Below are 72,089 nucleotides of genomic sequence, written 5' to 3' on the forward strand. Positions count from 1 at the left end.
TAAAAAGATAATATCAATTAATTTTAATAAGCGGGATTAAAGTTCATCAACTTCTGACGACACGCAACCTCTTCTTCGATACACATAATCTCTCCTACATCAGTGATATATATTGTGAGTAAAAAGTTTTACACAAAAAACAAATAGTTTTTTTGACAATAACACAATATACAAATAATAATAATAATAATAATAATAATAATAATAATAATAATAATAATAATAATAATAATAATAATAATAATAATACGTATGATTTTAGAAATTAGAAATAATTATGTCTAAAATTAAATATTTATTATAATTTGACGGTTATGATTAATTGAAAAAAATAAAAATGTATTTCCACCAAAAATATATTTCCACCACTAAGAGCTAGCAGCTATAGCTTTCTTTGTGGCTTGAGACCAATGAAGAAAAGGGACCATTTCTTGCTACCATCTAAAGGAATCATTATCCTATTAACCACTCAAAAATTAATACCCCTTTAAATTATAATATTTCCATTCTAATTTGGGGAAGAATACAAATCAACTTTATAAAATTTAGCATGATTTGTGCTTAGTTTTGGAATTGATAGCATATGGTATGAATTGCAATATTATTGTTATTGGTATCTTGAGTTGTGAATCATGCGTTCACACGGCCTAAAATAATTATGTTTCGAATTTTATTTATTTTTAATTTTTTATTTGTAGACGAAATGATAAGTATTATTTAAAATTTACATACACAATTATAAAATACAAAATTTTAAGTTGAATTTGATCGGGACTAATTTTTGGAGAGTGTAAAGTGACAATAACAATGGACTTCCACTTCCAAATAAGGCCACATTTTGAAATTTTTGGTTTTTTTTTTTTTTCGGTATACAAATTTTGGTGTTTTATTTAGTCAAATTATAATATTGTGAAATAAATTCTAGAGCCCGACACTTTCTTTCATATGGGTCCAATATCTAAGATTAAAATAGGAATTTTAATACGGGTGTCGTGTTGGCTCTTTATGGGTTAAGGAAATTGAAGGTCATTTTGTTGTCTTGTTTTACCGGTGGTTGATTATTGTCTCTCTCTTTCTAACGGGTATTCTTCTTCTCGTGGTGGTGCATTCGAGGTGTTCTAATTTGTTGGCGGTGCGCCTCATTGTTTCGTTATAGTTTTATTTTGTTTTCTTGTCTTAGAGATTATTTATGTTCCGGTGTAGTGTATTTCTTGTATGCCTCCTTGATTTATTGAATTTTCTTTTTGTTTTTATATTTATTTATATATAATATATTTACCATTAAAAAAACTCCAAAATATATTTTCAGTTCAACTAAACATTATGACATGTTATTTTTCTATAAAAACAATTCAACAAGAAAAAAGATGATAAAAATGAGAGAGTGATGCCCTAAAAATAAAACGAGGAAGGGGGAAAGATAACTACAAGTCAAAACTTATATATACACCTAGTATGCCAAATAAAAAGTTATTTGCTTCTAAATGAGGATAAACCCTAATTTAGATAAGTATTATCACATTCCTCAAAATAATTTTTTTATGAATTTAATTTTAATTTATATCAAAATATGGTTGTCCAAGCAGGGTCGGTATTGTGCAAATGCTCTTAAAATATGGGTATATGACTTTAGAACAATAGTTTTTAGGAAAATGTTATTCAAACACAATTCTTAAACAGAAATACAATAAATATACAATTTTTGTTTTTTTAATATTATTTGCATGCATCTGTTTCTGTGCTTGTGAGAGGAGAAAATGTGATGTTTTTTTTGTCCACAAACTTGATATTTAAATAACACTTCTCTAGTTTTTATTTATACATCTTCGTTTGGTATTTGAACCCTTTGATTTGACACTTAATCTATTCACTTCAGCCTCCAGGTCTAATCCACTTAAAAAAATGTTAGAATGGTGACTTTTTTAAGTAGTTGCAAGGTTTATAATGATTTTTTTTTACAGAAAGACAGACGCTTAAAGATTTTCATTAATATAAGTAGGTGTATCAGTAAAAGTGTGGAAACTAGCTAGAGATAGGGCTATCCGTGCTAATACATGAGCGGCCACATTGACATGTCTCCTAATAAACCTGACCTTTGAGTTTTTGAAAAAAGTGTTGTGCAGTTGACAGTCTTTGATGACTTCTCCTAATTCGGATACATTATTTTTACTATGGAACTTAGTAACAACAATTTGTACATCTAGTTCAAAATCAACATCTTCCAGTTGTAGGTCTCGAACCCATTTAAAAGTGTGCGGAAGCCCTTGTGCTTCACCCATTTGCACATCACAAACAGGTGAAAACCACTCCGTTTTAGCAAGGACAAATCTGCCTTGATCATCTCTGATGCACGTGCCTATTCCAACTTTATCGCGACCTGGGGTGAAGGATGCGTCAATATTGCTTTTATAGCGTCTCAAACTCGGTTTAGTCTATGTTGTCGCTGCTGGTTGTTGTTACCCGTTGTTCTTTTTCTTCTGTTCTGTTTGAGCCATTTGTCAATCCGTAAGGACTGTACATGCTCTATCAAAAACTACCGGAAGGTTTATAATGATATTAACTTGAAGTTATATTTTGATGTTATTTATTAGAACATGACTCTTTTTTATGTTATAACTAATATTGATGTTATTTTTGCAAGTTTTTTTTTTATGTTATGGCTCTTTTTGAATTTTGTGTGTCTCTTTTATTATGGGTCCAACTTTTAAAATTAGAACAGTGTCTCCAAATTATTTGAGATGGTCTTTGAGTTTAAGTTATAAGAAATTTGTCACGTTAAATAAGTTTTCAAAGTTTGAATCCTAATTTTTTTTATGCATGAAAAAAACAATGCATTAGATCAATTGCAATATTAAGAACGAATAAATATTATTAAATAATAAATTTATATTAAATTTTATCACTCATTAAAGTAATCCAATCATTATCCCCTTTTTAAAAAATAAAATAATATGTCACCTACTATGATTAATTTAAGGACTACATCAATGATGATTTTAATTAAATGGTTAACATGAAATTAAATGGCATTTCTAAACAAAATAAAGTTTTGTGTGTAAAAAATAAAAATTTCTTTTAAATTAATTGTGTAGTGATAAAAAGATTCAAGGATTCACATAATAATACATATAGACATTATAATATTGTCTTTATCATCTAAATACACCGTATATCAATATTTGACTGTAAAACAAAATAAAAGTGGTTGGAAAAAGTTATGAGTGGTGGAGTGGTTTTGATCATGAGGAAAAAGATATATATGATTTTTGACTTGGCATTAAAACGGTGTGTTCCTTTTCAATCTTCATGGATGGAACTTGCCAAAAAGAAAAAGAATATTGAAGGCTTCAATATATTGATTGATGAGTTTATAACAAGCCAAAAAAAAATAAAAATGCAAATGATATTATTAATATTTAATATATAAAAAAGTAGTCAATTTATATCAAGTCAAAATTTGGCACTGTCCTACCACCAAAGAGCATTTAGGTTATAAGCTCCCCCACTCCCTTATAAAAACACTGTTTATGTTAGTCATCACCTGCCTTTGGTAACATGTACCCTGGCATCAATAGGAAGAAAAAAATTAAATAGACAAAGAAAGTGAGATAATCACAATCTACTTTGGGAAATGTATAATAGAGTGTATCAATCATTGAGTTTGTAATATGTCATCCAATTATTTGTAAAAAAAAAGAATAAAAAATATAAGCAAATATATTATAAAAGAAATAGATAGAACAAGCTGCATACAGGATTCTTAAAATAAAATTTTGGATTTAATTCAATAATTTTGGTTGTTGATGAACATTAGATGATTAAGATTCTGAGTTTTTAATTTGGCATGAATTTACATTGCGAGTCATTTGATCAGTTGACTATATAATGGATGCGTAATTTATAGAGTTTCAAAATTTTCTTTAATAGAACATGTCACAATCAGTAGTTGAGCAAATCCTAGAGAAGGAATATGTCCAAAATAGTGTTGTAGGTTACAATAACACTCTCGATGAAGATCCTCTTGTTAATGATATTATTAGGTCGAAAGATTTCACAACTAATGAGAGAGCCGTCTTAATCCATGAGCAAGATATTCCTAGTTTTTCTGTTCAAGCAAATCTTGAGCAACCAGTGCAGGTAGATAACTCTGATTTGGTTGAGAAACAAAGGGAGGACAATCATAGCAACAAATTTTCTGATATGCGTATCATTGGTCCCTAGAATGATGCAGTCGCTGATCTGGATTATGACACTTCAAATTGGAGTGGTATGAACTCTTCGAATGTCATTATTTCTGATGATACTTTAAATCCAAATGTTTCTCATGACATGGAAATATTGAGGCAGCATGTTTGGAAGGAAAATGATGCTTTTAAGGATATGATTTATACTGACGAGGAAGAGAGAGAAGAAGCCCTTAATTTCTTGAAAAACCGCTCTGTTTCTTCGGAAGAGCCTTTCACATACGTGGTGTCTAAGGCTAAGAAAAAGAATATGCGAAAAGGAATACTCGTGCATAATACCCGCTCCAGGGGTAGGGTTCCATAGTAACTCTCGACGCTTCTTTTGCTCCGTTTATGTTCTTTCTCTTTTTCCTTTCCTTTTATTTTATTTTGTGTTTCCTTGTTTTTTCTTCTTTGTTTTGGGTTTGGCATAAGGCCCCCAATTTCGCTTTTTTTGTTGTTTTTGTTTGAGAAAGTTTTGGTCAATGTACCCCTTCTCCTTTTGTATAGTTTTATTTTATCTTTTTAGGGTGTTGTAGTTGGTTCACCATCTACACCTCTTTTGCTTAAAAAAATGTTCACTTATAAAAAATAAAAAAAAAAGAAACATGTCACAATCAGTAACGGTGCTACATTGGACTGAGGGGGTGCAGTTGCACCCTCTGAAATTTAAAAATTGGACATGATAGTATAATACCATTGGTTTTTCTGACTTTGAATTTTATGTTATGCTAAAATGAACCCCCTGAAATGCTTTGAAATCCTTCGTGTAAAGATTTTGCACCCTGCCATGTGCTCTCACAGTATGATTGTCAAAATATTCATCCATTTGATTTTACACGAGCATTAAAAATTCTCCCTACATAGAGTTCTTTTTATCTAGACGCCCACTCTTCTACTTTTCCAATTAAAAATAATTGTTGATTTAGCCTATAAAAATGTAATAAACCATCAAATTAATCTATATTTGTATAATACTTTTAAATAGGTTTTGGACTTTGTGATTATTTTTAAAAGATCTCTATCTCTATTAAAATATCAAGTTGATCTCTACATTCAACTACTTACTACTTAATGTCAACTAAGTAACTTAGTTCTTAAGTTAATTCATTTATTCTTAATTTAGTTTTTAAGATAATCTTTGAACGACTATTATGAGTAAAATTTAACAGAAGTAGAGAGTTTTTAAAAGTATTTATAGAGTCAAGATACTTATTTGAAAGTATCTTACAAAATCGGCGAGTGATTCAATAGTTTACTCTCTAAAAATGGTTCAAATAAGTATTATTTTGATTTCTTTTAATAGGAAATCAATTATTATTTTATTTATATATTCAAAAATATGCAATTCTTTGATAAAAGTATTTGTACCCCTTGATCCAAGGTCCTGAAGATGCCACTGGTCACAATCAAGTGAGTTTGACCATTTTATTTTTATCGTTAGCTCATAAGAAATCACTACAAGAAAATAAGTACTATGCGACGGTTAAAATTGCACTTTGCAACGGTTGAAACTGTTGCAATTATACATTTGCGACGGTTGGCAAACCGTTGCTGATTTGTGTGTCGCAAGAGAACTTTGCGACAGTTCTGAAAACCGTTGTTACAACAGTTTCAAACCGTCGCTATGTTTTTCCCCACATAATACTAAATTTAATAGCAAATATTGTTGCAACGGTTACAAAACCGTCGCAAACTTGTTTTTTTTTTAAAAAAAAATAATTTAAAACATTTTTTATTCACTATAAAAAAAAACATTTTATTCATTTTGATGGCTTATTAAAGAACAATTACGATATCCATGCCGGAGTAAAAGAAATTAAAATGCACAAATATATAAATATAAATAACTTAATCTCATTTATATAATTCATTCAATAGTGACAAGATCCATACATCAAAAATTTAATTCAAGTACTTGAAGTTCCAAACGAAAGAAACTAATGTAGTTCAAACATTCAAAAACTAAAACATAAATATTAGTAGAGTGGTTAAACATAACATTACGTCAAAATTAGTTCATAAAATATCTAAATATCCCTAGTATGTGATGTTGCTTCATAATCCTTAATTAGTGTTAACTTGACTCAGAAACGCCTACCATCGCTCGACTCTTCTTATTCGGTTACCTGAAAAAATATAAGTATATATTAGCATACTTAAAAAAACGAATTGAGATGTACAAATTGACTTGGTTCATGGCATAATTCCACAAGATAATGGTATTTTCAAACATAGCATAATGCATCTCTTTTTCAAGAAGATCAAATAAATGAACTCATTAACAGATGCCAAGTTAAACTGCACCATATAGTTTGCTTCGCCTCCTAGCATCACCCAACACAAATAAAGGGAACAAGAACTAGCAAGTAGATAAAAAATTAACACTAGTGAAATTGAAATTGAACATTGTTGCATTGAGCAATTTGCAGCTGATGTGGGATATCCCATACATAACTTTGAGCCAACGGTCCAACTAAATAAATTATCAAGAGCAACAACTTTCATATATAGTTCTCCTAACATACTTAATTGAGACAAACTCAAACTTAGACATTAACCATTTGCAATCTAAAATAATAGGCTCTATGGCAGCAACATAACAATCATAATGACTAAAAATTGGAATAAACCCAAACCATAGTAGAGTATACTTACATTATCCAACTTCCCATGGGGATAACATTTGTGAACATATATTTCGTCCATTCGTCCTTCACTTCATCTAACTCATCCTTAGAGTATGCACCACATTTGTATTCATCAAAATACTTCGAGGAAAAAAACAAATTGGTCTTGAGCATTTAAGTGGAAACTATCATGGCAAGGTTGACAAAATCAAAACAAGACTAAAATGAAAACAGAGCAACATAGACTCATACTCTAATATTGTATTATCACTTATCAAATATGATGGCATCAGCTGATAAGCAAGATTCAATAACATGTCCTAAGATTACAATTTTCATGACATATGTTACTAAAACTTCTAAATATATTGCAATAAAGTCAAACTTACCCCATATTCAGACACATGGATACCCTGTTGGGAACGCACTGGGTGTGCTTGTCGTCAAGTCAACCGCTGCAAGGGGTTAAGCCAAAATGATTCCTGCAACAATCTAGATATGAAATAATGAAGATGAATAATATTTTTTTGCAGATATTCTATGTTTATAAGTTGTTAAGAACAAGAATAGCACATCAAATGGAGTGAAAAGAGATTGTGAAATGGTAATAACTCAAAGAAATATCTAATGGTTAATAAAGCATCAGCACAAACCATCCCCACTGACATGCAAGCAATGCAAAGAAGTCCATAGTAGCTAAAAAGTAACCAGATAAGAAATTCCCATTTCTGCTCCTCTTCAGGCAGCTGCAGATGATTAACTGCCGATGATTATAAAGTGTGGGTTATTGTACATTTAGATATAGCTTAACTTCAATTAGATAGATTAAAAGAAACACATCAGAACAGTGTAACTCCGCATCTCATCTACCATAGTAATAATGAAGAAAACCAGCTAAATATATAAAAAGTGAATGGATGGAAGGGCTTACAAACTCATTCTTGCAGCAAACCCATTATCGACAAACATCAAGAGCCGGAAAACAAACACGGCAGTATAGTCCACCTGAAGAACATCAAGGGATTAATAATGAAGATAAAAATCCTAAGCGATCTTAAAAAGTAAAAATGAATAAATAGGAGGAGGAGTAAAGGAAGTTACTGACCACAATTAATCCATATGTGCAATGGGTATGTACAAGAATATATGATAGCATTTCCAATTAATTGAAACAATAACTCTAAGAATTCAAGTGTCAAGAATACAAGCATACTATGTGGCAATTGAAAATGCAAAATGATAGAAAAATTAGGGAAAAAAAGCATGAAGGTGAATTGAAAAAGGATACACTTGAAGGAATTTTGGAGTATAACATGAGAAGTGGTCCACTTGATATGGTCCACTTGATACTAATGGCTCTAGCATCGGCAGAAGTGATCCTCTCAAATTGCTTTAGTATTCAACCATAGCAGTAAATCAAATAATCCACTTACTAAAAATATAATTACAAAAACCATGAAGTTGGAAATATCTTCTTCAACGTCTAAGTATTAGATACATAAAGTAACTGTGTCAAAAAAAAAAAGCTAACAATAAGTAGCAGAAATGCTACATACACACGCAATGGAAGTCGGCGAATCTGCACATGTAACTGGAATGAATGGATACATACTTGTAAGTCTAACTGGGTTAAGGTGACCAATGTTTTCATGATTGGAATAACCATATACAATCCTCAAGGCTCGGTCACTACTACTACAAAATGCATTTGTTCCATACATCATCAATATATCATTAAAAATTAAAATCAGCACAAAGATTAAAACTTCATATCCAGGGAAATAAAAAATAGTACAGTATAGCAAAAGAAACAAAGCATAAATTGAGAGTGAAACAAAAACAAAGGGGCTTCTAAGGGGAAATAAAAAAATGTATTAAAAGAAACAAAAACACAAAGCATAACTTGAGACCATAAGAACAACTCACAAAGGGGCTTCTTTGATTCACAGAGAGAACAATTGAATCGATACCTAACAACAAAACAACAAGCTAAAGATAAACAACAAGCAATCAATCAATCAATACAATAAAACAACAGAGAGATGGAGTTACTCGATACCTCAGAACCGCGGAGAACGGTGGAGAAAGGCGGAGGAGTAAAGGAAAACGGCGGAGAAATTGACGAATTGAACGAAGGAGAAGGGCGAAGGGGTTTAAGTCTTCGATTAGGGATTCGGCGGAGGGGTTTGTGGTTCCATATTTGCGATTCGGTGGAGGATTTGCGATTCTGGGACATTTGGGGGAAAGATAAACAATAAAAAGGTTATATGTTGTTTCTATAGAAAAATAAAATAAAAAACAATTTGAGTGAATTTTTGATTTACTAGAGGAAGAGGCAAAATTTTAAGGGGCGGCAAAGCCAAAACATTGGGACAGTTCATATAACTGTCGCAAAATTTCAAAATTAAGTCCAAATTTCAAAATTCTAACATTTAGCACATTGCAACGGTTTTGGTCAAATCGTCGCAATGCAAGTGTCGCAAAGTGACAATTTTCTTGTAGTGAATGTAGATTTAAGTTTTTTTTAATACGAAATTAAGCTTAAACATTGCACCATTTGATTTTATCTAAGGGTTCCCAATATATTGACCGTTGAGTAATTCTCTTACCCTGGTAAATTTTAATTTGATTTTTCTTACTTGTCAAATTTGAATTATTTACAACATATATTCTAGACGAAAAGTTATCTAAATTAGATGATTGAAGACTAAGTGAGCTAGTCAGTTAGACACTAACAATAATGTATTTTTTTGTTGAGTTTGTGGGGTTGTCCGTAAGTATTTTACCGTTGAAGTTGATAACAAATTTAGGAGAGTCAATGTATATTTAATATGTTCATTTTTTAAAAAATTTGAGATGAGTGAGTTTATATTTATAAATTTTAAACACCATTAGTGAAAGTTTTTGACAAAAATTTCAGGGTTCATTTTTATTGTAGGCCCGATTGAGTCTTAATCAAATTCGAAACAATGTCTTGCTAACTAGTGCCTCCGAGGCACTCTTTAAACATTCTATTAAAAGAAACTTTTTATTCAAAAAATTAAATACTCCAATTTCCAATGCGTTGACTTTACGTATTTCCATAAAAATTCTATAAAAAACTTACTCCCTCCGTCCCAAATTATAAGGGAAAAAAACTCATTTTTTTGTCCCAAATTATAAGAGAAAAAATCATTTTCAAGAATATTTTTTCCTTATTTTCATAAAATTAAATGCAAATTGCATTTAATTTTTTTTTTCTCTCTCATTTTCTCAATAAACAACAACCAATAAAAATTGTTTTTACATCTTCCTATGCAACTTATTCCAAGGAAAACCCACAAAAACATACTTCAAATTATCATGTTTTACTTTTTCTTAATAAGTGTGATTTTTTTATTTTCCCTTATAATTTGGGACGGAGAGAGTACTATTTAAAGGCTTAAACTCAGGGACACTATTTAGCATTGGGCTGATAGTAATATCATGACAAATAATCATATTGAAATGATGTAGTAGGTGGCAGTGGGTTGGATCCAAAGAAAAAATAGTGAGCAAGCAAGTTCTTAGTATTCCCAACCATAAATAAATGACCCAATTATGCCCAACAATCATCTAGCCAACTAAGCTTTTTAGATGGGATTTAGCTGTATACCTCATTTTGTGAACAAAAATTGGTCTATGCGATACTAGATAGAAGTTAGAAGATTAGATAGATATGTGGAAGCTGATTCTCCTCCATTGCAGTAGTAACAATAATTAAATTGATTAAATCCTTTTTTTTCTTGTTGAAGAAATTGATTAAATTCTATACTGGCATATACTATAATTATAATAAGGGGCTTATGGCTCTATCGTTAAAGTCAAATTTTTTCAACCTCGCAAATATTTTATTAGTATGTGATAGAATCGGTTATCTCAGAGATCACATATAGTTATTTTTAAGCGAACACATGCAAAATATTTTTTCTTGAGTTAGATATCATCAAAGACTATTGATATTAAATCGTTATTGAGATTTTGATTTGTTAACGTAGTGCAAGTACCTCAACGGTCAATCAGCCGCTTCCGAGAGAACAAGCTACGCCTCTGCAGCGGAACGCTATATTATCAGTTGAAAATGTTATATGTATTTTTAGTTAGTATTTAACTATTTTTCTCTATTGCATTGTTGCTATTTTAATATATAAATAAATGAATTTTAGTAAATTGTAAAAAAAAATAAAAAATAAACATTCATGTGGCCTCCATGAATGCCAAGTGGGCTTTATGGCCCATATTGCCAGTTATTATACGAAAATTGCTTTTTAGGCCTCCCTACTTGCTCCAAAACCCCCCAAAAATCCCAAAGTACCCCTAAGTTTAGGTTCTAATTCAGTTCGGTTTGTATAACCCAAATTCAATTTTCGTTCGTATTGCAGGACCCGAAATAGCATCTCCCAAAAACACTTTTGTCTACTGCTAACTCGCTTGCGTGTTCTTCATCTTCATCTTCCTTAGATTCGGTTTCTATAGACCGAAAACGCTTCGATTCGGTTTCTATCTACCGAAAACCCTTTGATTCGGTTTCTATCTACCGAAAATCCTTCGATTCGGTTTCTATCCCTTTGATTCGGTTTCTATCTACCGAAAATCCTTCGATTCGGTTTCTATCTTCCGAAAACGCTTTGATTCGGTTTCTATCTTCCGAAAACACTTTAGAAGTCCATGAATTTGCGATTTGTTTTCCATGAATTTGGGTTTTCCATTAATTTAGAGCTTTCTTCAGAAGTCAGATTGTGAACATATTTGGTTTCAGATCATGTTACTATGAACTTCGCCAAAAGTGGAGGAAATGGGATCTAGGGTTCAGAATGTCAATAAAGGACTTATGTTACTTTTGTTATCAACTATTTGCTCAGAATTGTTTGTTGTAATTCTAACTTATTGTATTGCTTCAGAATTTTGTTCAATTGGAAACAAAGTATCCGTTTGGAAGTATGCATTGGTTTGAAAAGAAGAAGCATATAAATTTTGAGGTTAATTGATTAACATTCTGGTTTAAATTGTGTGTTGTCATGTCTTTCTATTTAATTGCCTTGCTTAAGTATGTTGTATGTTATGAATGATTAAAAAACTAACCGAATGTATTTTAATTGATTCAGATATCAGAGGTTCTTTGTGAACTAGAGTTCACCATAAAGAGAATGAATATCTCTACTACACCAGATGGCATAGTGATGGATCTCTTTTCAATCAAGTGTACATGGTTATAGAATTTTACAGATGAAGTTTTATAATGAACTAGTGTGCCATCATGATAGTTTTCCTTTATATCTTGTAATGTAAAACCATTTTTTCTTAGCTCAAGAAATGTGCTTTTAAACTAACTGACCTGCACAATCTTATATACTAAAGGAACTTCTACATACAAAGAAGAGAAGGGAAAACAAAGTAAGGATCATATTAATTATTAGAAGTTACTTACTTTGTTTATCATGTCACAATGACAGGTATTTCCTAGTGCTTAAAAGGAATTTGTGGATTCAATCATTTTACAAGTATGAACTCTCTCTTTTGTGGTCTTGCACTTTTGCTTAAGATACCAAATATTTCTTCCAATTATAGTATATAATCATTGGTCTGAGCTAGATACCTTTATATGCTTTGTTTGAATGAGCTTGTATATTTTCCCTTTCAACTTCGAGTAGCATAATGTAACCATAGTAACAAAAGAGAAGCAATTGTTAATGAGAATCGGAAATACAATGTCAGTGTTCACTTTGCAGCTGCAAGGGAGGGAATTTTAATTTCAGGTGACATACCTTGAAATTCATTTGTTAACATTTCGGTTTGTTGGACATTCATTGATTGTCTCTTATTATTGAAGTGGTGGAATTTGAGTTTGTGTAACTTATATTTATTTGTTTTTAATAAATTTCAGATGCTTATAGTGCCCCTCACCAAATGAACTCTACAAGTGGAGACACCGATGAAGATTGAAGATAGAAGATAAAAGAGATGAAGATGTGAAGAGAGTAAATTTGAAAACTTAGTAGACATGATATGATTTGTTTTTTCTTTCGTAACTTTTGAAATTGTTATGAACTTGTATATTTTTAAATAAATTATGATGTTCTTAAGTTCATATTTTTCACCATTTGTAGTTTAACATACTTCTAAGACTTGCTACTTTTTCAAATCAACCCCTACACCCACGGTTTTTCGGTCTTTACCTACGAATTTCATAATGTGTGGGTAGATCAAATCAATACCCACGGTTTTTTTGGTCTTTACCTACGGAATTCAGCCGTCACTATATGTCAAATTTGCTGCAGTGCATTTCGGTAGTTACGTACCAAATTGATTTTGTTTCGTATTGTAGTTACCAAAATGGTCTCAAGGGCAAACTGGTCAAGATGGGGGGCCTGAGAGTATTATAGGAGGGCCTAAAAAGCAATTTCCTTATTATACTCAGCTTTGTGAACGTTATTCTGACTAACTCCAGCTCCAAAACGTGCGAAACAAGATCAATAAATACAATACAAATAATATTCCAAAGGAATCAATGAATCAATCCTCAAACGTTCGAATTTCAAATTTGTGTTTCATTTCATTCATTCAAGCATTAGTATATTGACCAAATTCCAAGTTCTCACAAACTAACAAACACGTATTTACCGGTCAAAATTATTGTCACTTTATATTATACTAATAAATAAATAATTAGTACACACACCCACTTAACATTTATTTATTTTTATTACAAAGTCTTCTTCAAAAATTCAATTCAAAATCAACAATCTCATTACCAAGTCCACAATTTGGTCAATCATCCAACCAAAAAAAAACCTCAAAAACAAGTTCATCATTTAAATGAACCTTCCTCATTCTCTCATATAAAAGAAAAATCTCCGACAACCTCAAAAAACACAAAAACACAAAAGATTCAAATTTTTGCTTTGAAACAAAAAATGCAAGAGACCCATCATCAACAAACAAAAGAAAGTTCACAACTTCCACCAAAGATGTTAATTTCCGGACAAAACAAGAACGAGGGTTATGTGTCTATGTCTCAACGGTTCAGACCGGCTTGTACTTGTTTAAACCGACCCGGTTCGGTTCGATGTGCTCGTCATGGGTATGTAGTACCAGGGGATAATAAGTTGAAGAAGCGCGTTGCGAGTAAAGAGATTTTGAGAAGAGCTTTAATGCCACCACCAAAACGGTTAGGACTTAGATGGTTGAATTTCAAACCAACACCAAGTAGACTCTCTATTATGTCTATGGCTGCTTCATGATCTTTGTTTCTTTTTCTTAATTTTTGTTATGTTTTTGAGGTTTTTGTTTGGATGATTTGTAAAAGTTTAACAATCCAATTAAATTAGATTATGATGATATATATATTTATTGTTTATAAAGTTTAGTTTTTTGCAATTGGGTAATCTAATTTTGGTCTTATTTTGTGTGATAACTTTCTGGGTAGTTTAGATTAGATTTCAGAATGAAGATTTTGATTTGAATATGATTTTTGTCTTTTCTTGCTTTGATTTGATTAGTAGTAATGTTTTAAGTTAGATAAAATTGGTTATTTGACATGTGTTACTTTGTCTAAAGAATTTTAATCTGATGATGTTGCAAATAGAAAAATGGGTCTTTAATTTTAGGTGCATCTGATTTCGAATACTTGAACCAGGTCAGATTTGTTTTGTATATACATTCGAACCACTGTTTGTCGTATTTCTTTTCATCGAGAAATTGAAGAAGCTATACAAGGTTTTTCTTGAGCCAATTCATATGGTATCTAATCAAATAGATGGTTAGTGTTGGTATCATAGCTAGGTAAATTTGTGATACTGGTGTAAATTCAGGTCAACTAGCATCTTTTTCCATTTTCTACGTGAATATGGGCTCGTGTAAGTAGGAAACAGAAAATATCTATTCTAGTTCTATCATCAGCTATGGGTTCGAATTTAAGTGAAATTCTTGAGAAAGTCAGCTACCCTGAAATTTTGTTGTCTTTCCTCATATTTGTTCTATTCTTCTTTAACTAGGCTTTAGTTTCTTTTTCTTTTAACCTATGCTTAGTATTACAGTCAGAATCACAGTGATCCACCGTAATTTTTCAAAAGCTACACTGTAGCTTCTTCAAAATTAACGACGGATCACTATGATAGTGACGTGTTCACCGAGATACCAAACACATGCTTAGTAAGAGTACATAAAGGATAATGTTTAGATCACTGATACCATATAGCAATAACATACGAATTGCAATATATCAGGTAGCAAGCCTTATATAATACTGAATCTACTGACAAATGAATGAACATGTTCAAAATAGTGTATGTAACTCAAGAGTTAAATGTACTGGTAGATTGATTATCTAAGATTTGTATGTGCAACATATGTACAACATTGTTGGAAATCTTATCTTAGATATTTCTAATCTGTATAGGAACGGAGATGCTTAGACATAATCATAATTCTTAGCTATAGTTAAGATGTGTCTGAGAGATATGCTGAGATATGAGAATGAGGAGGAAAATTGAGGCAATTCATTCTCATCTTACGACTGATACCATCATATGCAGAATATTCGGAGCGTAAAATTAGATTATATGTTGTATATCCTCAAAGTTATAGAGTAAAATGTGGTGGAATTAACTAACAAGGAAGAAGCTGCTTGAAAATGAAATGGTCTACTAAGTTAGAAGAAGCTGAATTGGTACATGGATTAGTATAATATGATATGATTGCTGCTACACCAAATGTTCCACGGTTGACTCTAGAAATCTTATCCTTAATTGTAATGACAGAGTCTTCTATACAATCTTCTTGAAACTGTTGATGGAAATGTATGACCGGTCATTAAAGCTTGTTTGTGGATGACAATTAACCTTGCTGCATTGGGTACTCGCAAAATTTACCTACGATAGATATAGTAAAAATCCGTACTTTCAGTATGATCCGTACATAGATAACTACCTAGAAAATTGAGCGTGGGTATAAATACTCTAATAATAGCAAAAGGAACATTCGTTAATAATCAAGAGACAAAAACTCAAGAAAAATCGTGCATATAAAAAATACAGTACCAGATACAGTATGGTAGACCAAACTAAAGTATGAACAACTAGTACATAACATGTTTTTTTGACTGTGTTATGTTATGTACTAGTACATAACATATTAAAACTGATATCTCCCATTTCATTGCAATCAACAAGGCAACACTGCCTCTACATGCTCTTCACCAAGATACTACACACATTGCCAAACTATCTTTTTAACTATTGTGTCTTAAAATCTCAATTTCTTCTGTCAGTTTGAAGGTTCAAGTTTCGCCTCACGCACGGGGCGCATGGCACTAAGCGCGGGTTGCACAGAATGTTGAGAAAAGAGAATTTTGGGGTCTGGTTACTGCCTCATGTGCGGGGCGCATGTATTCTTCCCCAATCGTGCGCAGGGTGCGTGTAACAGCCATGGTATTTAAACCTGCATTTTTCTGACAGGTTTTCTGACTTTGGAGGCTACGATTTTGAAAAACATTTACAAAGGCAAAAAGAGAGAATCATTAGGTGATCAAGATCTAATAATTGAGAGCTTTTTGGATTAGATCTAATGTTGGAAAACAAGACTTCATAATCCCACATGAAAACTGCTTTCACCGAATACCAGAGATCATTAAATCCACAACAAGACTTCATAATCCCACATGAAAACCCAAATCAACCCCAAGGCAACTTCTTCCCAAATCAAGCCCCAATTAACTTCGTTCATAGGCCTGTGGCACGACCTCCTTCGCGAACGTCACTCCCCGGAGTCATAATACACGAGGAAGGTAGAGGCCGAGGCCGAGGCCGAGGAAGGTCGCGTCAGCCAACAGACACTGGCAAGGGGAAGCGACCACTATATCAGCCGCCTGACCAACGTTGATGTGTAATTTTAATAATCTGTTGTTGATTATTATTTGTTTAATTGTTTTCTTTTTGTAATGACAATATTATCATTATATTTAATTATGCTTATGTTAAGTATTTTTATTATGCTTTTTATTAAATTTTAATTTTAATATTAATTTTTTTAAAAAAAAATTAATAATTTAATTATTTAAAAATCAAATACTGATTTTTAAATAATTAAATTATTAATTTTTTTTTAAATCGTTCAACATTACTGACGGCTCCAGGCCGTCACAATGTGTGAAAAGAACATGCCATACTGACGGCTCCAGGCCGTCACAAATGCGTGGCCTTTTGAATTGACCGGTGTGTATTATTGACGGCTCCAGGCCGTCAGTAACGTTATTGACGGTCCTGGGCCGTCAGTAACCATTACTGGCGAGCTAATTACAGAGGGCCCAAGGCCGTCAGTAATGCATGCATTTTAGACGAAATTTGTGCATTACTGAGGGCCAAAGGCCCTCAGTAAATGCATGTTTTCTTGTAGTGATTACAAACACCTTGGGAGTGAGATTCATTGCTCATCTTTGTTCTTGTGAGGTTTGGGTAAACAATTTCTTGGACTTTTTTGTTCTTTCTTTACTTGTTCTTGCTTGAGATTTTAGTGTTTGTGCTTAGATCGTTATAGTTTAATTGTTCGGCTTGCTTGGTTTGTTGATTGCTATTGGAATTTTTTGTTCCACTCTTTGTGATTGTTGATTCGTTAAGAGGTTTGAATTCACAGCAATAACATTGAACAAATCAATTCAACTGCTCCACATATTTACACACATGAACACGCAGAGGAATCAAATTACACGGTTGGATTCATACGTAATAAGTTACTTTTAACACTGTCTTGTTTATATTCTCAAGTACATAAGAAAAAAAAAATACTATGAAATTCTTCAGTTAAAAATATATTATGGAACTCTAGCTTATTGTTCCTTATATATGTAACTCTTTAATTTTATAGAATCTAATAATAGCAGCTAAGATGCAACCAAATAGTATCTTATTTTTAAAAATCTTTGAACATCTTTTAATAGAGATGCTCTTAGGAGCAACTATTTCATAAGCCAAGCAGCCAGAGAAATTCTCATCATTTGTGGGAAATGTAGAGCCACCATCTAATACAAGCAAGAAGGCAAGTTCAGATATAAATTGTCTACTTAAGTATTTATAAATTTATGAACAATTACATTGTGAAATGGTTACAAGAAAGTTTAAAATGTTACCTAACATATATGAATTTCTGAATGATGCAACATATACAAATATACAATGTGCTTCTTCCATATTCTACATTATAAATCTATGTCCAAACATGTCCAAACCAACTTAAGGTCCTTATGAACTTCACTCCATTATAACAATATTTTTGAGCAAAAACGCTTTCCTCCCACTACTTCTGATCATATATCTCTTCTTATTACTCCTGGTAAATATAAGAAAATATTTTAAAAATCCAGAAGCCATATAAATGTTGTTCAACCAAATTTTAAAAATAAGTTCATGTAATAAATTACTATTAATTTATCATGTACCTCAGATGTAGTGGAGGTCACTTCTATAGGAACCGGAGAGCTTCTTGCTTCTGATTTTTCATTTGAATATCTGTTAAGCACAAAAGTCCATGTCAGAACCACTGCAGAGATTTTCAAAGGACTATACAGTTTATTTGGACTTATACATAATTACTTGTTTAAGTGATTGGAAAAGTTTACATAAAATAGCTTATAGTATGTTTGTTAGTTGTTTTCAACTTATTTCCATAAGCTACACATGATAGCTTATGAAAAAAACTAACAACTTAAAATTTAACCACATTCTATCTTTGAATATGAAAATAGCTTATACATAAGCGTCTATATGAAAAACACTTATTCAATCAGTTTGTGGGGTGAAAAAATCTTTTATGGAAGGTAAGTTAAAGCTATACAATTTCTATAAGAAAGAAACTTCTATGCAGCAATTCAAAATAAATCTAGATAAACTTACGTAGAAAGTATGGTCACCCAAATAAGCTCTATCATATCCACCCAAAGAAGTCGCTGCTCGACTGGTATTACACCGTAAGTAATTAGATGAGCAAATGGCCACAGTTTCCATCCTGCCTATATAAGAAAATTTAAAGAAACATTAATAGCAAGAAGTTGCAAGGTAATGTATAGCACCACTGGTTCTCAAAGAAAAACATGAACTTTTTGCGTGCAACAGATGAATCGGAAGAGCCAGAAGGTTCTCTTACAGTCAACATGGGGAAAAATGTTGCCGTCAATTCATTGAAAATATTGATCGGAGATTCAAGACGCAGGATAGCGACAACCGTATAATAAATGCTGTTCCAAACTGCCGACCATGCAGTTTGATCGAAGGCAACTTTGACAGGAACCACCCACCATTCTTTGTAAGGAAATAGCTCCTGATAAATGAGAAGCCGCTTAGCATATCACCATAAGTTAGAGAATCAAGTACAATGCAAAACAAGGAAAATAACATCAGTACTATGGTCTACCTCACAAAACTGGTAATAATAATGAGAAAGAGAGCCGTGTAGAGCAAAACCAACAAGCCCTGATCTGAACATACGTGCCCGATCAAACTCGAAAAGAGGCTTTCCTTCAAAGCACTGCACTGATCAGGAGAGTTTAAGCCATAGTGTCCGATTAAAAAAGTTGTCTATTCAACTAACTGAGACTTAGCTGCATGTAAAACGTAATACACAGAAACTCACCTGTGCAATCCAGTCTCCTACAGAATAAACAACTCCACTAATCACCATCTTGGCGAAAACCGGATTTGTCTTAAGAGCTTCCTCATAAGCCAACCAGTTGTGCAGAGGTGCATATCTTACTATCTCATAGATTGTCCATCCCTACATAGCATCGAGAAACACAAATTCTAACAGATAAGGAAAACCTCAACCAAAAAATAATCAAATTTCAATGAACATACAGATCTAATCTAAATTAGCACTAGCACAGTAGCACATGTTTAAATTATAGCTTATTTGGAATTCGTGATCAAGTAATCAACTTAGAGAAAGTTCAAATAAACTTCGAAAATAAACCTTCTGAAAAAGTTGAGTTTTGTTGAACTTCAGCTTCTTGAAATAAGTTTCTGCCTCTTAATTTTTTCATCAACTATATCATCTAACTTTTCAATAATCTTCTAATAAGCTTATAAGGACTCTTTCATAAATGAAGAACTATAAAGTATAAACATCTTTAGTTTTGTAAAACCAAGATATCCCCTCATGCAACTGCATAGACTAATTCTTCGAGGTAACTAAGATTCATTTACGAGATCAATCTCTTCCAACAAATGTTTTTCCATATGCACCGGTCAATGATCGATCGACTCAAGTATCTACCACAAATGTCACGCAAAATCTAGAAATAGCTATAGCTATCATTCAACTACACTTACATCTCTAAAACAGTTCCAAAATTTGCATCAAAATTTCCACAACATAACCAAATTCATTCATTTCCAAAATCATCCAAAACACACACACACACACACACACACAATTTCAGATAAGCATAATTAAGTTATTGGAACTTACATGCCAATAATCACTATCAATGGTGAGAAGCTTAGTAAGAGCAAAAGTACCAGCAGCAAGAACAATACTAGCATTAATACTCCTATCTAGAAGCTTCTCAACACTCTCCTCATTCTCACTACCAACCAAACCCGAAGTAGAAGAAGACGAAAACCCTTCCAACGATAACAAACCCTCATTTGCTCCAAATCCATTCACCTGCGTCGCTAATTCACCATCTCCACCTTCCATTTCCACAAGACTCACTATCAAACCTTCTGGTTGGTCCGTAGTATCGTTACTCTGAACTTCTATCGCGTCGAACTCCTCCGTCGATAATTTCGTCGCTAGTACTGTTCGTTTGTTTCTCGTGAAATTTGGATTAACGGAAAATCTTGACGCCGGAAAGTTTTGTGCCTTGGAAATGGATGAATTCAGTTTTGATTTTGCTTTGGAGATTGCAGATAAGCAACTGTGGTGAGGCACGGTGCTGTGAACCGACGCCATGGGAGCGAGTTGGTGAGTTGAGAGTTCTAACTTCCGAGTTACTGAGTTTTGTCTTCTCCGAATTCGGTGTGCTGAGAATCGCGTTTGTTTATAGCGTTTTGTGATCTTGTGTGACGCGGTTTTGTGACTTTTTTGTGTGGCTATGGAGAAATCGACGTAGTCGTATGTGTTTTGGGGTTGACTTGTGATGTGATTGGTTGTGTGTGAGGAGGTGTAGGTTGATACTGTGGGACGCGAAACATGTGAGTAATTCATGGAGAATATGACGAAGAGGATTGATTGGTGTCCACATGTTCTAGATCAGTTTGGTATCATAAAAATTAAAATTAAATTAAATTAAATAAATACAAGTAGATAAAGTATGCCACGATCCCACAATTGTGCCTCAAAAAATACTATACCACAAATATTTACGTCCTCTTCAAAGAATCTACGGCAACCAATAACAATTATTTTATAATTGCTTCAAAAAACACTTATTTTATAATGAAAATATTAAAAAAAAAATACTTAGTTAATCATCTAAAAAGACTATGCTGATTCAAAATAAATAAAAAATAAATAAAATAAAAAGACTATGCTTATTTAGATTAAAAATTATTTGCTAAAATTCAAAATTTATATTGAAATGAAGGAAGTATTATAAATGTAAATTAAAAATTAAAAGAATAATTTTATTTAATTTATTATGAGAATAAATATAATTAATGCAAATAATATAAGAATCTTGAGAATAATTTTAGAAATATAAGAATAAATATAATTAATGCAAATAATATAAGAATCATGAAAATCAAAATCACTTGCCTGCAAACAAACAAAAATCACTTGTCAATTGCCTTGTCAAGTGAAATGAAATGGGTCATATGGCTCCCACTTTTAATACAAATTATTATTTAATTGTCTATATTCTTATCGACATTTGGGTTTCGTTGTTGTTTCATTGATTTTATGAATAAAACAACTTTTTAATTGTCTACATTCTTATGTTCACAATGACAAACGATTCAAACATTGCACCAAGACAACTCTTCTTCAATGAGTTTTGGAGAATAGTTACAAAAGATTGAACTATATTGAAGCATCTCATTAACTTTTTATAGCCATTGTTTGTGAACGAACCTACCAAATAGGCTATCACCTACTTGGAATCTATGAATGAATCTTATGGATGTGTTTGGTTGAGAGAATAAATTGATAAAAAGAGAAATATGTGATAGAGAATATGAGAAGAGAGAAAAGAGATGACAAATAGAGTAGATTTGATGTATTGTTTGGTATAAGAGAAAGATGAAAGAAATAGAATAGAGAAATGTAGTTATATTTGGAATGCCAAAAATACCCTTAAACTAAAAAACTAAAAAAATAACACATAAATTTATATTGTTTGAACCTTTATTTCAATTTAATTAAACAGTTAATAATTATGTAAAATAATGCTTTTTACTAATTAATCTAATTTATTAGTAATAAATTAAATAGTTATTTTATATTAGTTCAACAAAAATCATTTGATTCTGGCGGAAAAATAAATTGTACATTTGATCTTTCATTAATTTTAAAGTTTTTCATTTTTAATTAATTAAATATTCAATAACAAATTCCCACACCACCAAGTCCATAACAACGCAGCCTAGCACAACTATTTTTTCCTTTTAGATGGAATGGATATGGAAAGGATATAATTGGAAACACAACCCCTCTCTCTCGTGTTTCTTCGCTATTGAGAGCAGATTGAAAACTCTCTCTCTTCTTTCTCACCACATCCAAACAAAGGAAATCCTGGTTTTCTCTCCAATCTCTCTCTCTCTCTCTCTCTCTCTCTCTTCAAATTCTCTCTCTCCTTTTTCTCTTCTACCAAACAGAAACTACAAGATCTTGAGAATTGTCCAGCTTAACTCTTGAAAATGTTTTCCATCGGATGGAGGAAGATGAAATACAATTATATTAAAGGCAAAATTACACTACAAGTCTTTTATCTTATTTTTTTGTAACACTTTGGTCCTTTATCTTTTTTTTTGTAACAATTTGGTCCTTTATCTTTTTTTTCGTAACACTTTGATCCGTATCTTATTTATTTATAAAAAAATAAAGGACCAAAGTGTTACAAATAAAACAAGATAAAGGACCAAATTGTTACCAAAAAATGGACTAAAATGTTACAAATAAAAAAAATAAAGGACTAAACTGTTACAAATAAAAGATAAAGGACCAAAGTGTTACAAAAAAAAGATAAATGACCAAAGTGTTACAAAAAAATAAGATAAAGGACCTGTAGTGTAATTTTGCCTATATTAAATTATTTGGTAAATAGGGTTTTACCCTGCAAAATACGCTAGATTTGTTTTACCTCCTAAAAATAAAATTGTGATTACCCCTTTCTAATATCAAGATTTCATCATTTGCCCTTCAAATGGACACTTAGACCTTAGACCATCTCCAATGGTGTAGTACCTATTAGGTACTCATGATACTTATTAGGTATTATCATTGTAGCAATACTCATTTGAGTACCTAATAGGTACTAGTTCTACAATAAGCAATAGCAACTATTTTGTTTTTGTGGGTCTCATTTATAATGATGTATAGTTATTGGTGAGATATGTTATTGGTAAGGCCTATTTATAACTTTTTAAGAGATGTTGGGTTGGAGGGATTGAATACTTATTAGGTATTATTATTAAAAAAATATAAACAAATGATGTGTACACGTGGGACCTATTTAAGTACTAAAAAATGAGTATCTCCATTATGGATGCCCTTAGAGTGTTTACTTTTGATGATGTGTCAAGCTTAGTTGGACGCTGACTGAAAAAGGGATAATCACAAAAAAAAAATTGTTAGGGGTAAAACAAATCAAGCGTATTTTGCAAGGTGATAAAACCTATTTTCTCTAAATTATTTAAGCGTGACGGCCCAAGATTTATTTTTAGACATATGTATTATAAAATATCATTCGTGATCTCTACTAGTCATAGTCATGTAGATTGGTCTTAAACACATGACACAAATTAGTTTTCACAAAAGTTTATAAGAGGGGCTATTAAAATAACATAGTTCAACTAAGGAGTGTGGGCACCTGTCTTTTATTACTCCTTCCGTCTCAAAATGAGTAAGTAATTTTGACTATACATTATTTACATATCTTATTTTGACTTTATTTTTTTACTAATAAATAAAAACAAATATTAGTATATAAGATGTTGTTGGATTCATCTCGATGAGTATTTTCAAAATATCATATTTTTATAATTTTTACTATTATACAATTAAAAATATTAATCGTTAAAGTTATGTATTGACATGCGTGACACAGTCAACTAACTCGCTCATCGTAGAACGGAGGGAGTAGTATGTTTGGTCCTCATATATCTTTGATTAATTAGTTGGTCTTTTAATGTGTCTTTTATGGAGAAAAAGAGACTAGGACCTAATAATATAAGAGAGAAAAAAACAAAAAACTTAAAAGCCTTTTAAAAAAGGCAACATAACTCCTACCAACTAACACAATGAAGAAAGGCAAAATGAAGAATATAATTAACACATATATGGATTCAGTGAATTCACAAATATACTGACCGCAATGCAGTCAGTCACATATAAACCATCCGATCAAGATCGGACGGTTCAGATTTTAAATTCAGATTTTATAATTAAAATCTGACCTTAAAATCTGAGCCGTCTGATCTTGATCAGACGGTCCAAATCTACTGACTGCATGCAGTCGACTTCAGAGAATCCAAATCCAATTAACACTTCTATCTTAAACTAACATATGTAAACTATATTTTGCAAAAGCAATTACCTCCAATTAGCTTAACGATGAATATGATTGTATGTATGACCATTCAATAGATGAAGAATACCAATAATCTTATCAACCTCTTTAAGGATAAGTATTGAACAATACAAACTTATAGTTAGTTACCTTCACAGTCAAAGTTCTCACCGCCACACTAGAATTTTGAAAATACTCCGAGTTATAGTTATTCATGGACAGTGAACAATCAAGGGTCGTCGCAAAAATAATCAGCCCAAGAAGATTCATGGGCCCATAACGACTTCACAATGTCAATCTCGGTTTTTTTTAAGAAGTTAAATTAGCCCATCAAAATTAGCGCCAAAGAGAATCGAATCTCAGACCTCAAGAGGAGCACACTCCTAGGTCCCAAGCCAATACCAATACACCAACCCAAGTGGGTTTGCCAACCCTCGGTTAGTTATATCCATGTCATGCATCCAAAATTCATGTCACACCGGTAGCCCCGCAATAGCACACCACACCTTCATATTTTATAAGTAGTGCCTAAGAAATGAGTTGATATTTGAAGTATCTTTTATTAGTCAATTTAGTTCATAAATTATCAACATAAGACATACACAAAAATATTTTTAAACCACTTTTAAACACTAAAGTCACGTTTTTTTTTTGACAGAAACACTAAAGTCATGTTGAATCACAATCTAAAGACCAAAATTTTGGTATAAAAATTAAATTCTATATGCAAAGGTCAAAGTTCGAACCACTTATTTTGTTAGTAAAAAAAAAACCAAACAACTTTAAAAAAACCAAGAATTTTTCATTTTACTAAATTACTAAATTAAATTCCGTCAAAAAAATTACTAAATTAAAGACAAAAATAAATAATCCATTTTTAATTAAGGAGCTGACCATAAATAAAAAAAATGTGAAAAGTAAAAAAAGAAAGCGCCATGAGGATGAGTGACATGATATGACGGCTATACAACGAACGGAAAGGAGTGATGAAATGAAGTGTACGATTGTCGAGTTTAATACACCAACACCGCGAAACACTGGATCTCTGGGTTCTGAACTCACTCGATCATCATCACCGAACTAACTCAGCATACTCTCACTGCACTCAAACTGCACTTCCCTTCTCTCTCTAATTTCCATTCCATGGATCTCTGCTAGCTAATATCTTCTTCTACAGATCCAACATGGCCAACTTCCTCGCTCAGTTCCAAACCATCAAAAACTCCTCCGATCGCCTCGTCATTTCCGGTACTTCATTTCTTCCCTCTCTAATTTCAGATCTGATCTCGTTTTCTTCACGATCTATCTCTTGATTTTCATTATATAATGTTAGTTAGGGTTTTTTTAGTTTAATTCAATTTCACTGCAATATATATGAATAATCGCTGATAGAAATGAATTTCAACTATCATACTTAGTAACAGTTGAATTTCAATGTATTTTGTTGATCAAATGCTAGGAAATGGAGATAGGTAGCGTTTTGTTTTGATTATGCAACTTGTTTTTCATTCAATGATCTCAACAATGCTTTCATTGGTGTGATTGAATGAATTTCGTTAATAATTTGAGAAAATAGGAGTGATTGAATGTAATTAGTAATCACATGTGTTAGTGTTGTACGAGTGTCGGACACTCACACATGTTATACACTCGAACCCAACGTGTATCAAGAATAGATCCCCTTCCATTTTTGCCATTACTAAAGTTTTGAGAATATAAATACAATAATGTGATATTTGGTGGGTTCATTTATTTAATTTAACATGTATTCTGAAACTCTTCAAAACTATAGTAATGGAGAGGAAATTGGAGAGAGAAAATGGAGAGGATCCTTACTCGTCAGTGCCATTAGCTATAACTGTCAACTACCTAGATTTATGTGTGTGTGTTCTTATATTGATACTTGATCAAAATGATTGTCAGTGGAGGATGTGAGTGATTTGTGGCCAACTGTCAAGCCTGCTTTTGAAGGGCGGTTGCCGTTCAAAAGGGCGAGTTTGAATAACAAGACGAGGAACCCTGTTTTGGTTGAGAAGTTGCCGGCTGAGTTCATATTAACTACAGATTCAAGGCTCCGTAGCCGGTTTCCTCAGGAACAGTTGTTGTTTTGGTTTCGAGAGCCATATGCAACTGTTGTGCTTGTTACGTGTGAGGTAATGTTTAATCCTGTTGATTACTTATTTTTTGGATTTTTGCAGAAAGCTGTAATGTTTCGATAGCTTCTGAGGTCAGATGAGGGAGATCCACTATGGCTTTTGCCGCAGTTTATAGGTTTCTGCTACATTGTAATTGATTTACTTCTTATGGATATGTAATGCTATATAACATAGCAATGCTGCTTTTTGTGTGAGTGTGTGAAAGAACAGAAACATAAGTAAATAGGATCAGCTTCTCTAAAGTGAATATAATTCATTTTGGAAGGTAAAGTTAAAAATCTTAACCATTGATTAGAAAATCTTGCATATGCATAACAACTCGTATATGTATAAAACTATTGATTTTCTCATTAACGGTTAAGATTCCTTGTATTCACCCTTTAAAGGGAGAGCTAACTTTAGTCGACTTGGATTCAAATAAATAACATTCAAATAGAAAAGTGTAATTGTATTGCAATTGTCTTAACCCAATCCTTTTGGGATGGAAAGTCTGTTGCCTAATTTATTAGTATCTCTATTATAGATGCATTCTTGAGCTGGCACCTAACTTATCAGCTTTAAGGAGGACTGATTTCATGCATAGTATTATAGCTTTTTAGCACAAGGTAATGTGAGTGGGTGTTATGCTTTGTCCAAGCCTTAAATATAAAACACTTTAAGGTGAGGGTGAGGGGGCATATAAGGGGGAACCTCATATGAGGGGAGACCTCATTTTTGTAGTACTAAGCATTTACAGCTATGATAGTTACTAGGGTTAAATATGTTTTTCATCCCTATAAAATTAGCGAATTTTAATTTTCGTCCCTATAAAATAAATCACATGTTTTCATCCCTAAAATAAATCCTGATTTATGGTTGGTTTTCTTGTTTGTGGGGAAAATCAATACTGATTTTTTGCGCCTTTTTTTTGGGGTTCTGCAAATGCTGGATGGGTAATTATTGGTAATATGATGCCAAAATCCATGATAAGGATCTTTATTGCATGCTGTTGATCAAGAATCCTATTGTCATATTTCTGGCCATAATTATATGTGGAGCTTTAGACCATTTGGGGAAAAAAAATAAATTAAATTATCAATTATTGATTTAAAATTGTATCGTTTAATAATATTTGGATTATAATTTTTTCATTGTTTTTGTTCCCAAATCTATTATGTAGTTTAACTCTTATTTTCTCTTCCCAGGATCTTGATGAGTTCAAAACCATCCTTAAACCACGCCTAAAATTAATTGTCCAGAATGATGAAAGGGAATGGTTTATTGTATTTGTATCTAAAGCTCATCCAGCTAATGATCAGGCAACCAAAATGGCAAAGAAAGTATATGCTAAACTTGAAGTTGATTTTAGCTCCAGAAAAAGAGAAAGGTAACTTGCATAACAAGACTTGTGACGACTGTACTCTCCCTACCAAACATAAATTATGATGACTTGTTGGTTAACAATTTTTCTAAATTATATTTTTGACTCAAGGTTTTGTTAACATTTCTTTTAGACATAACAGAATACAGTCAATGTATTTTTCTTTTTAGCAAGAATACAGCCAGTGTATAACAATCTTTTTGACTTAACAATCATTTATTTGCATACTGTTCTTGTTATTATGACTTGACGTGGCAATAATCAACAGAAAGTGGATTCTTGAGTTTTTTTTTTTCTAACAGAAAATATTAGGAGATAAAAACTAGAGATAATCTTCGAGACAGTGATCTATTATGAAATTTATCAGGAATCATCCGAGGGGTTTTGGTATTTATACAATCTCTGTTAGTGCTGCTCTAACAGAGCTGTAAGCCTGTAACTGATTGTGTAACAGTCTGCGACAGATTAACAGCTAACTGCGACAGCTCTATCACAATTATGTCACTTGCAGAAATATATCAAGAAAACAGAGACTGGTCTAATTAGCTCTAAATCTAACTGGTGCCGAAGCACCTTAACAAAATAGAGACTACACACACACACACACGCAGAATAATCTGCCAATGGAGATTGTTAATTTAGTTTTATAGGTCAATCTTATTGTTGCTTTCAGTGGGATCATTCTTCCATTATTGTGTCTTTCACTTGACATAAATGAAAGTCCATAAATATTATGGAATCAACTGTCAACTGTTAATGAAACATGTGAGGGGTTGAGAATTTGATGTAGAATTAGAAGAAGAAAAAAGAAAAACTCTAAGGAGTGATACTTACTAGAAATACTGACCACTAATGGGGAAAAAAATAGTGGTTATTCCCATTTTTCCTTCTCATTCATTCCAAAGTGCATCTTTAGTTTAATTGCACTATTGTTGATATTTGATAAAGCTTGCTTTTCTTCCTTTTGATGCTCTTAACACTCTGTTATCCTTATTTAGATGCTGCAAATATGATATGCTTTTCCCTGAAGCAAATTTTTGGGAGGATCTGGAATCAAAGATAATGGAATGCATCAGAAATACACTGGATAGGCGTGTACAGTTTTATGAAGATGAGATACGGAAGCTCAGTGAACAGCGCCTCATGCCCGTCTGGAACTTCTGTAATTTTTTCATTCTGAAGGTTCATCCTTTTCTTATGAATTGTGGACTTAAGAGTACGATAAATTGTTCTGAAAGCCCAACTTTTATTATTCATTAATTTCCTGTTTCTGCGCATTCTAGGAGATTGTGGCTTTTTGTAACAAATTTGTATTTTGTACTCAGGAAAGCTTGGCCTTTATCTTTGAAATGGCCCACCTTCATGAAGATGCCTTACGGGAATATGATGAACTAGAACTTTGCTATCTTGAAACAGGTGCACAACACTTACATTTCTTCTCTGTTTTGTTGTCAAGACGATGTTTAGATTGATAAAATTGTGCTTTAGATGCCTTTATGGAACATTAGATATTGTGTTAGACAGAGTGATCTTTGAATAATTAAAATTGATCCAAATATGTCTGGGTTTAATGCAGTTAACATGACTGGAAAGCAAAGAGACTTTGGTGGGGCAGACCACGGTGACGATCAGGCAGCAATTATTAATCCAGGAAACAAAGCATTGACACAAATTGTCCAAGAGGATTCGTTTAGGGAGTTTGAATTCAGACAGTATCTGTTCTCCCGTCAATCAAAGGTTTGCCCTAGCTAAAGCACTTATAAGTTATATTACACGAAACATGTTACATATGTTAACAGCATAGTTGTAAAGAAAATATATATTGATGTATCTCATGTCTAAAGTGTGCATTTCTGACCATTTGAAAATAATCTTTAAAAGAGCTGAAGCTCCTGTGTTTACGTGTTTGCTGTGTGAGAGATATTAGGAGAATAATAGATGGAAAAAACATTCATTTTCATATATCATAAGTGCCCTTTTATCATTTAAAAGTTAAAACAAAAAGTTCCAATGGTTAAAGTTCCTTCCAAATTTTGGTTCCTAAAAGTTTTATATAGTCTTCACCGCTGATTTGGAGATTATTTTTGTTATCTTCTAAGGCGTAAATTGTGATGTCTTGGATTATTTGAGAACTATGTAGTTAAGTTCTCATTGACATTTTTGGTTTGTGCTGCTATATCCAAAGGAATGCTTAATCAGATTCCTGTGACATTCAGCAAATATTTTGGTTCCTAAAAGTTTTATATACAGTCTTCATAGCTGATTTGGAGATTATTTTTGTTATCTTCTAAAGGCGTAAATTGTGATGTCTTGGATTATTTGAGAACTATGTAATTAAGTTCGCATTGACATTTTTGGTTTGTGCTGCTATCCAAAGGAATGCTTAATCAGATTCCTGTGACATTCAGCAAATATTAATTTGTTTAACTTTTACTTTCATTTTGCAGCTCTTATTCAAGCTAAATCGACCTATTGAGGTAGCATCACGAGGTTCTTCATTCATATTAAGCTTCTCAAAATCCTTGGCATTGCATGAGGTATTTTATTCTCTGTTGTTCATAAGTGCTCATGTGTATATTCCTAAATTATTTCAATTTCAACTGTTTAGTTTTTTTCTGTGCAATGTTGACTTCTATTTAATGTTTCTTCTCAGCGTATTCTGCCTTTTTGTATGCGTGAAGTCTGGGTGATTACTGCTTGCGTGGCATTAATTGAAGCCACCACTTCCAACTATAGTGATGGACTTGTGGCACCTGACGTAGAGAAGGAGTTCTTTCGTCTTCTTGGTGATCTATATTCACTAGCCAGAGTTAAGGTGAATTGCTCATCTCATGAAGTCATTAAATAGACAGTCTATCTATTTTGGTTTGATTATGGCTTAAATCCATCACTGAGTTGTCAATGGAGTTGAATCAGAGACATAGTTTTTCTCCCTTTTCTCTTGCCTATTACGTTTGCTTGGGTTATTACTGAATACATTGATATTGTGCACCATACCATTGTTAACTAGTGTTGCTCTATGAATTTTATATTTTATTGGCAGTTCATGAGGCTAGCATATTTAATTGGGTATGGATCTGATATAGAAAGAAGTCCTGTCAACAGGTACATTTTCATACTTGGAATCAAGTATATTCTGCATTTTCATAATCCGGTCAATTTTGTCTCCTTTCATAAATCATGTAATTCAACCAGTTGCATTACATTTGTCTTCATTCTCCTTGTTTGATAGTTGTTTTTTCTCTTTCGAACAGTGCTTCCCTCAGCTTGCTACCTTGGCCTAAGCCAGCTGTTTGGCCTTCAGTTCCTGCTGATGCATCAGCAGAGGTACTTGAGAAAGAAAAGGTAATGAGTATGAAATTACAGATTTTTTTTTGTTGCCCTACTAAACAGATATTTTTTAGGCTTAAACAAGTTTTTTTATTTGACAAAACAATTAATATCTGTATAATGTTTTTTATCAGTTAGCAAAACAATTTTCATTGATGTGTCTGTTTAAGATCACAAGGTTGGAGAATACATCATAGCTAACAAAAAAATTTGAAATTGAAAGATTCTTTCCTTAAAAATCCATACATTTCGCCCCAGCCAAAGGCACAAAAGAACAGCAGGCTCCTTGCCATTTCTTTATTCCCTTTATAAAGCATTTTACTTAAATTACCAAGGGAGGAAAAAATCCTGTTGCGCTTCATAGAATTTGAAGCTTACTTAAAAGAAAAAAAGGAAAAGAATTTTTTTGCATATAAAACCTGTTGAGCACATATTGTATGATTCAAAATTATTATTTTAATTTCCCCTCTGGGTTTTATCTATCAGATATTCACCTAACATTATGTGATTATATCTTGGCAGTTGATTCTCCAAACAACTTCTGCAACCAAGCACTTTGGTATCCAGAGGAAACCCCTGCCCCTTGAACCTACTGTGCTTCTACGAGAGGCCAACAGGCGGAGGGCTTCACTTTCCGCTGGAAATGTTTTTGAAGTGTTTGACAGTCGCCAGGGTCCAATGGAAGGGTAATGAAATGCTATATATTACTCCAGATGGAATCATTTACAGTAAACTGTTCAAAATCTTATAATTCTGTATCAATTTGGGTTTTTATCAATCTGATTTATATGCTGACAGATCAGGTTTTGATGCATCCCCCAAGATGTCACCACAAAAAGTACTTTCGAATCCGATGACACGCACTAATTCTTCTCCGGGAAACTTTGAGGGCTCAATTGACCGACCTATGAGGCTTGCCGAGATTTTTATTGCTGCTGAACATGCTTTGAAGAAAACAATTTCTAATCTTGAGATGTTAAAATCATTATCATCATCCGAGGAGTTTGAGGTATCGCCATGGGCTGATGGATTTATATCCATGTCTTTGATTGTGTGCATCATTTTTCTCCCTCATGAATACAAATTGACTTGTAAATGATTGTTAACATCTAGTACCATTTGGACTACATCTTCATTAATGTTTTTTTGTGTTTGTCTCTTGTTATGGGCAGAAAAAATATCTAGAGCTAACTAAAGGTGCTGCTGACAATTACCACCGTTCCTGGTGGAAAAGACATGGAGTTGTCCTTGATGGTGAGATAGCTGCTGTTGCCTTTAAACATGGACATTTTGACCAAGCTGCAAAGTCATATGAGAAAGTTTGTGCACTGTATAATGGGGAAGGATGGCAGGAGTTATTGGCTGAGGTCCTTCCCATTCTAGCCGAGTGTCAGAAGATTCTTAATGATCAAGCTGGCTACTTGCTATCCTGTGTGCGGTTACTTTCTCTTGAAGATGGATTATTTGTGACGAAGGAGCGTCAAGCTTTTCAGGCAGAAGTGGTTCGTCTTGCCCATAGTGAAATGAAGGACCCTGTTCCTCTTGATGTATCATCATTAATTACATTTTCTGGAAATCCTGGGCCTCCATTGGAGTTGTGCGATAGGGATCCTGGTATCCTTTCTGTAACTGTCTGCAGTGGTTTTCCAGATGATATAACTCTCGACTCAATCAGTCTTACATTAATGGCAACATCTAATGCAGACGAAGGTGTAAAGGTATTTTTGTTGGGTGTTGTTTTACTCAGAACAACAATTGCACGGGAAGTTTATGCTCTTGAATTATGTCCTCCCTGAATAACTCAACTTTTTTATTTTTATTTTTTAGGCGTTGAAGAGTTCTACAGCTATTGTGTTACACCCTGGTCGGAATACTATTACCTTGGATTTACCACCTCAGAAACCAGGATCATATGTTCTTGGAGTTCTTACTGGGCAGATTGGGCAGTTGAGGTTTAGATCTCATGGGTTTTCAAAAGTTGGTCCTGCAGAGAGTGATGATGTTATGAGTTATGAAAAGCCAGCTAAACCCATTTTGAAGGTAACCTCTATTCTAAGAATGAAATGGAGTGCGATGATTCAATAGACGATAAGGGTTCTGTTCATATGAACATGTTCCTCCCTTTGATGTTTTCCTCTTGATCTTTCCTATTTAACTTTAATTTTCTTTATTTGTCAAAAAAAAACTTTAATTTTCTTTAGGATTTTGGTAAATATATTGTGTCATTAGTTCTGTTTATTTTTGTATCAACAATAATGTGTTAGTGTCAGATATCTAATATTGCTGTTTATCTATTTTTAGGTTTCCAAACCTAGAGCCCTTGTTGATCTTGATGCTGCTGTTTCATCTGCTTTGTTAATAAATGAACACCAATGGCTTGGCATTTTAGTCCGGCCATTAAATTACTCCCTAAAGGCTGCTGTCTTGCATATTGATACCGGTCCAGGATTGGAGATCGAAGAGACGCAGATAGTTGAGATGGAAAGCTATGCTGGTGTATCAGAGAATGATGATGACGAGGTGCAGAAAGATGGTGCTCAAATAGATTCTTTGAATTCTGAGAAAAAGTTTGAACGGTCGACTCTTCATGATGGTAAAATTGTGTTTCCAAATTGGGCAAGCAACACTCCTTCTATACTTTGGGTTCTAATTCGTGCCATCAGTGACACGCTGAACAGAGGATCATCTTCAGGTTGAGACGTTGATAGAAAATCTTGATGGTTCCATACATGTCACTTATATTAAACCATATGTACTTATATATTTTTGTTGTTCTTTTCAGTCACAACAAGGAGAGAGAGTATTGTAGATGGAATGAGAACAATTGCTCTAAAACTTGAATTTGGAGCATTCCACAATCAGATATTTGAAAGGTTTTTCCATTTCCACCATTCATATATTTTAGTCAATAAACATCATATATAGATACATCCGTTGAAGTTCCCTACTTCTGGTTTTTGCATACCGTTTCTTTTTCTGCCATTAGGTACATACTAATATTTATCTTGTTTTTCAGGACCCTAGCAGTGCATTTTACACATCCTTTCTATGTGAGGACACGTGTTACTGATAAATGCAATGATGGTACCCTGCTTCTGCAGGTATGGGTCCTTATTTTCATAATTATTTAATTACCACTTGATTATGAACAATAGACCAACCATTGAAGTTCCCTGCACTGACATTTTACATTTGAAGGATCTATGATCACTCTTTGACGAGGGGAAAAAATGTTTAATTGATTGAATTTGTATTTCTGAAAGAAGTTCACATACCTCACAATCATAAGAAACAAAATGTAGTTTCAGCACTGAGTTTTACATACCTTTACCCAAACAGCTTAATATTTTGATGTAGTTGGTTTATGAAATTATGATGCGAGGTATCAAAGCCTCTGTTACCATGTGGTTTAGAGTTAGATTCTTTTATCCTCATTCTTCTAAATAAAATTTCAACAACAGTGTTGTCCACACTTCAAGCACAGAGGCCTCTTGTATGATGGATATGTCAAACATGAAACAGCTTAAGCTTCTGAGATTATTTATGAACAAATTTAATTGGCAACGATGTAGCAAAAGTCTAAGCTGATTTAAAAGCATTATACTTGTTTGAAGATATTAATGTATTAATAAAAGTTGTAACTATGTTTTATCATGCATACAATTAAGCACTTAATTATTACTCTTTGGTTGATAAGCACCCATTGGTTCGTGTGACTTCCAGGTAATACTTCACTCTGAAGTAAAGGCTACACTGACCATCTACGATGCTTGGCTTGATCTTCAAGATGGATTTGTTCATTCTGGACAATCTGAGGGTAGACCTAATTCAAGCTTCTTCCCACTAATCATATCTCCTACTTCCAAAGGAGGAATTTTGTTTAGTATCTTCCTAGACAAGACAAATGCAGAAGGTAATTGCATTTGGCCAGAGATCCCTGAAACAATATTATTGTAGCTTTTTAATATAGCACAAAATAATTTGAAGTGTGTCCTATCCTATGCCTTAAATATCACTGTATGCAAAATCAGGTTACCACAATGAGATCCTAGCTTATCTTCACATTTAATGATCCTAGCGCATCTTCACATTTAACAGATGACTTATTCTAATTCAACTTTAATGATCTGTGACCAGCTGTAACTGTCAATAATTTGTCTAAATATTTTTCCTGTCAAAATTACCAATTCCTTATCAGTCTTTCTGTGTGTGCATGGAAATTGTCCTTGTGTCTTAACTTGCAGTCTATGTTAAACATTAATGATGTAGTTTTATTACCAAGAGTTGAATTGAAAAGAATGAACAATTTTATTGAGAAGAAAAGTATAGGAGAGAATCTCTCCTCCAAGGGTTTCCCCTTCTACAATAGAGTCACTACCTTAGTTGACAATCTTAGCCATAGCCTGATTTACCAATGGCTCACCTTTTTGTTCCAATATAACTATTTACCTGTGAAAATAATTATAGCATGATTTCTGGCTTGCTGCTATTAATCGGTGGGTGCGATCTTTTTTTAAAATGCAGAAGCCGTGAAGCAACCAGAAAGCATATTAAATATCAAATATGGAATTTCTGGTGATAGATCAATTGGAGCCCATCCTCCTTTTATAAATGAATCTACTGGAGTTGATGGTGCTAGACAGGAGTTGATCTTCAAGAGTGTAATTGTTTTGCAAAGGCCTGTGCTTGATCCATGCCTAGCCGTTGGTTTTCTTCCTCTCCCTTCAGATGGCATAAGAGTTGGACAACTAGTTAAGATGCAATGGAGGGTGGAAAGGTTGAAGGATTTGAATGAAAAAGAAATTTCTGAACAGAAGAATGTAAGTACCCCGTAAACAGAGAGAAGAATATTTGCTACTTTTTCATTATTTTTATGATATCATAGACTCTTTGCTATTGTGGCTTTTGAACTTCCAACTTCAACTTTTTTTATTTACATACTTTTATTTCTAGTTTCTCGGAGAAGTGAACATAGTCCCTCCGTACTGCAGGATGCTTAAACAATATCAAATGGTGGATATTTGACAGCATTCTTTTTAGACGCTCTTATTTCTTTCGAAAAAAGAACAACGATTGTTTAGGGGGAGAGCATTTAGTTTTTTCATACTTGTTTGTAAAACAACTGAGCCAATAACGACGATAGAAGGTAATTTACCTTTTCGGGGGGACAACAAATAATGAAAGAAAAGTTGTCTAGACATTTCATTGCCTAATCCTTGTGTGATCGATTTAGTAGGTCTATTATAAAAACCATCTCTTTAATTTTCCAAATATGGTAATAAAACACTTTTGTTCCATTTGTCCAACTTGTGAATGTTGTGCAGTTCTTGTACACTCTTCTTATATTCTATTTGATGCTATAATTGTTGCAAATTTTGACAGGATGAGGTGCTGTATGAGGTAAATGCAAATTCTGGTAATTGGATGATTGCTGGAAGGAAAAGAGGGCATGTATCTCTCGCCAAAAATCAAGGTATATATGCCTGTAGAACATAATTTGCATCAGGATATATTATCTGCAGGAACTACCTGCAATGTGCTATGCTTTTATTGATATTTGAATTCCGTTCTTATCATGATAGGTTCAAGGATAATTATCACAGTATTATGCATGCCACTCGTGGCTGGTTATGTGCGTCCCCCTCTACTTGGGCTGCCGGAAATTGATGAGGCGAATATAAGGTGCAAACCGTCCGGGCCACATCTAGTTTGTGTTTTGCCACCAACACTCAGTTCATCCTTCTGCATTCCTGTTAATTCATGATCTTACATGGTGGTGTTTCTACTCAACGGTTGATTGAGATTGTTTCATACAAAGTGAGTATTTTTCTGGCTTCGGCGAAATAGGAAAGTGTAACTTTTTTCGTGTAGTCTTAAACTCTTCATTACATGTTAAATCTCCATAGTTAGATTTGTGTTATTTACGGCCTTTGGCAGTATTCTGAATCAGAGTGACGGCACCCTGGTTTATGTACAGTGGAATTTTGTGATCTTCCTTGTACGATAGACACAGAAACCATAACATTATTTTGTCTCATTATAAATTATAAAAATTGGCTGGAATCATGCTCAATGCTGAGTTTTACATTATTTAAACTTTACATTCTCCTTTAAACGACATGGAAAAAATAATTAAATTTACTAATAATATAAATGCTTTTCTGTTTATTATTAAAAAATAAAAATACTTTTCCCTTATTATAACTTTGTCTTGAATATAAACAGAAAAGTAATTTTTTTTAACGGAAAGTCAAACTCAATGCATTTCATTCAAAATAATGTGTTCAATATAAGGTGGACAATAATCATAAACATGGGGACTAACGAAAAAATGAACCACTTGAGCTAGTTCGTAGGTCACTCAATTAGCTTGCCTCTGAATATAACTGGACTTACGGTTAGAAAAATAACTTAACGCCAACATATAGTATCATATTCAGTAGCATTCCTATCCTTACTCACAGCACTGTTCACGATTTCCATGCAATCCATTTCAATTTCAACTCTTTCAATATGAAGTTGCTGAAGCCACTGTAGTGTTACTGACAATCCTTGTGCCTCTGCTTCTTTAATTTCTGGTTGCCCTTCAAAGTGTGATGTGCAAGAAGCTCTCATAAACTTGTCTTCAGCATCTCTTAAACATGCACCAATAGAGTATTGATTTTCAATAACATAGTATGCTGCGTCCACATTACAGTTTATCATTCCTTGTTGTGGTTTTGTCCATTTCTCCCTTTCCGGACCTGTCCTCAACCTGTCGCGAACAGGTTTGCCTCTTACTTGCAGCCAGTTCGTCAATGCATCCTTTGCTCGTCGGTTAACCTCAAATGTAGGTATTGTTGTTCCAGCATTTCTGGTTTTGTCGCCACCATACTGTCCACAAAACCATAGCAACTGATACCATCATCGTGCTATCTAATTTCTCCAGCAGTGTAAATATTAGTGCCACATTACCTGATGCTCTAAGCGTTTCCACATACCTGTATCCTTCCATAATTCCTGCACAGCCACACGTCCAAAGAAACAATGCCATTCATTTTCGCTAGCAGCTTCACAACATGGACACATTGCACCACATTGTACCCCTCGTTGGTTTAACCTGTTGAGATCAAAAAATTTAAGTACACTTAATTATTATTTTTTAACACAATTTTTAAGTGTGAATTTAACTCTTGTTTATAAATCAAGATCGGAGGAGACTTCATCAAAATAAGAAAGGAACTCATAACAAAAGATCTGAGGGGGAATAAATAAGGCAAACAAATCTTTGCAAACAATTTGGAATCAACTACTTGTTGAAAAACTATATTTAATGTTCACATTTTTTTTTTTTTGTAAATAGATTTTAGGTTCACATAACATCTACACCAAACTAAATCCATGTGCAGAATATCTCATGAATAGGGGTGACATATGACATTCACTTCATCAATGACATATACATTCAATTCATCTGTCCATTTTTCAAAATTCAATGGACCACTTTTTTTAAATAATAACATAAAATCCATCTTATAAAAGAAAGAGATAAAAATTAATTTGTGACTAGAGGACATGTTTGTTTTCATATAATTATCAGCCACAACCAGATTCAGTGATTAATTGTAGAAAAGTTATGAATTTTTCTTTCATTATTTTCCAACGAGTTGATGCAGGGAAGGGATATACCAAATTTAAATATATAAGGACGGGGTTGGCTATATAAGGGATATGAACACAATTTTCAGTGTTAAATTTCGTTAGTTAGGAAAAAAAAACCAATATTTCAAACTGAAAAAAGGTTCCACCGAGACTTGAACTCGGGTTACTGGATTCAGAGTCCAATGTCCTAACCGCTAGACCATGGAACCATATTGAAATACTATTGGTAATAATATTATTATAAATATTACATTCAAAGGCGCCTATAACATTATACTGTATGCACTTCTGCTTCTAAATTTATTTGCTTGCTGGGGGTCATAACTTGATATTATTATAAATAAATATCATTTAATTTTTTCTTTTATCTTGTTTTACTTATGTGACTAAGCAAGTGTTGTTCAATAATAGTAGAGCAAGAAATCATTTTGATCATCAAATAGTGCCTCTTTTATTAGTAATTTTATAAGTTAAATTGATCAATAAAAAACACATTCAAGAACCACTAAATTGACTATCTAGCTAAAAACATATTGAAGGTCAAAATAACAGAGACATTTATAAATGTATTTATAATAAAAACTTAAACACCATTGGTAGCATTCATCGCCTTAAATTTGGCAAGTCTTAAAGGATTTTGTGCAGATGGAACTTATGGGATTCTAGTTTATGAGTATATGGCTTATAACTCATTGGATAAATGGATATTCAAAGTTTCAGATTTTGGTTTAGTCAAGCTCATGAATAGAGAACAAAACCATGCTTTTAAGATGATGGAAGAAGGGAATTAAAGTTAGAGATATAATTGATTCAGAGTTGAAAATAGATTATGACAATGATGATAAGGTTCATTGTGCTGTGTGTTGCATGTTGTATCAAGTGTGAATTGAGTTAAGTTCTACATTGCTTAGAAAAGTGGAGGTTGAAGACTTTATAAGTGAGATGACCCATTAACCTAACGCCTTAAGGTTTTGGGCAAAAGTGTGGTTTCCAATTTCTTGTTTGGAAGACATGCTTGACGAGTTGGCAGGGTCTAAAGCGTTTTTGAAGATAGATCTGTGTAGTGGTTATCATCATATCAAAATCAGACTTGGAGATGAATGGAAAATAGCTTTCAAGACAAAACTTTGGGAAATATGATTCGGAGTGTTTGTGACAACAAGTCCAAATAGCAAGATTTAGTTTTGTCTTAGGTTGAATTTAGTTACAACAACGTTGTGCACTCAATCACAGGGAAATCACCATTTTCCCAAGTTTATACTTTTGTTCCTAAGCATGTGATTGATTTGGTTAAGTTGCTTAAGGCACCTGGAGTTAGTTTAATTGCTGGGAATATGGCTGATGAGATTATAGATGTTAAAGAAGTTGTCAAAGCTAAGTTAAAGGCTACTGGACAGAAGAATAAAACAGTTGTTAATTGACACGGGAGAGTTAAAGTTTTCAGTGTGGGAGACGATATGATGGTGTTTCTGCATAAGGAGAGGTTCTCTGTTGGTACTTACAACAAGCTGCAACCACACAAGTATGACCCGTTCAAAGTGACCTGAAAGATCAATGATAATGCTTATGTGGTAGCTCTCCTGGATTACATGAATATATCAAATACTTTCGATGTTGTTGACATCCATGAGTATCAAGCAGATGAGCCTCTTTATCAAGATGAGAACTAGGGGTCGAGCTCTTCAGAGGTGGAGGAGACCGATGTAGGAAGAAATAATTCTAATCCCAGTTATTAGGATTAGTTGTTAGAAAGTATCTTTTTTAAGTTTGTTTTAATTTCAGTATTATTAGGGATAAAATTATTGTTAGAACATATTATCCTATTAAATAGGATAATTATCTTTTAAATTTAAATAATACGGTAATGATTTTAGGATAAGTTAGTTTTTAACCTAATTTAATTAGGACTTCTATTGTAAGCCTATTTAAAGACATTCAGATTTGAAATAAAAAAAAAATCAATTATCTTTTATCATAATAAAATTCAAGAGTTTATTTTCTTTTTCCGATAAATTTAATGCTTTATCTATAAAATGCAAATAGGGACTAAAAATGAATAATTTTTTTTAGGGATTAAACTTAAAAGTTCGTGATTTTGTAGGGAATAAAAACATATGGGTCATGCTAAATCGGGACCCCCAGAGCAATGATTAAAGAAACAAAACAAAAAGTGATAAGTAGAATGTTCATCAACCATTATCATGAGACACTGTTTAATGTTTCCCAAAACATATTTAATCCATAGATGGTTTTCCATCACTACAACATGACACCACCACCAATATATTATAAAGTTTAAATTAAAAAAAAATAATAATTAATCCTATACAATAGTTTTTCTCTCACTTAATTTTCATGTATAAAATGTAACTCTTTGAGTCATGCATATCAATCACTAAGAACACCACCAACCAACTACATGCAAATCATCACGAAAATATTTTTTAAAAATGCACAAGTTAATTCTTCATGCATTAAGCGACTCCTGGATTCATACATGTCATGTGATAATATATTATATATTTTAGAAATATAATAAAATGTGAAATCTTGCAACAACTACTTGACAAAAAATAGAAAATAATTCTTAACATAATTTTTTTTAATCATATATTCTAACCCTTATTTAGAGCTGTCAAATGGGCCGGCCCGGTCCGGCCTGGAGGGGCCCGGTCAAATAAAGGGGCCGGTCCAGCCCGGCCCGTTAACTTCATGGCACAGCCCGGCCCGATAAGCAAAAGCCTACATGGCCCGATGGTCCGGCCCACTAATTTTCATAATATTTTTTTTTTGAAAAAAAAAATATATTCTACTAAATTTATGTTATATTTCTCAACTAAATCTTCAAGAAGGTAATTCTTATCCCTATATTTTCTCACATAATGTCTCAAATAACAATATCTTCCTCTTTATCCTCATCAAACAAACAAACAAATCTTTAACAAATAATCTCATTCTAATCCAATAAGTTTTTTGTCATATATATTATTATTATTATTACTACAAAAAACAAATTCCAAGTTTTATATCTTTCATTCATCCATTGTAATTTAAGTAAAAAAAACAAAAATATAAAAGAATATAAAATAAATACAATAAAAAGATGATAGGCTTAAAATAACCATATTCTAAGTTTTATATCCTTCGTTGTAATTATACAAAAAAAAATAAAAAAAAATAAAAAGATGATATGCTTAAAAATAGGAATAAAACAGATTATAGATATGAACAAAACACAAATAATAACAATAAAACAACAAAAATAATTAAAAAAGTTATATATGAATTTATGCATAAAAATAGGACCAAAATATAACAATAAAAAGATTATACAATTTTTTTAAATAATTTTTTAATTCTTTGAGGGGCCGTCCCAAAAGCTTGTGGGCCGGCCCATGACGGCCTATAAAAAGCCTGACCCGATAAGGTCCGGCCTGATAAGGCCCGACCCCCGTTTTATGAAGCCCGGCCCGTGAAAAAGGATAGGGCTAATGGTCCGGCCCGATAGCCCGACCCTTTTTGACAGCTATACCCTTATTGCATGTATGTTATGTATTTATAAAATAACTTCTGTTAGTCAAAAAAAAAAAAAAAAACTTCTGTTTTTAATAATCTGATACAATTTTGGGGGTATTTTCTAAACTACCCCTTCATAATTTGGGGCGTGTTTATCCATCATCCAATGAAAACAAATCATATGCATATGATATAAAAGTTGATTACAAGTTTGTCGTAGGTACCACATGTAAATATACATATGTGGCTTATCTATTAATATATTATTTAAGAGTTTTTTTCAAAGAACTTTGTACACATATCATTCATATATGCATTCTCTTCTCATATTGTTTTGGTATTTCATTAAATGTTATATTTTCATAACAATTATTTACAATATTTTTTTTGGTACAGATATTATTTACAATATATTAATTATATGATATGATATCTATAATCTATAATATGTAAAAAGCCAAACTTATTTGTCTTTCTCTCTCATCTTCTCATTCAATCTCATTCCTCATGCATTTGGCATTTATTGTGATTAATAAAATTAATGACAAAAAAATTTTGTCCAAAGTACAATATAAACGAAAATGGATTAAGGTAGAAAAAACTGTTCAGTCCAGCCCATTTGCATATTTTTTTGGCAACAAACTATTCAGTCCAGCCCATTAGTGTATTGATAGCATGTCTCAACTGATTTGATCCATATCCAAGTGATATGCAAGAATGGCCATTAATCTTGTAATTAATTACCTTCCTAAAATTGATTTGTGCCAACTGTAAAAATGTGCTCAACCATCAATATAGAATTTGTTGTAATATTCCCAAATTTGCTGTAATATTTCCATCATTAGTAGAGTTTATCCTTTCATTGAAGATAGTTATTCCAGATTTCTACTGATACAACAAACACAGATCCTAAAAATTAGGAAATAAGTAAATCTATACACCATAATACACCATAATTTAGATAATAGGAAAAAATTTCAATATATTAAGTCAAGAATTTTTTTAAAATTTTTTTAATGTGATATATATATTTTTCACGAAAAAATAAATATATACTCATATTTTAAATATAATATATTAAAATGATTTTTAACATAGAAAGTTAAAAAATTATTCGTACACTTTTTTTTTTAATAATATTCAATAATTTCCTTCCTAAACTGATTTCTACCACACATCCTAAAATTTTGACAATATTAAATAATATTAAATAATTTTCACAATAAACTGATTGATATCACAACAAATCTCGATCCTAAAAATTAGGCAATAAGTTATGCAGACACTAGAATTGCTCAACCCTTAACTCTATATAAACGTGAAGACTTAACAAACATTCTACATCTGCTAGAACACTAGAATTGATATCACATACGTTTTTTATTTACTTATGTTTTTTATTCTTCAATTTGCTACTATTTTATTTTTTCATTTTCCAATTTCCAATGGCACCAAAACACGATGCAATTTCTGAAATCACATGTACTGAGAATTAGAACCTAATCGTTATAACCTCAAGGTGAGGATAAACTACTCACACATTGACATAGTAAGTTAGTAACACTATATCAATGTATGAATATGAACAAGAACAAAAGCAAGAATAAACAGAGAATAACAATAAAAACTTTTACTTGATAAAAAGATTGTTACAAGGCTTGAGTGATGCCAAATACAAGAGAAGTGAGTCCCTTTTATAGGCCTAAATCCCTTAGAAAACATACACATACTGACCGGGCAAGATGATGTAGCAAGATTTCTTTAGTATTTTATTATTTTAACTAGATTTAGTTTTATTATATTTTATGTATATTTGTTATTTTTATATTTCACCTAAGATTAGTTATTTTTATATTTTAGGAAGATTTGTTGTTTTTATTTAGCTAGGTTTGTTATTTTTATTTTTACTATCTTTTAGGTAGATTTGTTATTTTTATTTTTCACTACTATTTAAGCTAAACTATTGTAGCCTTGAAGACACCTTTTTGATTCAATAAAAATATAGAGATTATTTTCTCAAGTTTGGTGGATTCCAACTTACTCTTTTTGGTGGATTCCGGAAATCTGATGGATTTCAAAGCTTTATTGACAGGTTTGTCGCTTGCAAACTTGTGTTTCATAATAGGATAAGCGTTTGTTATTCCTTCCCGCTTCCGTACTGCGTCACAAGAGTAATGGTGCATAATAACCATAAGTGAGGGAATACAAAGAGTTAAAACCGACAAAAACAGCTCATGGTCTGTCACGGCCGTGCAACATACTGTCACGACCGTGACAGGTCTTCTGATGCTTGATCTTTGTTTTTCCCTTCATTTAATCAAAGTGTAATGGCTTGGAATGTCATAATGTACGAAAATAACTCCTTTGACTTCATTTGCAGCTATTCAATCATAAAGGAGGTCTCTTCATTTGTCATATTTGGATAATCAGAGACCGTGAGTCTTCTACAAAGAGTTCAAAATATTATGAATAGCAATATTATGTCTTCTAGAGCTATGAATATTGTTTTTAAGAGAATTGATTTTGCCATTATAAATGATTAACGAATGAGCTTGTTATCCATTTACCATTCTTTCATACTCCCTCCGACCTCTTTTGTAAGTCAAAATTTCTTTTTGCACACTTATTAAGGAGTTACTTTTTTGTCTTGATTTTATGTGAAATTGTTAGTACAATTCCTAAAAGGGTTAGGTTAATGTGTGCCCTTAGGGCACATTATAAGGTATCCTAATATAGAAATACTACATTTAATAATGTAAGAAATTTAATGCATAAAAGTAAAAATGCACAAATTCTCAGAAATAATTTCTATATTTGTTTTCTTAACATGTGCCCTTAAGGGCACAAGTTAACATTCTCCTTCCTAAAATGACCTTTTAATAGTATTAAATTTGCATTGAGACTCTACAATCAAGTGAAAAGTTGAACAATTAATTAGGGGTACTTTTTGGAATGATAGCATTCTTTTGGTAACTTTTGCTTATATTTAAGGCCAAAATATTTTGTTAACTTCTGCTTATAAATAAGGCCGGAATGAGTATATAATTATCTTTTATTTATCATTATTCATGTCCTTTGGTTTGGTGTCCACTAAAAAAAATAAAACATTTGTCATTACTACTACTAAAATGTTCCGTTTGTTTCAGATTAGTACTGTCCTTGCGGTTTTAACTGCGGGAAAGGTCCTAGATTATTACGAGTATGTTTATAATGGAAAACAAACACTCCTAAAAGAATTCTTATCTTATCCCTGACTGTATTAATTACAGATGTGCATGATCCGGATTTCATGCTCTAAAGATAGTATACATCTAATTCGAATAAATATAAGTTACATTGTGTGTGTCTTTGAATTATAAAGTCTTCCTTATATATCTCAATCTCAGAGTGAAATATCATCCCCTCAATCTAACATTTTGTTAAAAAATATACAACAATATAAATGGTACTCCGTCAAAGAGAAATAAAAAGTTTGTCTAAAATTCCGGCCAAATATATTAATTTTACTTTCCCAGCTCATTCTTGCAACTATTGTGGTTGTGCTGTTGTTTGTATCTGGATGGTGTGACATGAACGGAACAGTAAAATCTTTTAGGTAAAGGAGGCCATCATTCATCAACTGTTCGATAAAATCAAAACTCATTTGCTCTGGTGGATAAAATCTACTAATATAAATCTTAGTGTAAATTCTCATATGTGGTGGTCGAGTCCCTTTATTTGTTTGGGCATTGATTGACTAGAGTTTTGTTGATGTAAATTCTTGATGTTCTGTCTCCTTGTGCTGTGTAAGACTTTTTTATTCTTATTAATGAAATTCATTTTTTCTTTTTCAAAAAAAAATTATTTTCTCCGTTTCATTTATTTGACTATATTTTATACAGTTTAAAAAAAATTAATATTTAAAGAGGAAAAATAAAAAATGTGACTTTTTTTTTTACGCGATGTGACTTTTATTTAGTTGTCCTCAAAATATTTATCCATAAACTTAGCTCGATAGATAGGAATGTAATATTTTATATTTTATATAATATTTCAAATAAAACAAAGATATCCACATTATTAAACCTAACGAAGTAAGCATGGCCTCTTAAATGTTGGAGTACCAAATGATCATTGATTCTGGGATAGCAGCATGGCCCTATGGCTATACCCATTCTCTATTGTCAGGATTAGAATTTAGAAGGGCACATGCCCCATGTGGTCCTGAAAAAAGGTTGATGTGCTAGATATTTAGGGAAAAACGAATTCTCTACCAGTTAGGAAGACATATCCAAGTAGTTAATTTGTTCACAGTGGCTTGATTTTAATCAAACAATTAAAAAAGTAGATATTTAATTTTTATTTTATAAATTTAATTTTTTTAAACTTAAATCTTAATCGTTTGATAAAAAATCAACGATTCTGAGCATACCAATTACATTTTTTTTAAGCACACCAATTACATGAATGTGGACTTCCCCCTAATTGTAAAAAATTTTGTTCTTATATATATTAAGGTGGGGTGCAAAATGGATGAATTTAAGTATATAAATTATTAAATTTTACCAATTAATATAAAATATACTTTTATGATTAAAAAAATTTATTAATTAATTATAAAAGTTATTAACTAATAATATAAGTAGTAGCAGTGTTTAATATTTCTAATACACTTTTGAAATTATTTTTATTTTTTTGACATTTTTTTTTTGGTATAGATTTATGGAGAATGTTAAGGCACGTGTTAAAGAAGCAAAAATAGAAATTATTAAATGTTAATTTGTGCATTTTGACTTTTACATCATTTAATTTCTTGTGTCATTAAATGTTGAGTTTCTATATTGGGATATCTTAACATGTGTTCTTAAGGCAGATGTTAACAAGATCCTAGATTTATTTTTATTTGGGTAATGTTAACTTGTGTCTTAAGGGCACATGTTAAGCTACCTAAAAATAAAAATATATATCATTTAATGATACAAAGAATTTAATGTTTAAATAATTGAATACAACACAAGTTCAATAAATATTTTCCACATTTATCTTCTTAACATCTGTCTTAAGGGCACAAGTTAACATTCTCCTTTTTATTTTTAAATCTTCAACCAAGCATGTTTGGAAATAGGACAAAATAGCTAGGCACATGCATTAATTAATTTGAGTAAAACTATACAAGTTAATTGGAGCTTTAATTATAAAGTTGTCCAGTAACTATAAAGTGATTTCATTAATTAAACTCAGTAGTTAATCTAAGTGAGTGGATTATTTTATGTGGACTTCTTTTTACAGTCATTCATTTTATTTTTGCATTACATTGTTCATCTGATTCAGAAAAATGAAAGATAGAGATCTACACTGGATTATAACGGGTGAATTTTTCATTTGAGGGAATTTGATATAATCAATCTAAATAAATATTTTGAATTAAGAAATTTATTTTACATTATTTTGACAATCAAACAAAAAATTATATTAAATTTGCGGTTATTTAAATACGAGAATTTCGTCAAAAAAAATACGAGAATGAACTTTTGTGACAATTGTCATTTTGTTTTAAGAAAAAAAGTTACCGTAGTATGTAAGTGCTTATGCTCAATTAGTAGAAAATAATTTTTTTTATAATAATGGGATCCTAATCTTGTTCAAAAAATAAAATAATGGGATCCTAATATGTTGAAATAATGAGATTAATAATGGGAAAAGTTTAGTGATTAAAAAAACGAAATGTTTTACTATCTCCGTCCCTAATTATAAGATCATGTTTGACAAAAATATACTATTCATTTATCTTGTTTTGACTATATTTTTTTAGGGGGCTGCTAATTTAGACCCAGTTGGGTCTAAATTAGCAAGGTGCACCTTTTGAGTTGGACAAAAATACCCTTTCTTTTTATAAAAAAAAAAAAAAAAAAAACATATTGGCGCTGATCCAGTGTCGCGCGCCTACCGCAGGACCACCGTTACAGACCGTTGATTTCCATCAGACGGCCAAGAGATGATCTCATCATGGCTGTCGGATCAATCAGACAGTCTAGATCATCCAGGTCCATGATAATCCAGAGCGTGCACCACACTAGATCTGCGCCTGGAGAGAGAAAATTTTATTTTAAAAAAAGCAGGACACGTGTCAACTGCTGGGTGGTTGGCGTGTTTTTTTTTTCATTTAATACTTTAAACTCAATTATTTCGTTGTAAATTAATTTTTTATTTTTTTATTTTTATACCCAAATTCATAATTTTTTTTTGTCTACAAATAGAGACTTGGTTCGTTTGATTTGGACACAAAAAAAAAAACTCAATTTTTCACTACCTTTAATTATCTTTATATAATACTGTGAAACCATTTAACTGGTAGAATGGTTTCACAGTATAACTCTCTGAAACCATTTTACTGGTAGAATGGTTTCAGTGAGTAATTTCTTAATTGTTTGCTTCTGAAACCATTCTGAAACCATTTAACTGGTACAATGGTTTCAGAGCGTTGTACTTTGAAACCATTTCACTGATAGAATGGTTTCAGGGGAGTTGATTCTTAATTGTTTGCTTCTGAAACCATTTTACTGCTAGAATGGTTTCACAGTATAACTCTCTGAAACCATTCTTCCAGCTAAATGGTTTCATAGTAATATATAAACATAATTTTTCACTTCCTTAATCTCGTTATTTATATGTTCTATTGCATTTTAAATTATGTGTATCGTACTAAGTACGTTACTTGTGTGTTGTAATTTAACACGCACCACTCAATCAACTCACTGAAACCATTATACCAGCAAAATGGTTTCAGAATATAACTCTCTGAAACCATTCTACCGGCTAAATGGTTTCATAAGCAAATAACTAAGAATCAACTCAATGAAACCATTCTACCAGTAAAATGGTTTCAAAGTACAACTCTCTGAAACCATAGTACCAGCTAAATGGTTTCAGAAGCAAACAATAGTTTTTAATTACCGTTTTATCTCATTTAATTAACGAAAAATAGTTTCAGGTCTCCAAAAATTTCATAAAATATACCAAAAGTTCCAGAATATTATCTAATATTTTATTAGAAACAAATAAAAAAACAATTGGTTTCAGAGTACAAATCTATGAAATTATTATTATTATTTGTTAAATGGTTTTAAATAATTAGCGGAATTTGTGAAAATAATTTCATGACTTGAACTATGGAGAGTGAGGTACACAAGAGGGTTCTAAATAATTCATAGTACTTTACATAAAATTTTGGAAATTTTTTATGGAATTATAATATTTTTAATTACCTTTTTAATCATTTAATTAACTAAAAATAGTTTCCGGTCTCCAAAAATTTCATACAATATACCAAAATTTCCAGAATATTATCTACTATTTTATTATGAAAAACTAAAAAAAAAATAGAGCCTCCCTGAGGCCGCACGCGCCCCCACGCGCCTCTGGTGAGAGTGGGCGTGGGCGACGCGCACTGTTCATCGTCCCCCACCCGTTTTATGCAGAAACGGGTCGCGCGACCCGGTTTTTGACCCGGTTCGATCTCCCTCAATACTCAACGAAACTCGACGTTCCTTATATGGATTTTGATCGTTTTTCAATTTTACAAAGGTTTCCGGTATTAGTTTTTGAAATCGGCGTTCGATTCGCACGTAAAATGAGGTCGAAATTTGGAAGAAATTTAAAAAATGTAATAGTTGTTGTTGTTGCATGGGGGGCGCGCTATTTTATGATGCAAATTACATACATGCCCCAGTTGCTCTATTGTTTCAAAAAAAAAAATGGGTATTTTTGTCCAACTCAAAAGGTGCACCTTGCTAACTTAGACCTAACTAGGGTCTAAGTTAGAAAACCCCATTTTTTTAATAATATTTAAATGTAAATATTAGCATATAAGATCTTATTCAATTTATTTTGATGAGTATTTTCAAAATATTAAATTTTTATAATTTTTACTAATAGACAATTAAAGATATTAGTGATCAAAATTGTGCATTGGCGTACGTGGTCAAACATGGTCTTATAATTATGGACGGAGGTAATATTATAATTCATGCATTTAATTTACTTTTTAAATTTGATCATAAATTAATTACACGAAATTTAAGATAATGTTTATACTTTTGGATTAACATGGGCGCTCTTAGGCTCTTAGGGTATGTTAGCAAGACCGTTTTTCCAATTAATATTATGAGAAAAAATTTACTTTTTAAATTTATAAAACATTTGACGTATTAATATATTAGATAGTACATATCAAACATCATATAACTCTAAAAAATAAATTTTTTCTTATAATAAAAATTGAAGAAAAAAAAATACTAATTAAATCGTGTGAATTAATTCAAATAGTAAAAACTTTAAATCCTTTAAGTAACAATAACATATTAACCGCAAAAAAATTGGATAGTTACGGACTCTAATTACTTACCAACAAGTACTTTTGAAGATTTCACCCAACTTATTATTCCTTTTGACAGAAGATTTCACCTAAATTGGTAAAAACATAGTACGTAACAAAGTTAAATGACCCCATTAATAAAATCTAAATTAAGCTAGTGTAATTTATTGCACACACCAATTTAGTCCAATACCATCAGGAAATAATTTCATCTATATGTAAATTAACAATTGTTTCAAGACATTAGATGTAAACTTCTAACAAACTCGTCCTTCAAGTTGTTGAAACTTCACCATAAAATCTTTGATTATGACTTTCCATTTTACAAAGGGTTGCCACCACTTGCCCTATCCATCATTTCAACTCATAATGTCCACAAAGTTGAACTGTACTAAAGAAAAAAATATCACTAACTACAAACTACTTTTTCCCATCTATTTATCAATCACAATTTTCTTTCAAATTTTTTTAAATAAAATTAATCCTCACATGGAGGGAAGAAACTTGGAAACCTAAATAATAAATGAAGACAATGACATTTCCTAACCTAAAAATTCATAAAGCATTTCACTCATTCCCATCCCTAATTCCTGATCCATGTTCTTTTGCCATACAATTCACCCTTGATTTAAGGCTTTAATTATGCCACAAACCAAATCTACCTTCTTTTCCAAAATCAACAATTTTACAATCTCAAATTAAACTAAAGAAGAATCTTTTTTGTGCAACCCAACAAAATCTGCCCTTAAGGCATAGCATAGGAATAGGAGTACTCAACAACAAGAAAATATCTGGACTGCAAAAATTATGTGTCATGTTAATATTATATATCTTTCAAATCAATCATGTCTCAGATTATTGATGAATATTAATTCTCGCTAACAATGATGTAAACTTTTTGACTAAACGACAGTGTAAATATCGTCCTTACGCAAACAAAAAACTCCCGAAATGACACATCGAACCACATGATTAAGGTAAATAAATTCACATAATAACATCTCATCAAATACTATTATTGTAGTATAATAATACTATAGACACTTTATTTATTTTCCTTAAAAGTAAAATTTTAATCATTAACCTAAGCCACTAAGTTTGGTCTAGTGGTAAAGAGTTTGGATAATACGCAATAGGTCATGAGTCGATTCACACTTATTGTAAACCAAAAAAAATAAAAAAATAATCATTAACCTACTTGAAAAAAAGAAGAAAAAAACACCATAATCACATTTGTAATTTATAATCACAATTTAAAACCACTCCTCATACAATTTTTTTTTTGGTGAAGAACCACTCCTAATACAATTTATACACACATAGATAAACATGATTGAAACTTAAAATTTCTAACATGAAATCAAGTATGATTGGCATTGGTCTAATTTACATCATAGTTGTACAATTTCATTGCTATATATAATAAAATCATCAACAACAAGCATATACAAAATTCATATCATTCTAAAATCTGGTTCGACTTCGCCTCCCCAGCCATACATAATAACTTTACTCTTTCATATTTACTATAAAATATAAAATACTACTATAAAACAAGAAAAAAAAATTAACATTATAAAAAAAAAACTTATATATAATAATAATATACTGTATATAGTATTTTTTTTCTCCGTTGATAAAATTCCACGTCAGCATAATCTCCATTCCAAGCGAACCTCAGCGGGTCCATGCACGTGCTGACTCGGTTTTCTGAATGAAACAATGTGACTACTGACCATGAAAGCGGTTACACGTTCCGAAACTCTCACATCTTCCATCTTCAATTCTTGTAACCGTAGCACGTACTCCGGCACGTGCACTAGGTCCCACACAACACCTACACCACCTGGTTTCATTACTCTAACCATCTCCGCCACCGCTCTCATCCTCTCCGCCGCCGCCTCCGCCGTCTTCTGTCCATACTCTCTCCCTACAGTATGCACAAACACGCCTGACACTACTACATCGAAGTAATTATCCGGAAACGGTAACCGCCGCGCGTCACCTTCACGACACGTCACGTATTCGCCTACTCCTTCCATTTTCGCCGATCGAAGCGTCGATAAAGTCGTCCTCTTCGATCGATCTAAACCGACTACACGGCCGGAGCTTCCTTCTTTTTTCAACTGCGTTGCTACCGCGTTGAGGAGGATTCCACGGCCGCAGCAACCTAAATCAAGTGCGAGTTTCACCGATGACCAGTCGTTAACGGCGGAGACGATCCGTTGTGCCATGTCGTAGTGAAGCGGAACGGCGGAGTAAAAGAAATTCGCCGCCGCGAAAAATAAACATAAAGCAGATAGCGCTGTTACTGAGCCAGTAAATCCAGCGGCGAATCTAGCTACGGCGGCGCCGGTGAAAATTCGCTCGAAGAAAGTAGAAATTGGATCGAAGTAAACAAAATATAAAACCGATAATACTGAGAATAAAATTGCTTGACATAAGAGGAAAATTAGGGTTTGCCATTGCTCCATTCCATAGATCGTGTTCATCTGCGTCCATTCCTTGCTATTGTTAGTTGATTTTCCCATCAATTTTGTATATATCTGCACAAAATAATTTTCAGAAATATAATAAAATTAAATCAAATTAAATCATGATTATAGTTATGAATTTAGTTGAATTCATGAGTTTGATTATGAATGTGATGAATTTGAATTGAATTTGAATTTGAAATTGAATGTAATGTTATTGTTACTTACGGCGGTTATTGAAAGAGATCCAAATGTGAAACTGAAAAAGGAAAAGAAAAGAAAAGGAAGAAGTGAGTGAGAGTGGATGAGTGAGTAGTATAGTGAATTTGAAAGACGCGTTTTGATTCGTCGTCGTTTAGTTTCTTTTTATTTGTGTGAGGGAACAAAACGGCGAGGTTGAGGTGCGTTTTGGTTTAACACCCTTCTTTTTTGTGAGATTACGAATTTTCAAGAGATGGGACCGGACCTTGGTGGTGGTTGTGTTTTTTGTTTTTTTTTATGCTATGAGATGTGCTATACAAGAATGAAAGAAAAGAAGGTGTTTTTGTAGTGTGTACGGTGTTTTATAAACCCTTTTGTTTGTGAGAAGAGTTTGTTACAGGTTGACCGGCTAAGGCGGTTGCTGAGTGGGAAGCGAGCTGTTTTTTTGATTGGGTCGTTGTAGTGTTGGTAAGCCTGCAATATCTGGTTTTAACTTACAGGAGAATGTTAACTTGTGTCCTTAAGGCACATGTTAAGAAGATAAATGTGTAAAATATTTATTGAACTTGTGTTGTATTCAATTATCTAAGCATTAAATTCTTTGTATCATTAAATGTTATATTTTCTATTTTTAGGTAGCTTAACATGTGCCCTTAGGGCACAAGTTAACATGACCCTAACTTATAAACTGGTTAATTAATTAGGTGATTAATCCTAATTTAATAATTAATAATTTTCTTTGGTCTTAGGAGTACTGTATAAAGTAAGAGAAATGATATATCAACATAAATTTGTAGACAAAAATACGACATATTCTCTCTCTTCCCTCACAGTACGCAATTCGAAACATGCAAAAAAATATTAAAAAAAAGCAAAAAGTATATAAATGTTATATATTTGTTTAATGGGTCATGCTAACCGGTGCCCCCGGGGCACTGGTTAAGGAAACCAAAAAAGGAAATTTTAAAATTGAAAATAACACTTTTTAGACTTTCGAGGCGTTGACTGCACAAACTTCAATATGATATTACTATATTTGGTTCCTTAAACAGTGCCCCCGGGGCACTGTTTAGCATTTTCCTTGTTTAATATTTGTGTTTGAATAACATTTTTGATAAAGTAATGGACTTAGTATCAAACAAAAAAGGGTCAAGTTAACTTGTATCTTAAACGCACATGTTAAGCTACCTAAAAATAGAAAATATATCATTTAATGATACAAAGAATTTAATGTTTAGGGAATTGAATATACCACAAGTTAAATAAATTTTTTCCACATTTATCTTCTTTACATATGCCCTTCTTCAACAAAAAAAGTAATGGACTTATTTATTATTTTTTATTTTCATGTATGGAAAGACAAAAAGAAACTGTGACTGTTTCCTTTCAACTACTATCATGCATTATTTATTTGGGTCTTTCTTCTCCTTTTTGCTGTTGGTAAACACTTATTGGGGTCTTAAAGACCAAATTATTATTTGTACAAAAAAAATGTAAATTATTTACGGTTGCTTTATTTGGGTTTTTTTTTTACAAGATTATTTGGGTCTTATAGACAACTAGATAAAAGTATATCATCGAATATTTAAAATATCAATGATATAAATAGCTCTTATATTTATTATATAAAAAATTATCTCTTAGATTTAAAGTTAATGATTTTTTTTTCTAATAGATAGACTTACTAAAAATATGGATTCATACATTCAAATTAAAAATACATCGATCATTACAAATTTAATATTGCTAAAAACTGAAAAAGGTGAATCTACAAACAATTTTGCAGCACCTAGGTTAATAGCATACAACGACATCATGAAAGTGGCTACAAATATGATAAAATAAAAGTAACCAGAATCTTCATACTCACGGATCTGCAACGTTGACATCCAAGTCTTCATCAGATCTGTAATAAGTTGAGGTAAATATGTCAATTTGAATCAAAGAAATACCGTACTAAATCGAAAAACCAACAAACGCCGCACAAAACGACGATAAACACAACGCCGCAAAAGACGACGACAAACTTAAAAAACAAAAACGAAGAAGCAAACTATAAGAGCATAAAAATCAAGGAGAATAAAAATTAAAATAAAAAAGGTAAAATAGTAGTAATTATTTAAAGAAAAATGTTAAACAATGTTCTCTTTAAGCACCTTAAATAATAAGGTTTTGTGAAATATTTATGAAAATGTGTGAAGTTAAAGTATTGAAAATTGAAATGTTTTACTTTTTAAATAAATAATTTATTTAAATAAAATGTTTAAAGAGTGTCTGAGACACTCGTTAGCAAGACCCTTATTTAATTTATAGGTTTCATTTCATTGTATACCTTTCAAAATGGATGGAATGAAAAATGAGAGGAAAGGAAGATATGAGATGAAATTGATTTCAGGATTCTTCACGTGACCAAATATAATTTCATTAGTCACATCACACTAATAAAATTTTAATCGTTCATTTTATTCTTCTGATTATTTCATAAAAAATATTATGTGAGTGTATTTATATGATCACGTGACCATGAAAATTTTTCTTTGGATTTTATTTTAGGCTTAGTCTAACATGAACAAGTGGAGAAAGTCCTCCATGGTGCACAAATTAGCAATTATACTATAACGAATACGAATTTTACAAAATCCACCGTTGGATTGAAAAGTTTATATTATATAGATCATCCATAAAAATTTTGAAAAAAAATTGAAAATCATTTGATATGTAATTGAGACTCATCAATATTAACGGTAGCCAATAAAAAACCATAAACCGTTAATCTTCATTTGTATCTTTAACTAGTGCCCCGAGGACACTGTTAAGCATTTTCCTTAAGATATATTATCATTTTGGTTTCTTCAACCATTGTCCCAAGCTACTGTACGTTACCCAAAACATATTTAACCCATAGATAAATAATATATAGTTGGTTTTCCATTACTACAACATGACACCACCAATATATTATGAGGTTTAAATTTTAAAAAAAATTAAATATTAATTAATTATATACAATATTTTATCTCTCTCATTAATTCTCGTATATAAAATGTGACCTTTTGAGTCATACATATCACACCACAAACAAATTACTATATGCAAATCACCACGAATATATTTTTAAAAATTTGTGGGCACTAGTTAAGCATTACTTAAACATACTAAAAAAAATACAAACGATAAAGTTAAAAAATCAAATATGCAAATACTAGTAGTACTTATATAATGAGATACACAGGAATTATTATACGGTACTAGTATAGTTTGAATTGAACTTTGAATTGTGTGGGAGAATATTTGATGTTGGAGTGAGTGATTGATGGAGTGAAAATGATTCCTGCTTGCTTTTTGTGCGTGAGTGTAACAATCACAGGCCCGATATTTTGTTGATTTTATCAAAATCCTCGACCAATAAAATCCACACAACAATCGTAGTACTAATTATATGCAAGTGCTAATATAGATCCTCTGAATAGGCACTCCATTGTAGATACTTTAAAAATGAAAATGCTAGATAGTGTAATCAGGATACTAGGTAAGGATATAAATATGGAAATTATATTTTTAAATTGTGCATTTAATGATTTAACGATGTAAAAAATTGTTCTCTCTCATAATTAACTTTAGAAAAATGTTAACTTGTGCCCTAAGGGCACATATTAAGGAGATAAATATGAAAATATTCTCTTGAAAATTGTGTATCCAACTTCTTAAACATTAAATATCTTATAACAGCTTATCATGTGCCCTAATTAAGGACACATGTTATCATTTGTTTCTTTTTAATATGTTTAACTAGTGTCCCGGAATACCTTTTAGCATACCCAAAAATAAATTATTATGGTTTTCCTCCTTCCCACAACCACTAGAGCACAACAAAGATATAATTCAATATCCCAAGATGAATAAGATTATCTCTAATAAGAAGCCTATTAAAAGAAAACCAAATAAAATAAAGAAACTTTTGCATAAAAAAAAAGAAGAATAAATAAACTTTAAGAGGACCTGAATAAATTGTTCAAATGATTATCTTCAACATGAACGATTCTTCCAGAAGTAACTGAGGAAATAAGTGATAAGCTGCCTTAACAAAATATGTTTTGGCAAAATCAAGACATTATTCCTATTTAGTAGGACATGAATTTCATATAATGAACAAATGATAGTTTTTTATTATATATAAAATGATGGTTTTTATCATTAAATCAATAAATTTTACCTTTAAATTAAATGATATAATGAGACTTATTGAACAAGTAATATAAATTATAAAATAAAAATTGAACATAGACCGTAAACTATTTTACTTGCATATATCAGACAAAACGTGTTAATGAATTATTAGGTCGTTTTAATCATTCCACACAAATTAAAGTATAATTAATTTTGTAAGGTTTCAGTGAGCATAACTTAATTGTTATGGATATTGCATGTAGTGTGCATGAATCGAGATACAATACTCTCGATTTTTTCTCTTTTTTCTCTTTTTTCAAAGCCCCGGTTTGTGTTTTAAAAGAATTGGTTAATATCCAAAGGAAATTTTTGTGGGGAGGGAGTTCGGAGAACAAGAAGATTTGTTGGGTGAGTTGGGATATTATATGTCTCCCTAAAGAAAAAGGAGGGTTGGGCATCAAGAATCTTAATTTATTTAATCAAGCCTTACTTAGCAAATGGAAATGGAGAGGGATTTGTGAACCAAATTCTAGTTGGTCCAAGTTGCTTGCTTATAGATATGGCTCTTTGTATTCAAATTTCTTGGATCAGGTGGTTAGCGAAGGTAGAGGACAATCGATTTGGTGGCGTGATTTATTGAAGATAGGCAGACAAGATAATGGCGAAAGGTTCCGATCAAATATAAGTAACGTGCTGGGACAAGGGAATGCAATTCGATTTTGGAAAGATAAGTGGTATGGACCTGATTGTTTGAGGGATTTATATCCAGCTTTATATATTAAAACTTCTATGCCAAATTGTTTAGTAGCAGACACAGGTTTTGAACATAATGGAAAATGGTTTTGGAATATTTGTTGGGCTGAAACATTGTCTTCAACCGAGTCAGAAGAAGCAGAAGAGTTATTGTATTTGTTGGCCGATATTAGTCCTAAGCAGGACAAAATGGATAGCATGAGATGGATACCAGATCATAACGGTAATTTTTCTGTGAATTCGGCATATCAATTCCTTCTAAATAGTGTTGAATCAACTATAGTAGATGAGAATGTTGTGCATGCTTTGAATCAGTTATGGGTGAATGATGTTTCATCAAAAGTAAATGTTTTTGGATGGAAGTTATTATTAGAAAGATTACCGACCCGTATGGCTTTAGTGAGGAAAGGGATTATTGTTAATCATCGTGAATGGTGTTGCGCTTTTTGTTATAGAGAAGAGGAAGACATTAATCATTTGTTTTTTAATTGCTCTTTCTCACTACGTGTTTGGAAGAATATTTTTAAGTGGATGAAAGTGACTTATATAAATTTTGAGGAGGTTTGGAGCCACTTCAACAGTTTTTGGGCTTTGGTGAAGACTAATAAAAATGCTAAAGGCCGCCATCTAATTTGGTTAGCTACCACGTGGAGTTTATGGCGTGCTCGAAACAACACAATGTTTAGAGGAGTTGTTGCTAATGTGCCAGTCATAGTGGATCAGATTATTTTTATTACGTGGTTTTGGTTTATAGGTCGTATAGGGAACAATTCTTGTTATAAGTTCTCTGATTGGTGTATTGATCCATTAGCCTGCCTCCATAGTATATAATGGAGGTTCTCCGAATTGTAAGGGTTGAGTACACCTTATACTCCTTATAATTCAATTATTTGCTTATCAAAAAAAAAAAGAGATACAATACTCTCATTTATTCATTTTAAAAAATAAAATTATAGACACTAGACTACTTGACCAAAATAAAACTGTAAGATAAAGAGAAATTACGAGTTTTACAATATTGTTTTTAATTAACGGAATTAAAAAATAAATTAAAGAATTAACTAAAAGAAGAAAGTAATAAATAGTTAAAAAATGACATTATAATAATTTATTAGTATTATAAAACAACTTATAATTTAGAATAATTTTTTTCTCCAAACTGACTTATAATTTGAACGGGCGGAGTATAAGTTGTTTTTATAAGTCTCACAAGTGGTTATCTAAGCAAATAAACTCAAATAAATTACTAACAATGAATTAATTCAAGTTGATAAGAGTTTAGTGTAATTTAAATAGATAATGAGAGAATCATTTCTCAACTCATGCACATGCATTGAAAGAGTATAATATACTAATTTGTGTATGACTTTACTTATTTTTCAATAAAAATTAGTCATTAACAACGAAGGTGAAATTTTATATTTATATTATCATAACTTGAAAAAAGGAAAAACTAAAAAAAAAAGACCAAATATACTCTTAAATATAAGAGTATAGCTAAGACAATAAGTAAGTTTTCTTTTTATTCACAAAAAAAAAAGTAAAATACTTTCTAGGAAAAAAAGGAATATACTAAGGGTTAGGATCAAATGACACTAAGATGTCAAATTTTTAATATGATACCTCCGATAATTTTTTATCAGATAATTGTATTACAAAATCGACCTTTGGATCGAAAGATATTATATATATATATATATATATAAAGTATAACATTAATCGGAAATCGTTTGATACGTCAATGGGATACATCAAAATTAACGTCTTACGAACATTAAAAAAATGAGTTAATTTTTATGTATCAATTTGACATATCAAGTGATTTCCGATTAATGTTATATTCTATATATATATATATATATATATATATATATATATATATATATATATATATATATATATATATATATATATATATATATATATATATATATATATATATATATATATATATATATATATATATATATGATCTATGTTATAGTATCTTTCAATCCAACGATCGATTTTGTAATACAATTATCCGGTAAAGAGTTATCGAAGGTGTCATATTTTTAAGTTTGACACTTTGGTGTCATTTGATCTTAACCCATATATTAATGGGTTAGGATCAAATGATACCAAGATGTCAAATTTTTTATATGACACCTCCGATAATTTTTTATCGGATAATCTTATTAAAAAATCGACCTTTGGATTGAAAGATACCATAACATAGATCATATATATAAAATATAGCATTAATCGGAAATTGTTTGATACGTCAATGAGATACATCAAAATAAACGTCTTACGAACATTAAAAAAATGAGTTAATTTTTATGTATCAATTTGACATATCAAATGATTTCCGATTAATGTTATATTCTATATATATGATCTATGTTATAGTATCTTTCAATCCAACGATCGATTTTATAATACAATTATCCGGTAAAGAGTTATCGAATGTATCATATTTTTAAGTTTAACACATTGATGTCATTTGATCCTAACTCATGTACTAATTGAATATGATTCACTTTAAGTGCATGTTGATTCTTTGCTTAAACTATTTAACATTTACACGACAATATTATTAACATTTGAGTGACACTATATATATATATATATATATATATATATATATATATAAGTCAGGACCCGTTGACACCAACTAGTTTGACACCAAATGTTACACCTCTCAATAACGTTTTAACCGATATAAATTTTATAAAATCCACCGTTGGATTGAAAGTTTACATCATATAGATCATTTGTGTAAAATTTCAGACAAATCCAAAATCATTTGATATGCTATTGAGATACATAAAGATTAACGGCATTTAAAAAAATACAAAAACCGTTAATTTTGATGTATCTCAATAACATATCAAATGATTTTGGATTTATTTGAAATTTTACACAAATGATCTATATGATGTAAACTTTCAATCCAACGGTGGATTTTATAAAATTTATATCGGTTAAAACGTTATTGAGAGGTGTAACATTTGGTGTCAAACTAGTTGGTGTCAACGGATCCTGACTATATATATATATATATATATATATATAGTGACAGATATTTTGTTTCCGTAAAGGTCATTTCTTACATTACAAAATAAAATAGTAAAATATATAATTGATTTCGTAAATATATTTGCACAATAGTTGAATTGACATTTTTTATACACAATAAAAATACATATAAAATGTCTTGTGAACTTAGTTTAGTTATAACTTATAAGACAATGCATTATCTTAAAATGTAAGGGGCCAGAGTTCAAACCCTGTCATCCTACTAATGATCCACTTTCAGGATGTAATTTCTAATCGCCAGACTACTTAACAAAACAAAATACACACAAAATAAAGCAAAAAAAAAAAACTCTACGGTCCTAAAATATAAATAAAAATTTGTCAGTAAAAATTAATATATTTGGTCTAAATATTTCACCAAATAAATTAACTCTCATTGACCAAATTTCGCTTACATTTTAGGAGAGAGGAAATAAGTTATAACATTATTGCTTAAATATGATTTTTGAGTTTTTCAAATTCAATTATCTTATTTTTACAAGATTAAATTAAATTTATTTTTTTATCGATAAACAAAATGATAAATATCACATAAAATTTACTTACAAATGAGAGATTTCAAATTCTAACTAAAATATAAAATTCAGTTTATCTTAAAGACTAAAGTTGCCCGCCATTAGTATGCTTGGACTTAACTAGAGTCAATCTTATTGAAATATTTAGGGTAGGGTACTACTGCCACATGATTTTCTATCTAAGTACCACTTCAGTAGTAATTAAGTCTTAAGCTCACTGATTCATCAGTTGTGTTATTAATACAGGTAGAATCTTTACATCATCAACCGGGGAAGCTTCACATGGGTTTATTATATTAAAGAGTTGAAGTTACAAGTGATGATTTTCTCTTCATTTTTAAAGCAACCTTGCTATTGACTAATTTTTATTTATCATGGTAAAACTTGCTATTTTTTTATTAATTTTCTCCATATTAATTTTTTTATTTATCATGGTAAAACTTGCTATTAACTACACCAACCATATTGTATCCGTGAGGTAGCAATTTAGATGATCAAACTATGTGATTAATCCTAATCTTCTGATGATAATTTGTGACTCAAATCAAATATCACTTAATTGTATAATTATTTTTGAACTCAAAGTCCCTTACACATCGTTTGTGTAAAGGGACGACATTTAGATGAAAAATAGTCCTCTATTCAATTAAATATCTAGACTCAATGAGCTGCCGTCATTTTTGGTTGTATCTATTCTGACTCCACTTGAAATCAATTTAAATTCAAAATAGATAGTAAACTCTTAACTCACTTTATAGATTTTTTTTATTGCCCAAATGATCTAAGAGACAAAGATACTTTAATTTGAAATGAGATAAATATAAAAATTCAAATTGATGAGATCCAAAGGGTGTTTTCAAGAAATAGAAGTAAATGGGTCCCAACAAGAAAATGAACGCGGGAATGAGCAAAAGCCAAAAGCGATTCCGCGTAATTCGGGTGCTGGATGGCAACCAATATTACAACCCCAAAAGCACTTATGCCGTTCATGTTGACGTTTGGCACCATCCAACTTAATTCCTCCTTAATTAAATCATACTTGCTCATACACCGACACCTCCATTGTCAAATTTTCTGCCAAAACAATTCTTAAACTATTTTTTAGTCATGTTCAATTCAGACATAAATATTTAAATTATTATTTAGTAGTAAATGTCAACAATCTATAATAGGAGTATATTCTATGGCCAATTTGTAATATTATGTTTGAAATAATCTTATATTTATATATATCCTGCAATTCTTTTGAAGAACCAACATTTATCCAAGTTGATGCCAGAACTATATACTTCATGATAGAACTGACCTCCGCGAACTAGATTTGATGGCCTAATGTACTGGATACTGGTGGTAGAAAAAATTATAAAACTTTATGTTTGTTGTATCTTTCTCTTGCAAACAAAATCTTAAGTTTTGTTTGTGAGTTTGAAGGGGGAGAATAGAGTTTTGAAAAGAAACAATTAATTCGAAGGGTAAAAAAGTGCAACAAGTTTTTGTAAGAATAATTTGAAGATAACGGTGCAATAAGTTAAAATTTAATGGACATACAATGCAAAAAAAAATAAATTTAATTTACATATTTATTATCTAAAAAACTTAAAACATCAAACTATTACAAATGTAAAATTTTAAAAACAGATTTTGAATGCATTTGTCCATAAAAATATGAATGGTGATGATGAATTCTTTAGGTTGCTTAGTATAGTTTATTAATCTTCAGTTAACTCTATTATATTTGATTGAGTAATCGATCCTTGTATTTTATTTTTTTTACTAATCGATCGTCAAATTAATTAAGATTATAGTCCGTCCCTATATCCAATAACCGCCCTAAAGACCTTCAAACATCATTTTTTTTTATAGTCTTAATCACATATAGGTGTATATGAGAATTATAATAATAAATAATCCAAATTTATTGGGCTAAGAAAAATACAAAAATGACAACGATTAGTGGATTTAAGTATATGAGAATGTGACTAATTTGAGTTTGAGTTTGACTGCAAGACAAGACATGATTAGCATGCAGATTAGTAGATAACAATGATCCAAATATGTAGAAGCAAACAATTCATCTAAAACAATGGGAGGATAAGATTAATAAACGTGCATGCATGCTAGTATTCCCATATAGTGCTTTGAAAACAACCATGTCTAAATAGAGACAAATTAATACTATGGGAATCGAACCTAACATATTGACTTTTGTGTTAATGCTCATACATTAATTCTAACAAGGTTGTGTATTTTCCACTTCTAAATCTAAAATTCAAAAGCATTTTCTCCGTATACTCCATCCGTCTCAAAATATAAAGAAAAATTGATTAAAAAAGTTTATGTATTTAGTCCAAAATTTTAATCAAATATATCAATTTTCTTTGACAAACTTCAAACCAATTTTCCACAACTTAACCTAATTAAGAGGTTAAGACTATACGTACTTTGGCTCCAATTTGGATTAGGTGCATGGTGGTGCAGTCATATGCAGCGGTACCATCATAATCGGAAAAAGATCCTAATAAATACATCTAAACATTTGTATAAAGTTTTATATTTGATGTAATTTTTTTATAAAAAGAGTCTTATAATTATGGACGAAAGAAATGATTTGTTTTTAATTTATTGAATTTAGAGGTTATTTATAAATTATTACTATGCAATAAAAAAATTATATTCTTTTTCCTCTACAGAAGCTAAAATTACACTTTTTCCCCTTCAAATTTAAAATAAAAAGGTACCTAAATTAATATTTTAGTTCAAGTTTAATATAATAATTAAGCTTTTTGTTTAAATATTGTTTTCTTTCTTTTTGACTCTCATTAATCTTGAAAAATAAAAATACTTGCTTCAAGTTTTACCGTGAGAGAACACATTGCTATATAGATTCTTCTTAGATTAATTTCATAGCATATTGAGCATGTTTGTTTCGGTTTTTTTTTTTAAATATTCTTATAGTGTTGCATAATTTTGTGCAAAAAAAATTTACAAAAAAACTTTTTATAAAAGCTTCAAATGAAAATTTGGTCTAAATAGTTATTTTTTTAAAATGTTATTTTAGGTATTTCATTATTTTATTGATTTTTTTTCTCTGAAATTATAAAAAATCACTTAATTTTGAAGTTATTTCAATTTTTTTAGATAAATTAAGAGCGTCTAGATATCAAGTTATAAGTGGACATCCCAACTATGTTGGCACCCCCACTTATCCCCCTGCTCTATCTATTAGCTCATATGTATTAATAGAAATAGAAAAAAAGATATATACATGGGGGACTAGGCCTTATCCCAAAGAAAAAAGAAAATGATATTAAATAGTACGATACTGAGGGAAAATATATACATGAGGGACTAGGCCTTATCTATTGCTGCTAATTCCTTTAATTTGCCAACAACTATTAAATTGTTGGAAAAATGTTGCAGCCATATCTCCTATTCTTGTAGTGTTTCTCTCTTCTGGTTGCAATCACAATATTCCAGTCACCATTCTCTTGCAAAACATGTACTCCATAATCGACAATTTTCATAATAGAATCCAATGAAATATCAATGAAATATTTAGGGTATCAACTATGTTCGTTCCCATTGTATATTGTTTTAGTTGAATACCTACCATAAAACTAAGGAATTTAAACATAAAACAAAACAATTTTCCTAGGAAAAGAAGAAACGAATGATAGCAAAAAAACCATAAAACAAAGGAATTTATACAGAAAACAAAACAACCTTCTATACTCTCTCATATAGTGTTCTATGCGAAATAATTTTTGGGGGGTGAATGAAGGGTTCACACTTTAACTTGCGAACTGTGTTTCAATCAAAATTATTTCATGGGAGATGAGAGAAGGGTGAAGAGGACAAAAAGATTTGATTTTTATAAGGTTCGCATCCTTGAAAGCGAACTCAGTTCGAAGTTTACATCATAGAATGCAAACTCTTTTTTCCCCAATTTTTGCTATTTATACACTCACATTCTAAGTAGCGAAGGGTAAATTTAGAATGTCATTGGGTGCGTGCGAGATCGGGGGCGCAAAAGTAAATCTTAAACAATAAAGGAGAATAATAATATTTCTCTAACTTTAGGCCATAGTGGGTCCAAACACTACCTGTAGAGATTGAAATTACTTTTCCGACCACCCGTTTTTAAACGCACACCCAACCTTTTGCGCAACATATTTTCCAATAACTTATATCGCTTTTGGAAACTAAATATTCAAATTACTTATATATAATCTAAAAGTAAGACTCTAATCTGTTGAAAATGTATTTCAAATGTAACATCTAAAATGTATTTTGGATGTGAATTTTGAAGTTAATCACAAGACTATTGTATTGGGTGTTCCGCTTATATACGCCTATGTTTTATAGTTCATCTTTTACGGATCTCTGTTCGTCTTATGTAGAGACCTAGTTATTATTAATAATATATTTTCCGTTAAAAAAATATAGATATTGTGTTTTGATTACATTAAAATGACATAGTAAAATTTGTATGTATGTACCACCATAACCATTAATGTATATCAATTGGTTTTGTTTTTATCACTTCATCCTTCCTTTAGTTATTGCCGACTAAACTTTCACTTATATCATACCCATCTTGCCTCAAAATGATGGCTTATCGCGCTATTGTAAGCTCTAATGTCATCTTATCTTGTCATTATATATATATTTTTTAAATATAGATGTAAATTTTTAAGAATACGACTTTGATGTATCATAAAAATTACTTTATAATGAATTTTCATTTTGTTATTACATAAAGAAGTTTAAATTAAAGAACTTATTTGTTCAATTTTAGATTTTAACTAGGGCCGTCCCAACAAACTATAAGGCTATATGAGGTATATTTAAAGTTCATAATAATATTTTAGTATAAAATTATAAATTTTTGTTTTGAGTTTTATTTTTTAGACATTTTAGAATACAAAATCATTTATTAAATTGATTTTGTTTAATACTGTATTTTTGACTATAAAGTTAATCTTTGTTAAGATATATGATTTGATTAATTTTAGTTTTAGGCGACCCTGATTTTAACATCCACTTTAACCCATGGTCTATTTTTGCTTTTTTAAAAAGGCAAATGCTAAATAGTGCTCCTGGGGCACTCTTTAAACCCTTAAATAGTAAGTTTTTTATAGAATTTTTATGGAAATGCGTAAAGTCAACGCATTGGAAATTAGAGTGTTTAATTTTTTGAATAAAAAATTTCTTTTAATGGAATGCTTAAAGAGTGCCCCAGAGACACTCGTTAGCAAGACCCTTTTAAAAAAACATACAAAATTGTTAATTTTTGTTATGTTTCCGATTGAAAATAGAACAAAAAATATATGTTAAAGATGTCTAAGAAGTAAACATCTCAACTAGTTCGATGACAGATGAAGAAAACTCATAATTTGGATTTGAAACCCAAAATGAAGTACCTAATTGTTGTTTTTTTCAAGTAGCATAATGGCTAGAAAATCCACCTTAAAGGTTCGAACCCATGACACTATATGTTAAACCTCCACTTTTCTAAGCAATGCGAGACTTCTCACCTGACACTTGCCACAATAATAAGAGAGAAAACAATTTCATATACTAGCTCATTTTCACACTCACTTAGTAACTGATTCTGTTATTTAGTTATTGAAATTCTGGTATAGCAGAGCCAGATGTTGTACAGGTGTCGAGACATCTGGTCTGTCATGAATAATACAGCAAGACAGATAACATTAAAAACAGATACTGAAAAACATAAACAACAGATGTTCTACACGATGCTCCAACATCTGTCAGGAGCGAAACTATACTGATGTTAAGACAGATGCTAAAGCATCTCGTACCAGTACAGATAAGATTATAATAAAGTGCAGAATGTAAATAACACAGATGAGTTGTTAACCCAGTTCGGTGCAACGTCACCTAATCTGGGGGATACCAATTCAGGAAGGAAATCCACTATAATAGTTCCAATTCAAAGCCCTCAATAAACGCCCCGTTTATGACTTATCACCTAGACACTACCCGTGCTAATTTTTACCTAGGAACTCCTAGATATGAGAACCTTCGCTCACTTCCCTCAATCAACACAACCTGTGTTTACAATCGATAACAATCTGCAAGGAGTCACGTTCCCATAAAACTAATACCTAGCCAACACCCTTGACTATAAGTTCACAATTTGGAGTTGCTTACAAGCTTCCTCCAAGTACAATACTCAACTCATTACCTAAAGGTTTCTGAGTGAGGACATGGTGACCATCTCACAACCTGAGTGGTTCACTTACACCAACTCTCCTAGAGAGTGGCTACAAGACACGAAACCCTAAAGACTACATCTTTGATATTTGGTTTTGATTCTTGTTTCGGTGTCTAAATTAGGTTTAGCTCTTTCCTTTATATAGTCTGAGCTTAGCACGACTAGGTCTTGAATTTGGGCTTCAGATCACAGCTGGTTCAAAAGTTCCAGCAAGGAATATTCTTGAATCAAATGTTTTGTTTTCCTAAAATAGTTGATTTGTTTAGAAACAAAACTAGGCCATGGCCACCTTATAGAACATCAGGAAATACGCTACTTGTCGCACAAGTAAAACGTGAATATATTCTTCAATCAAATCTTTTAGAGATCTCACGCGAAAATAGACCTTTCAAGAAACGCAAAAACAGAGCACACTGGATGTCGTATCTAATGTTGAAGCATTGTATGAGCACACTGGATGTCGTATCTAATGTTGAAGCATTGTATCCAACATTTCGCTTGCATATTTGTTTTAGAAAAATGAGGCCAACACAAATCTCCAACAGTTATTACTGATCTTTCTTGATTACAAAACTAGTTAACTAGAAACTAAACCCCTGTTGTCAAAAAAAAGTTAACATAACATGGGGGTAAATCCATGATATAAAAATTGTCTCACTTGTAAATGATAAATTATCCACGTCAACATTATATTATATATATATATATATAGGGGGCTGCTAACTTAGACCCAGTTGGGTCTAAGTTAGCAAGGTGCACCTTTTCAGTTGGACCAAAATACCCATTCTTTTTAATTAATTAACCAAATTACCATCAATGGACGCGGATCCAGTGTCGCGCGCGTACCGCAGTACCATGGTTACAGGCCGTTGATTTCCATCAGACAGCCAAGATCTGATCTCATCAAGACTGTCTGATCAATCAGACAGCCCAGATCATCCGAATCCATCAGATTCCAGCGCGTGCACCACACTGGATTACAGCCTGGAGAGAGAAGAATCTACTTTTTAAAAGCAGGACACGTGTCGCTGTCTGATTGGCTGGGCGTGATTTTTTTCCATTTAATACTTTGAACTCAATTATTTCGTTGTAAATTAATTTTTTATTTTTTTTTTATACCAAAATTCATAATTTTTTTTTCTCTACAAATAGAGACTTGATTCGTTTGATTTGGACACAGAAAAAAAAACCCAATTTTTCACTACCTTAATCTCATTTTTCACTACCTTACATCAACTCACTGAAACCATTCTACCAGCAAAATGGTTTCAGATTACAACTCTCTGAAACCATTGTACCAGATAAATGGTTTCAGAAGCAAACACAATTAATAAATTACTCACTGAAACCATTCTACCAGTAAAATGGTTTCAGAATACAACTATGTGCAACCATTCTATAAGCTAAATGGTTTCAGAAGCAAATAACTAATAATCAACTTACTGAAACCATTCTACCAGCAAAATGGTTTCAGATTACAACTCTCTGAAACCATTGTACCAGATAAATGGTTTCAGAAGCAAACACAATTAATAAATTACTCATTGAAACCATTCTACCAGTAAAATGGTTTCAGAATACAACTATGTGCAACCATTCTACCAGTAAAATGGTTTCAGAAGCAAACATTAGTTTTTAATTACCGTTTTATCTCATTTAATTAACTAAAAATAGTTTCAGGTCTCCAAAAATTTCATAAAATATACCAAAAGTTCCAGAATATTATCTACTATTTTCCTGGTATAATGGTTTCAGTGAGTTGGTTGAGTGGTGCGTGTTAAATTACAACACACAAGTAACGTATTTAGTAGACAAAAAATGAGATTAAGGTAGTGAAAAATTGCGTTTTTTTTCTGTGTCCAAATCAAACGAACCAAGTCTCTATTTGTAGACAAAAAAAAATTATGAATTTTGGTATAAAAATAAAAAAATAAAAAATTAATTTACAACGAAATAATTGAGTTCAAAGTATTAAATGAACAAAAATCACGCCCAGCCAACCATTGTGTGACACGTGTCCTACTTTTAAAAAGCAAATTTTTCTCTCTCCAGGTTGTAATCCAGTGTGGCGCAGGCGCTGGAATCTGATGGATCAGGATGATCTGGGCTGTCTGATTGATCAGACAGTCTTGATGAGATCAGATCTTGGCTGTCTGATGGAAATCAACGGTCTGTAACCATGGTCCTTTGGTACGCGCGCGACACTGGATCTGCGTCTACTAATGGGTATTTTGGTTAATTAATTAAAAAGAATGGGTATTTTGGTCCAATTGAAAAGGTGCACCTTGCTAACTTAGACCTAACTAGGGTCTAAGTTAGAAAACCCCATATATATATATATATATATATATATATATATATATATATATATATATATATATATATATATATATATGAGTCAGGATCCGTTGACACCAACTAGTTTGACACCAAATGTTACACCTCTCAATAACGTTTTAACCGATATAAATTTTATAAAATCCACCGTTGGATTGAAAGTTTACATCATATAGATCATTTGTGTAAAATTTCAAATAAATCCAAAATCATTTGATATGTTATTGAGATTCATCAAAATTAACGGTTTTTGTATTTTTTTAAATGCCGTTAATCTTTATGTGTCTCAATAGCATATCAAATGGTTTTGGATTTGTCTGAAATTTTACACAAATGATCTATATGATGTAAACTTTCAATCCAACGGTGGATTTTATAAAATTTATATCGGTTAAAACGTTATTGAGAGGTGTAACATTTGGTGTCAAACTAGTTGGTGTCAACGGATCCTGACTCTCTATATATATATATATATATATATATATATATATATATATATATTTATGATAAAGCTGAGGATTGAATCAAAGATTTCAAATATATTATTCAAATTTCTCACCACTATATCAAATCTAGCTAGTGGATTAGGTGAACATTATAATTATGTTGACTATATATATTTATAAGTCCCTTTGACTTGTTATGATCTCTTGAATTGGGTTTTGATCAGTTGAGAGATTGTGTTAGTTTTGCATTGTGAAAGAGGTTGGAAGCGTAGACAATACAATCATTTTTTGAATCGTGAAAGATTGTCTAATCCTTTTATTAATCATTTTAACAAATGCATGTATCATGTACTCCATCCGGTCCTTATTATAAGAAGAAGTTAATTTTTTAGATTCATAGAATGTTGTATGTATTTAGTCAATAATATGGATCAGATACATCCAACATTCTATAAATCTAAAAAGTTAACTTATTCTTATAATAAAGATAAGAGGAAAGTATATATCATTAACTAACAACCAACAATTTATTCAATATTCTTCAAGTTGATCTATATATAAAAATATGATAGGTTCTAACAACGAATTTTTAATAAAACGACAAAAATTAAGTTTCTATATTCTAGTTTTCCTGTAGCTAGTCAAAAGATACTAAATTAATGAAAGAACTAAAATAATTTTATCACCATAAGAAAATATGTCAGTACATTGCACATTTGAACTAACATAAAATACAATTAATGACATTTTTTAGTTATCGTACAGAAAATTAACTTTTATTTTATTTCTTGAAATATTGAAGAAAATTGCTTACGATAATATTTTTATATTAAGAGGAAAATAAAAAGGCAACAAAACAAATTAACGAAAACAGATACTAATTGCATTCATAAATAGCACATGCGCTATTTGCGGAGGGGATAAGCCC

The 72,089-nt window shown here is 31.5% G+C and overlaps 4 protein-coding genes, 2 long non-coding RNA genes and 1 other non-coding gene across 18 annotated transcripts; 3 read left to right on the forward strand and 4 right to left on the reverse strand.

Annotated features, from left to right (window-relative positions):
• Window positions 1–6,060: 6,060 nt before the first annotated feature.
• Window positions 6,061–9,203, reverse strand: LOC123895213. Of its 11 annotated transcripts, none has more exons than XR_006804125.1 (8): window positions 8,913–9,203; window positions 8,780–8,823; window positions 8,142–8,548; window positions 7,959–8,033; window positions 7,785–7,858; window positions 7,507–7,613; window positions 6,882–7,345; window positions 6,061–6,352 (listed from the first exon to the last, which is right to left on the reverse strand). It is a non-coding gene; the product is annotated as an uncharacterized LOC123895213 (long non-coding RNA). The 11 variants fall into 11 exon arrangements; XR_006804129.1 differs by having other exon boundaries at window positions 6,882–6,994; window positions 7,243–7,345; window positions 7,520–7,613; window positions 8,142–8,823; XR_006804132.1 differs by having other exon boundaries at window positions 6,882–7,038; window positions 7,243–7,345; window positions 7,520–7,613; window positions 8,142–8,823.
• Window positions 9,204–11,151: 1,948 nt separating this feature from the next.
• LOC123895214 lies at window positions 11,152–12,954 on the forward strand. The gene is made up of 3 exons (XR_006804135.1): window positions 11,152–11,850; window positions 11,977–12,627; window positions 12,756–12,954. It is a non-coding gene; the product is annotated as an uncharacterized LOC123895214 (long non-coding RNA).
• A 685-nt stretch (window positions 12,955–13,639) lies between these two features.
• Window positions 13,640–14,248, forward strand: LOC123895215. Its single transcript, XM_045945449.1, has one exon. It carries the CDS (start codon window positions 13,786–13,788, stop codon window positions 14,110–14,112), a length of 327 nt encoding a protein of 108 aa, XP_045801405.1. The 5' UTR covers window positions 13,640–13,785; the 3' UTR covers window positions 14,113–14,248.
• A 3,659-nt stretch (window positions 14,249–17,907) lies between these two features.
• LOC123895216 lies at window positions 17,908–21,099 on the reverse strand. The gene is made up of 7 exons (XM_045945450.1): window positions 20,327–21,099; window positions 19,493–19,633; window positions 19,274–19,387; window positions 19,007–19,180; window positions 18,757–18,872; window positions 18,303–18,372; window positions 17,908–18,193 (listed from the first exon to the last, which is right to left on the reverse strand). Exons 1-7 carry the CDS (start codon window positions 21,065–21,067, stop codon window positions 18,188–18,190), a joined length of 1,362 nt encoding a protein of 453 aa, XP_045801406.1. The 5' UTR covers window positions 21,068–21,099; the 3' UTR covers window positions 17,908–18,187.
• A 4,374-nt stretch (window positions 21,100–25,473) lies between these two features.
• Window positions 25,474–37,509, forward strand: LOC123895217 (trafficking protein particle complex II-specific subunit 130 homolog). 2 transcript variants are annotated; one of them, XM_045945451.1, is made up of 21 exons: window positions 25,474–25,838; window positions 26,514–26,743; window positions 27,931–28,112; window positions 29,105–29,288; window positions 29,432–29,522; window positions 29,683–29,843; window positions 30,554–30,643; window positions 30,760–30,921; window positions 31,150–31,211; window positions 31,361–31,451; window positions 31,959–32,122; window positions 32,235–32,445; window positions 32,609–33,154; window positions 33,264–33,476; window positions 33,738–34,128; window positions 34,219–34,309; window positions 34,453–34,537; window positions 35,160–35,349; window positions 35,961–36,256; window positions 36,819–36,909; window positions 37,019–37,509. In XM_045945451.1, exons 1-21 carry the CDS (start codon window positions 25,775–25,777, stop codon window positions 37,198–37,200), a joined length of 3,777 nt encoding a protein of 1,258 aa, XP_045801407.1. In that variant the 5' UTR covers window positions 25,474–25,774; the 3' UTR covers window positions 37,201–37,509. The 2 variants fall into 2 exon arrangements, with proteins under 2 accessions (XP_045801407.1, XP_045801408.1); XM_045945452.1 differs by lacking the exons at window positions 25,474–25,838; window positions 26,514–26,743; window positions 27,931–28,112 and having other exon boundaries at window positions 29,182–29,322.
• Window positions 37,510–39,214: 1,705 nt separating this feature from the next.
• Window positions 39,215–39,286, reverse strand: TRNAQ-CUG. The gene has a single exon. It is a non-coding gene; the product is annotated as a tRNA-Gln (tRNA).
• A 13,057-nt stretch (window positions 39,287–52,343) lies between these two features.
• Window positions 52,344–53,938, reverse strand: LOC123895218. The gene is made up of 2 exons (XM_045945453.1): window positions 53,649–53,938; window positions 52,344–53,492 (listed from the first exon to the last, which is right to left on the reverse strand). The coding sequence occupies exon 2, from the start codon at window positions 53,475–53,477 to the stop codon at window positions 52,596–52,598; it is 882 nt and encodes a 293-aa protein (XP_045801409.1). The 5' UTR covers window positions 53,478–53,492; window positions 53,649–53,938; the 3' UTR covers window positions 52,344–52,595.
• Window positions 53,939–72,089: the final 18,151 nt, after the last annotated feature.

The sequence above is a fragment of the Trifolium pratense genome, linkage group LG7 (genome assembly GCF_020283565.1).
Source record: "Trifolium pratense cultivar HEN17-A07 linkage group LG7, ARS_RC_1.1, whole genome shotgun sequence".
NCBI classification, from domain to species: Eukaryota; Viridiplantae; Streptophyta; class Magnoliopsida; order Fabales; family Fabaceae; genus Trifolium; species Trifolium pratense.

Coding starts and splice junctions, on each gene's coding strand:
- LOC123895216 (XM_045945450.1), bottom strand. CDS start 21,067: ATGAATTACTCACATGTTTCGCGTCCCACAGTATCAACCTACACCTCC. Junction 19,634..20,326: donor TTGATAGTGATTATTGGCAT/GTAAGTTCCAAT, acceptor GATGCTATGTAG/GGATGGACAATCTATGAGAT. Junction 18,373..18,756: donor TGGGTGACCATACTTTCTAC/GTAAGTTTATCT, acceptor TGTGCTTAACAG/ATATTCAAATGAAAAATCAG.
- LOC123895217 (XM_045945451.1), top strand. CDS start 25,775: ATGGCCAACTTCCTCGCTCAGTTCCAAACCATCAAAAACTCCTCCGAT. Junction 25,839..26,513: donor CGATCGCCTCGTCATTTCCG/GTACTTCATTTC, acceptor AATGATTGTCAG/TGGAGGATGTGAGTGATTTG. Junction 30,644..30,759: donor AATCCTTGGCATTGCATGAG/GTATTTTATTCT, acceptor GTTTCTTCTCAG/CGTATTCTGCCTTTTTGTAT.
- LOC123895218 (XM_045945453.1), bottom strand. CDS start 53,477: ATGGGAAAATCAACTAACAATAGCAAGGAATGGACGCAGATGAACACG.
- LOC123895215 (XM_045945449.1), top strand. CDS start 13,786: ATGCAAGAGACCCATCATCAACAAACAAAAGAAAGTTCACAACTTCCA.